Source organism: Manis javanica, chromosome 10, assembly GCF_040802235.1.
Source record: "Manis javanica isolate MJ-LG chromosome 10, MJ_LKY, whole genome shotgun sequence".
Lineage (NCBI taxonomy): Eukaryota > Metazoa > Chordata > Mammalia > Pholidota > Manidae > Manis > Manis javanica.
Window position 1 is genome coordinate 49,861,542 of NC_133165.1, and position 72,089 is coordinate 49,933,630.

General features: G+C 39.0%; 1 protein-coding gene across 2 annotated transcripts; it reads right to left on the reverse strand.

The window, feature by feature from the left end:
* Positions 1-2,099: 2,099 nt before the first annotated feature.
* On the reverse strand, positions 2,100-31,179 carry RBBP6 (RB binding protein 6, ubiquitin ligase). Of its 2 annotated transcripts, XM_017663743.3 has the most exons (18): positions 30,978-31,179; positions 26,320-26,419; positions 24,010-24,046; positions 19,569-19,613; positions 17,464-17,552; positions 17,246-17,342; positions 16,709-16,848; positions 13,882-14,054; positions 12,565-12,668; positions 12,117-12,454; positions 10,778-10,874; positions 10,593-10,671; positions 10,439-10,493; positions 9,151-9,219; positions 7,464-7,826; positions 7,074-7,175; positions 4,469-6,217; positions 2,100-4,097 (listed from the first exon to the last, which is right to left on the reverse strand). In XM_017663743.3, exons 1-18 carry the CDS (start codon positions 31,141-31,143, stop codon positions 2,522-2,524), a joined length of 5,379 nt encoding a protein of 1,792 aa, XP_017519232.2. In that variant the 5' UTR covers positions 31,144-31,179; the 3' UTR covers positions 2,100-2,521. The 2 variants fall into 2 exon arrangements, with proteins under 2 accessions (XP_017519232.2, XP_017519241.2); XM_017663752.3 differs by lacking the exon at positions 7,074-7,175.
* Between the last annotated feature and the right edge of the window lie 40,910 nt (positions 31,180-72,089).

Sequence of the window (72,089 nt, forward strand, 5' to 3'; positions counted from 1 at the left end):
TGTTCTAAAGCACAGGCTTTGTTCCATATAGTTTCAACAGTTAAGACCAGCATTCCTTAAAGGAGCCTTAAAAACAGCATTCATTAAAGACAGGAGAAAGTGTACAAGATGAGGACACTTGCAAAAATTGGAATGAATAAACCATTAGCTTTCTCTCTTGAAATCCCAGCTTAAAAATTTATGGTGGGGATGTAGCTCCCTTTATTTAGCACACTGAAGCAATTAGTTATTGGAAGGATAGTATCTTCCAAATCTACAGTATTCCAAACATTTTCCCCCCTTAAAAAAGCTGACATTTCACTGATTTCTAGGAAATTCAAAATTGTGTGCAAGGCATGGTTTGGCTTCTGGAATATAAACCATACACATTCTTTCTGAGGCACTCACACTCAGTTCAGTGAGACAACCAAAGCCCATAGACAACAGTTTTGAGTATTATTACAGCATATTCAGTGATGCAACTGCATCTCTGTATGGGTGGACAGGGAGGCACCACAAGGGAGTACTTCAAAAAGGCTAGCTAGCTGCTGAACAATGAGTAGGAACTTGTGAGAAAGGTAGAAAGAAATGTCAGTCAGATGAAACAACCAAGTGCAGAAGATAGAAGATGGTTTATGACCAGCAAAAATGGGTGGGTCTCACAAATCTAACTCCTCCACATGGCAGGGATGAGCTGGAATGGTTAGGCACTGGGCTTGAGTATCCAAGGTTGGACTTTTTAGGCAATGGAGTTTTCTGCTCAAAGTAGCATTAGACATCATAAGCCACATGTTGAAGGATCAAATAAATAGAAGCATGTGGCACCATATGTGGCAAAGGTGTTTCTTTTCTTTCAAACCTTTAACTCCGGAAAATTATCATAAGAGTAGACTGTAGTTAAAGTGAAGGTCAGCTGAGCTTAAGACTAAAGAACACGAGCCTAGAGAATAACACTGACCTCACCCGACGGCATGATAAAAAGTGAGTTGTGGGTGCCCAAATCCTCAGTGAATGTGTGATATAATCTGGATTTGGGGTCCAGATTTTAAGAATTAAGAGCAGTCTAGCTGAAGTATCTGAATGTAGCAGTAGTATGCACTGTGTGGGGGTGGGGTGGGGCTGGAAATCAGTTGAACATATTAACTCATCACTAGTTATACAGATGTCTGGGAATAAACTAATGTCACTGAAGAATCACAAAAGTAGAAACCATTACAGGAAAGCTGGTTTCATTTAAAGGCAGCATTTCACAAACTTAACTCAGTCTTGAACAGTTTTCATGATGTTGATAGCATTCATGTCACTCATGCAATTTTCCTTTAAATGTAAAGTGTTGTACTTAGGAAACACTCAATCAAGTTTGTATACCACCTAAAATTGATTGCCAATGATAAACAGTCCCATAAAAATGGCACACTCAAGGTATTGGATCAAGACAAGGGGGCAGGTTAAAAGAAGTTGCTGCTGATGTCAGTACCTTATTCCATACCAGTCCCCTGCCAAAGTACTCTTAAGATTACTGCCATAGACTAAAACTGGCCTCTTTTCCTCCTCCTAGCCAGGCTTCTCGATCCATTTATACTGCCATTTTTAAGTACTATTTTCATCCTAACTCCCCCAAATCCTTTCAATAGCTTTTCACTGCCTACACTATACTTACTTCCATAACACAGCCACGAAGGAAGTCTATCACAGTCTTCTTGACCTATTGCTGCTTGCTTGTCGACAGGGCAGAGTGGGTTAAGGCCACAGAGGCTCACCAATATGCTTTTTAGCTGGCATTTTATAAAGGAATACGTTACTCATTAATAGGGCTTCAAGGAAAGTACATGACCATAAACAAATCACAAGTCTTCATCTCCAAAATTCAAAGTCCAAACTACTAATTATTATATCCAAGACCCTTCTACATTTATTCAACTAGACCTCCAACTGATCCTCATTTCTTAATTATTGGTCACCTACTATCAGCCCACTGATGAAGTATACCTTCTGTTTACTTCAGAATTTTGTATATTCAATTTAGCTCACACTAAAGGCTCAAAGGAAATTTTAAATAGGCAAATGGAAGGCGGAAGAGATATGACACTACTTTCTTCAAATAATGCAAATATCCAACATTTGAAAAGTTTACTGAAAACTTTTATTGTAATCAAAAAGTGACATAACGGGGTTGTAATGAATTCAGCAAATCATTCTGCTGATATTTTAGAACTGATACCAGCTTTTGCCAGGCAATTAAAAAAAGTCAAATGTGAAAATTTCACAGTACAGTAAACTCCACCCCAACTAAATAATGGTGGTTAAAAATAATAGGCCCTAGCAAAACCTTTCATGTTACATGGTCACAACTCACAATTCTGTACAAAAGTCCATGTTATAAAGCTCGGATGTAAAAATCGAATAATCAAGCAGCAATGTTTTAAGTGCAGCACAGGGTCTTCCATGTCATTATATTTACAAGGCTCGAATCTCTTTACACTATAAGAAAATTTAATACAGATGACTTAGTAATTAAGTCAATTTTAAAAATCTGTCCTTTTTACACAGTGACAGATTTCACTTTTTGGTCATCTTTCTCTTTCTCCTTCTCCTTTTCTTTATCTTTGTTCTTCTTTGACTTCTTTTTCTTGTGTTTGTGTTTTTGGCTTTTTTCCAATTCTACTTCAGTGCCTGCATGCTTCTTATGCTTCTTATGCTTCTTATGTTTCTTGTGCTTTTTCTTTTCCTTCTTCTTCTTCTTCTTCTTGCTGTCCTGACTTTCTGCAGAGCTGGCACTGCTACTGTGGCTTCGAGTTTGGCTTCCAGAAGGGCTATGACTTCTACTTGGACTAACACTGGGGCTGCTTTGACTCTGACTCCTGGTTATGCCTACCTGGCTGACTGTTGCTGTGTCCAGGGTCTCTTTTGCTTTCTCCATTACTTTATCTTTCAGTTCCTTAGCAATTTTTCCTAAAGTTTCTTCCTCTTTTACAGATACATTGCTTTCACTGTCACTTTCATTATAGTCTGGTTCAAATGCGGCTTCATCAGTTTCCCTAGTTAAGTCAGAGGAAAGTCTAGAGGAGTGACTTAACTGGGGTTTAGGCTTGACAGTATTCTTGTCAATTTGCCCAGGAGCTTGCTCTTTTTCAATCTGTGGGTCTGGTGGGTTAAGTATATAGAGTAATTTATTGCCACTTGGCTCTTTATTGTTCCTTGTTTCTAATATAACTTTCTCACGATCCTTGCAAGGATTTTTATCTGAAGATTTTGTCTCTTCACTTGAGCGTTTAGTATCATAAGTGGGTTTGTGATCATAAGGTTTTTTCTCTCTTGAGGGACTGGAATTACTTTTTTTTGACTCTCCTGTCCCTTTTTTAGGCAAATCTCTCTCCTCCCTTGGCTTAGTTTTCTGTCCAGATGCAGAGTCTTTACTCCGAGAAGGAGAATCTTTTCTTCTTGTTAATTCATTCCTTTCATCTCTCCGTTTGGAACTTGAATATTCTCTGTTGTCATAGTCGGGTTTTTTCTCTTTACTGGGAGTGAAATCTTTATTTGAGGAACCTCGCACTGCATCATGTTTATCTGAAGATCTAATCTCTTTGGAAGACTGAGACAGACTTTTAGTATTTCCTTGTTCATTCAGACGGTCCAGGTTACTATCTTTCTCTGGCTGAGTGCTATTCTTCCTCTTTTCAGGGTTTTCCTTTTCCAACACTGAATGATCACGATCTTTGGTTTTCCCTTTTTCACTCGACACAGAGTTTTTTGAACTTTTCACCTCATGCTGTGTAATTTCATGGCTCACTTCCTTGGTGAGTTTCTGAATTTTCTCTGATGGCTCACTTTCTTTTTCAGTATACTTCACTGTATTTAATGGTTTAGTGCTAACATTTTTTATAACACTGGCAGGTTTTCCCACATTTGATATAGGCTGTGTGGATTTAACATCTTCCTCTTCAGATTCAAAGTCATCTTTATCCCATTTGGACTGAGGAACTTGTATCATAATAATAACGTCTTCAGCAGGAGCTGTATTGTCATTATTATATTCTTCCATAGTTTTAATGACGGTTCGCTTTGTATCTGTTTTTTCTTCAGACTTCCGCACAGGACTGCCTCCAGTTGAGCTTGTACTAAAAAGAATTAGAATGTTGTTAATTAATGAAGAATTTACTATTATTAAACATTGACAGATATAAAAAAGCTAACTTAAACTTGATAAATATCCTTTTAACTTTCAAAAACCAGTATTTTTGCTCTAATACAGATGTAAATAATTTAAGTATGTGATTGTATAAAAACAAATGTGGCTTACAACCCAAATCTACTTAAAACCCTATCTTTCACAATTCTTTAAAGACAAGAGCAAACTGGCCTAACAGCCCCAACATTAGCACATCCTTAACTAACATGCTCCACTTCAGTGAAAAGTACAAGCATGGATAAATTAAAGGAAATTCTTTCCCAGAACTACATCCACACCCACAAACCCCTAATCAGATACCTGGTATAATCCACAAGAGTCGAGGTGGATCCTTCTGTTCCAGTTACTTTTCGTCTGACCTTTCCTTTGACTTTTTCTTGTTTAACTTTGCTAGATGTTGACTCCAATTTTTCAGTGGATTCTTTAGTATTAGATACATTTTCTGTACCTGCAATTTTTTTACCAGTTTCTCTGTTGAGCTTGATTTTTTTGGTTGGGGCAGTTGAAGAAATTTTGTCTTTTTCAGGGCTCCTATCCACCTTTTCGGTATCAGGTTCCAATTTGAGCTTTGGTGATGGTTTTACTATTTCAGTTACTTCTAGTTTAGAGATTTTCATTGATGACTCAAAATCTTTATCTACACCTTTTTCTTCAGTTTTTCTTTTTCTTTTTTCTCCCTTGCTATCAAGTGGCTTACTTTTCTCATTAGGCTTCTTGGCCTTTTCTTCCTTGTTAGTTAGCTTTTCTGATTTGACATCTTTTGAATAGTCCTTCTTCACTTTTTCCTCTTTGACTGGTTTTGTCTCTTGGTCTTTTGCTGACTTGGAGTGAGCTTTTCTGGGGGTTCCAATGGTCTTTTCATCTTTTTGAGAGGAAGATGATGATTTAGCACTGTCAGTCTTTGGAGCCTCCTCTTTGGCTTTTTTAGGTGGAGGTTCAGATCGAGGAGATTTTTCGCGTTCTCCATCTAGTTTTTCCTGGGGTCCTTTAGCAGGTTTTACAACATTTTCTTTTTTGGGCACAGCAGATCCATCATTTTTTCGTTTGGTTTTATCACCTTTTGCTTTTGGTTTATCCTTTTCCCTCTTGTCTTTCTCAGACATTGATTTAAAAGTGATGGATTCTGCATCCATTGGTTCATCTCTAACAGGTGTAGCATCATCTCTACTTGGGAGAACAAACAGTGAGTCTGTTTTATTTTCTTCACCACTTGCAGGTTCCCTTGATTTCCTAGAAGCCTCTAACAGCTCTGGGTTTAGAAAGCCTTCACTTTCTTCTCCCTTCCTTCTTTTTCTGTGTTTCTTATGTTTATTTCCTTTAGCATCTCCTGGAGCATTTTCACCCTCCTTCTCTTTTGACTTTGTATTATCCTTCTGATTGTGACTGTCTCTTGTTGAAAGCTTTTCTGGATAGTTGCCACCTATGTTTCGACTTCTATGACTCTGTCCACCAGAATAATCTTCTCTGCGGCCTCTTGTAAAGGGAGAATTCCTGATATTAAGTGGTAAAAATCTCTCTGGAGAAAAGTTTTCTCTATTTGCTGATGGTCTAGGCTGTGCTCCAGCAGCATAACCTTTATAATATTTTTCATACCACTCTCTATATTTTCTCTCCCATTCTCGGTAACGCTCTTTTTCAAAAGGGTCTCTAAAGTCAACACTCCTCCCGTAATAAGCTTTCATATCATAAGGTGGTGGAACTTCTCTGTATCTATTAAAATATTCACGTTCTGTTTCCCCTTGAGGTACATTACGTTTATTGGGAGATTGTCCCCTAAATGCTTGAGGAGATCTTGATCGTGAATGGTATCGTCTATACGGGGGTGACCTTGACCTAGATCGATGATATCCATGAGATCTAGACCGTGAACGGTAATTTCGACTCTTGCCTCTGCCTCTTCTGGGGTATGGAGGTGACCGTGAATAAGAACGAGAGTGTGAGCGGCTAAATGATCGAGAATAAGAACGTGAACGTGTTGAACCAGATCTTGATTTAGAGTAAGTATATGAACTTCTTGAATATGATGAACCACTATAGGGAGATTTAGACCTAAAAACAAGAACAAAACAACAGTTGATAGTTGAGAAATATATACAAATAAAATACAGTCTTCAGACTTCAGCATGCTCTCCTCACAGTTCAATCTCTCTTTATATCAAATATCTTGGATGATTAAAGAGGCACAGTGACCTCTACTGGAATGGAATAAACTACACAAAGATCAGAGCAATCATTTGTTACAAAACAAAAGTGAAATCTTAACAATTAGAGTGAAGTGCATTAATGTACTGTGAGTATTATGAGCTAATAAACTTAACATTAAACAAAATGCCAATTAAATTTACATTTTAATTCCTCCTATCTGCTTATGTAAGTAGGAATAATTTGGTCTGATATAGGTCAATAGTCTCACTTTAAAATGAACAACATATCAAGTGAAACAAAAAATAAAGTCTCTAAAAAAAAACAAACTTCCAGGGAATTTTTGTAATTCAGTGTTTTTATCAATAAAGCAATTTGTATTCTACCATACATACTCATAATTACACAGGTTAATGTTCCAGCAAGAAGCTGTAGCCTTAGGTAAAAGGGTCCTCAAAAATGTCCTTTGGCTGGTCCCTATTTCTTTCCCTCCACAAACATTTCCCAATCATTTCATATTATAAATAACTTTGAGGGACAAGGGCAATTTAACCCTGTAACTGCTAGTTCTACACAATAGAATTTACACGGAGACATTATTTCAACAAACAGATATTGGGAAATAAACTACATCTCCATTTCTGTAAGCCTAGACCGAATCAGAAAAATTCCGTAAGTGCAATGTTATTTATATCCATAGCTAATCCCTGGATATTCAAAGTCCCATTTGTAATTCTGTTGTGAAGGCTTGTAAAACACTAACCTGGAAAATGAGCGCCTACGCTCCTTTTGAATCTTTTTGTATTCCATCAATTCCTTAGCAAAATCATTTGTAAACTCATCTAGCTTGGACTTTTTCTTTTCCCTAGTAAAATAAAGTTAAAGAGTGAAAGTTAACAAAAACCATTTAAGAAAACTAACAAGACAAATGTAATTAGATCATGAATGAAATGAATGAAATTGCCATCAGTTTTCTACTTCAAATCTATAAATAACTAGGAATCCCTGAGAAGTTGCTTGTATGGCTTTGGTTTAATTTTTAGGTGATTTTTCTGTTACTAACTGGAAACACTGGAAAATGTTTCCACAGATACCTATTTAATGTTACATCAGAAAATGAAAGTGTGTAATAATTTCAAATTAAAACACTTACTCTTCTTTTAGTCGTCGTTGCTCTCTATAGAATTCTTCCCTGGACAAAGGTGGTGCTTGTGTTGTTGGGATGGTATTTGAATGAGCTGTCTGCACTCCTGATGATACCCAAGGTGTTGATAAATTGGCTGGAGCTGGAGGAAACCCAGGAGGAGGGACACTATACCCAGCAGGTGGTGGCTGGCCAGGAGGAAACTGAGGAGAAAACTGTGGTGGAGGAACACCTGGAGGGAGAGGAAGTGTATGGGGAGGAGGTGGATACAAAGGAGGGGGTGGGACAGGCACAAAAACTGGAGTTGCTGGTAGTGATGGGCCTTGAGTTCTCTGTGATCTTTCGCTGTGGTGTCGTCCACGGTTTATACTTCTGGAGAAATAAATTCCAAGATATTATTCCTTCAAATTAAAATCATCTGAGACAAGCAAGTTTCTCTTCTATCCATAGTCATTTTCAAACTTATAAACCATTGAATAGAGGCAAATATTCAAATAAATAAAGGAACACTGATATCATTTATATATAAAAATAATTTTTAAGGCCACTTAGGGACTGAGATGATATAAATACAGGGCCTTCTCTATATGGAGATGCTATTTTTCAAAGTTCTCTTTGGTGAAGTTCAGATCTATTTTCACTCCACAATGTTCTTGTTACTTTCTAATCTGTCCTTTAAAGGGACTGAAAGGATAATGTCTGTGGCCTAGTTTGCCCCAAAATGCCTTGCAAGACCAAAAGCTTAAATGAAGAATCATCACTTCCTGTGATCTTTTTAAGAGTAAATGTGTAAAGAACCTTCAAAGTAGAATAAATACCAGTTTTAACATTTGTAATTAACAACTGAAAATCTCAATGTTTTCTCTCAAAGGGTTAGGTAAAAAGAATAGTGCTTGCCAAAGTTTCTGAATTGTACTTCAGTGTCTTTAAGAGTGGGCTTACTTCTGTTAAGCTAATGGTTTTTCAAATTATAGGTAATTAGTACACAACAGTAGCAGTGGCTTAGATTTTAAGCCTCTTTCCAAGAGTCTGAACTGGTGAATATCTTCTAATTACCTGTGATCCAGTAACAAAGTAGTAAACTTTCATAAGCTTTGCAATTTTCAGTGGAGCACTAGAAGATGCCCTTAATATTCTTGTCATAAAGTTAATTTGGAGGACCCTTTATTCTGGTGGCAAATGTAACTTAAATAAGAACTATGATTTACTTCTTAGGTTAACATTGCTTGTGCCTGTCCAGGGCAAGAGCCCATAACCACCTCATCTCTTTTGAAAAGAGAAGGTGGGAGAAAACTGGGACAACTGCATCTAGAAGGGAAATAAATCAATTTATTTTACACTTGGGAGCTGAACTGTTTAATTTTCATCTAGAATTGATATTTTAAAAACTGCTTGGGCCTTAAATGACTTCCTTCTACTCTCAAAAGAGTAAATATAAGCCAGTATTCTGCTGTGTGTTGACACGGAGAAAGTAGTCACTGGGAAGAAGTATTGTTTTTAAACCATCATTTAAAATACTAAATGTAATACTCTTGTCTAGGCCTCTTAAAGGCAACTACTGAGGACTTAAGTGAGATATGTGTAACCAAATACCTCTAATCTCCCCACCCACCATCCACGACCATTGCTGTGTTTTAATTTCTGTTATTTTCAAGTCACCAGATTACTCTTTTTTCAGGATTTTTAGCAAGCCTACCTGTAGCAGCTTCTCTCCCCTCTTCTAATTTGTTGTGGTGGAGAAACCAGATATCCAAGCTTGTTGGAACTGTGCAAAAAGAAGATAAGATAGGCTTTAGAATAATATATGACCTTTTAGTGTGTAGACTTTAATAAAGACACCTATTTTAAGTATGCTGAAAACCTTTTCCTATTCCCTGATCCCGATTCTTAAACTTGTTCGAGATAAAGGAAATGTGAGTAAGCATTATTTACTTTTTTATGATTAATCTATTTTAACTATAATTAAACTTCAATATAGAACATTTTCTGTAACACTGTATTTTAATTGGCATTCTGTATGTTACTCTGTTAAGTTATTGCTACAGAAGGAAAAGAGCCCTTCTACGTGCTGGGCGTTATGCAGGCATTTTACATGTGGGGTTATGCAGGCATTTTACAGGTGGGGTGGGTAGCACCCTTCCAGTTACAAATGAGAAAAATGGAGGCTGAAAAGTAAAATGACATGCCCTCTGTCATGTACCTAGCAAATGCAAGGAGCTGGGATTCAAAACCAGGTCTATTTGTCTCCAAATCCCACGGTTCTTTCTACTGATATATTCTGTTAGTCTCTCATTTCACATACTTATTTGAATAAGAAATTCTGTATTTCTTTCAAACAAAAAGACCTGAGTTTTAGAGTATTAAGTCAGTTTATATAAATATATAAGCCTGTTTATATGGGTTATACAAACAAATGATTGTATAGAAAAACAAGAAATAAATCTGATTTTTAATGCCATAGAACATTCTGTAGATAAAAGTTCTTTGTATTTCAGGGCTGAAAATCATATCTAATTTATTTTAATATGCATTAAATTTCATTAACACAGACTATTCAAAATAAATTCTGTGTTTGGTAGACTTTAATCATAGTTATGTATTTATTTACTCAAATCAGTGTTTGAACATCCAAATTAAGGACAGGAAAAAGTTTAATCTGTTAGGCTAGTAAGTGATTCAGTATTTAAAATATGCTTTCAAGTAATTCTAATCTATTCATTAATTGAGATCCTGTAAAGATCACCAATTATTGAGACAAGAAAGTAAAAAGGATTTATATTTTCTATTTTAGAAAAGAATTACTCATTATTTTAGAATATCATAAAATCTTGAATTTGTAACATTTTACATAAAAACTATGTTAACATGGCAAGTAGAAGATGAGCTTACAATAAAAGACATTCAGCCACACATTGCCTACATAGTAATTTCCATTATCTTGTTTGAAAGCAATCATCTGAAGATTATTTTAAACATGTACTTACTGTTCCCAACCTGGCCGACCTCCACCTGGACGAGCAGCATTTATTCTTACTGGACCTTGGAAACAAAAACAGTATGTGAATATGAAACTGTGTGTTATAAAAAGCCTAAAACTTTCTAAAGGAAGAAAGTTCAAACTAAAATGGTTTTCCTCACCAGTTGTGGGGATCAACTGTCCATGCAATAATGACTGCCCAAGCAAAGATGGAGTTCCAAGTACAGGCACCTGGTAACCCTTTAGGAAAAAAACACAAATAAAAAGAAAAAAAATTAAAAAATCCAAACAACTCTACTGTCACTACTAAAAAAAAATCTCCAATTTAAAAGCCAGTAAAAGTTACCTTCTCTTCCATTAGAGCAGTAATGGCAATTGAAGAGGTTCCTTTTGAATGTTCTGATGCAAGGGCCACAGCTGGCAATATTTTATTATCAGAATCCCTAGAAAACAATATAATTTACAATACATCAACATCATCAGAAATGGAGGATTAAGAGTAAAAATCATATCTTCTTACTAACTTTATTCATCATTTGCATTAAGCTGAGTTAAATCAAAGACGATGAAAACTTTTGAGGAAGGTGAGAGAAGACTGGACTTTAGGCATGTTCTTCATATAGAAAGTGAAAAGTAAAGAGAAACAATCTCCTTAAGAAGTATTACCTATGAGAGGTATGATTTGAAATTGGTTTGGCTATAAGAATAGTAAAGCTTAAAAAAAAAGTGTGGGATCAAAAAAATGCAGGACTAAGAGCATATTCTACTTCCAGCTCTACCATTAAATCAAAGGGGTAATCTTAGATAAGCCCATGAACTCTCTGGGCCTTATTTCTACTATTAACCAAGCAGGAAAAATCAGTGGGATTTCTTAAATATACATATATACAAAGGTCCCACTCCTAAAGATTTTGCTTCAGCATGTGAAACAGACCTCTGGCATCTATTTTAAAAAAGTTTTTTTTATTAAGGTATCACTAATATACAATCTTTTGTTCAGGTTTCACATGAGCAACACTATGGTTACTACATTCCCCCCTATTATCAAGTCCCCACTATATACCCCATTACAGTCACTGTCCATCAGCATAGTAAGATGCTATAGTCACTATTTGCCTTCACTGTGGCATCTATTTTTTAAAAGCCAGTTGTTTTTAAGAATTTGTGAGCCACTGAATTATGTGATCAAAGTCCCTTTCATTTCTGAATTGGGATTTAAGTTAGTTTTCACTACTCTCCTACATAATTATGCTCCAACACAGTTACTATTTCTAATCCCTGTACTTTATCAGTATTTTATCGCCTTTTCTCCACCTATCCAAATTATTCTTAGTTCTACTCAAATCTACTCTTTTCTAATACCATCATTATGACCACAAGTGAATTCTTCCTCTTGGGAACTGTGGAGCTATTATGGTATATATGAGTCAACATTTAACAGGTGTGGGCAACCTGTATAGTGTTTGATCATGGGATGCTTAATCATTTGCCAAATGAAATCTCCTTCCTTTGCCTGTTCCTCCAAGACTAAATAATTTCTTACAAGTCACTCACCTTACTGAGCACAGTGGTCCACAAGGACAGTACATACTGCAAGTCACTACAACTGTTAAAGCAATATACAACAATACAAATCTACATCAATGATCTCACTTGTTTCCTAACAGTGAGAAACACATACTTACCGGAAAGGTCCATCTGATTTTTCTGAATGGACTGATATGGAGACTGTCGCAGTTATATCAGGTACAGGAGCTGGGGTAGAAGAAGGATTTCCAGGCCCTGGAGGGGCCAAGGAAGATGGATTAGAAGTTAATGAAGATATAGAGGGAGCTGGGTGAGCTGATGAAGATGTCACTGGAATCATCAAAGGATCCTGTTGTCTTGATATTGGAGATCTCATCAGAGGTTGTAGGTTCCGCTGAATGAGTGGTCTTGGAGGTGGTATTGGGGGTGGGGGTGGGGGTAACTGTTTTCGTAGTCTTTTCGTATAACCAGTTTCATTTTTGAAGTTATTAACAGCCTATAGGCACCAAACATAAACATGAATAAATACAAAATACATAGCATTTACTCAAATCAATCAAATGATTAAAAACTTTTTTTCTACGAGAGAGATACCAAGATAGCTACCTGTCGTAAGAATTTATTGGCAATTAAAGCATCAGGAGAGACATCATTTTGATGACATGTTGGACATGTATGTTCATCTGATTCCAAGAGGGCTGTTCTGATACCTATGCACACAATGTTAAATATTAATGAAAGCATAGTAGGAACTCGGTGTTTAGGGAATAAATTTTTTAAGACAGTTTATAGTTTTCTATTCAGTTACATTACTGTTTTCCAAGCACACACATTAATCATTTCTATTCTTACATTAAGAAACCTGAAAGTAAAATATCTTGCCTGATAGCACTCTTTTGCTCTAACTTCTCTCTACCTTAAGAACAGGAGTCATGGGTATAATTTAAACAAATATTTTAACTGAGAGAAAAAGTATTCTTTCTAAAATACTCTTGTTTAGCGAGTAATTGAAATATTACCAGGGAAAAAATAGAAATGAGATAGACTATAAAGAGATAAAAACTTTACATGACTAACATAAGGTTTTAAAAAAAGCATCTCAAGAAAAGGGAATCATAAAACACAAAAGCATTATTGAGGCAAAGAAATTAGAGACATCCAAAGCACAGTAGGTGGGAAAAACATTAAATTACAGATTCACTGATTATGCTTCAACATAGTAAAAAAAAAATCCAGTAATAAGTGATTTGTTAAATTCAAGACACATTTTCAAACAAATCTTAAGTGACCTCTTGATTATGATCTTCACTGAAGAGGCCTGAAAATAAAGATTTACATTCCAAAACTATCTTTAGAGATGAAAAAGGCCAGAGCGTGCTGAGCAGGGAGATTTTCTGGTGACACCATTGTCACCTGGGTAATAAGGGACAAACTTAGGATAAGTGGCACACTTCAAACCAATTGCTAATATAAACGACCAGAAGAAAATGATCACCAGTAATCACACGGCAAATTCTGGATGTTTACAGATAGCAGTTCTCAATGAGGAATTTTTGATTAAGCTTATTTTTCAATAATCCTGGAAAAGGATTTAGGTACCTTTAAAAATATTTAAAAGCTCAGGCTTTTAAAATTTACCATTAAAAATATATAGGGAACAAAATTCCTACATTTTATGAAACCTCAGAGGTCACCTTGATGAAGGTACAGTAGGTGGTCAATTCTAATATATAAAAGGACAAAAAGGCTGTTGTTTAAAAAAAAAGCAAAAGCAGAGTTCTTGCTATTAAATGCTCAATGATGAACAAATCAACATTTCATGTTTTATTAAAATGTACAATGTTGCTAAGAGCCTTTGCAAGTACACACACACACACACACACACATACAAATATATGTCTTCAAAGGTTCAACATTTCTTACATTCATCACAATAACTGTTTCCACAGCAGGGAATGACAACGGCATCAGTCATAATATCTTTGCAGATAAGACACAACAATTCATCCGGGATGGGATCATCTTCTTCTGAAGAAGAAGATGGTTCCTCTGGTAAGAAAGGTGGTTTTTCTTTTTTTCCAATTGCATATGCTTCTCTGTAAAAGAAGGTTTTAGCATTTTAACATTGTGTAAGGCAAAATATTTCTAAGATATTTACATGTTCTACTATACCATAATAAGAAAACATAATTCAGTAGAATGCCAAATTAATTTACACAAGCATAATATACCTTCCAAAATAAGGGAGCAGTTATGAACATACCTCCCCCAAGCGATGAAAAGACATAAACAAATGAAACAAAGAAATGCTATAAAAGTAGCTAAAAAAAGATCTTAGAATTCATAACTCTTAAGTGAGGCCCAAAGAGGTAATGTGAAATTCAGTGCCAGATAGTTGTATTTAAGTGGCAGAGACAGGATTTGAACTTAAGACATGACAGCACCATTTAAAATTTTCTCTACTTTACCATGTTTCTTAGGGGGGGGGAAAACCTCCCCTCCACAGTCTAACAGTCCCCAAAACCTGTGGAGACATCAGGAATGCCATAATATGGGAAACTAAAATCAGTACTAACATAATTGAGGGAGCAATCCAAGGGAAGTACTAAGTCACCAACCATACCAATATCCATAATTAAACTTCAAAAACAATGGTGGTTTTATTTATATACATATTTAAATTTATTTATATATTTATTATAATTAGTATTTTAAGATATTAATTTTAGTCAATTAAGAAACATAATAACTTAAATGATTAGAGTATATGTTACAAAAATACACAGTATCATTTCATTAGATACTTTGGGTCTTTTTTTTGAAGAAATGTTGGATATTAAATTAAAAAAAAAAAAAGACTTTGTTCATACTTGTCACCACTGCTTCTAACACCCCATCTTCTCTGTAATCGGGCAAATTTGTAAAAGAAAGGAATTCCTAGGGAAATCCTTTCTATTTCATTTAGGAACAGAGTGTGTTAATCTCCATGATGAAAATGAAAATCTCAGCTGTACAGAGTAGGGTACCTTAGGTGTGTTATTTGTGTTGCAGTTGCTCCATAGACATCACCACGATTCCAGAAATAAGTATCAATTTGCTTATGCCCCATTGTTCCCAATTTGTGAAAGAGGAGTCTCCCACTGCCCAAAAGAGAGAAAAGAAAAAAAAAAAAAAAAAAAGAGGAGAACAGAGGATAGAAAAAGAAACAGAAGAAGAGTCTGAGTTGCTTATCAGCGGTGTTAGTGGAGAGGGTGTAAGTTTCACTTAAAATATCTGGGCTCCCATTTTCCCCAAATTATTTGCTGTGTGTTTGGCACAAATGGACTTTTGTATTTCAGCATTCAAAAGCAATGAAGTTAATTATTAGTTAGGGTTCACAGGTGATGTTAACTTTTCCAACACAGATTTCTATTTAAATACTTTTACTTCTACATATTAAGATGATGTGAGCTGCTCTTAAATTGTGTCTGTAAAAATCATCCATTTCAACCTAGTTGTCTGGAAATGTCTGAAATGTCTAAATTAGAAAGAGCGGAACAGACTGCTCTAAGATGAACCACAAAAGCACAGGATGGTGACTGATAAAAAAATAGATGGGGGTGAAGCTGAGAAAGAGGGCAGGGTTGGGAGTATAGGAAAACATTCTTATCTTTGAACTAGAACAATGCATTTACTCTATAAAGTATATACTCAAAAACACCTAATCTTTTCAGCATCATTCCATAGCATAGCCATTTTCATCAGCCTCAGATGCTCACTATAGTGCATTTCAACAACATAGCACGAAGCTGGGGAAAACTGCATTCTTCTATACAATTCTTGTCATTGAGAACATGGACATCTGGTCTCTAAACTGATGTTTCTCAAAGTGTGTCCTGAGGATCCCCTAACTTCATAATTTTCCAGAGGACTTGTTAGAAATGTAGAACTAGATTCCTATCATGAAATCTCTAAATCAGAAACTGGGATGTGGAGGACAGGGCAAGAGATTCTTATGCACAATAAAGTTAAGAGAACCACAGTCCAAAGAAACAATGTTTTGTTGTATATTACGTGAGTTCACAACCATTGAGGGTAATAAAAAAGATAATTAGATGCACTAATAAGAGCAGGTAAAATGGGAAGTTTCCAGTTAAATTATGAAACTAGGCTTTCATGTCTACCCATTTCATTAAAAATTGGCTCATAAAATATGAAAACACATTAAAAATAAGCATTAAGGTATAGCTTATAGAGTTGTAACTAATTTGAACCAACAGTTTATAAAATAATTTAGCATCTTAAGACTCACATGGTGTATGCAAACTTATTCAAGATACATCATTATTTCACTTCCTCTCAGCAACTGTTTGCCTTGATATCTTTAAGAATTTTTATTCTTAAGCCTCATTTCTCAAAATGATTAAGATATGTCTCATTCACTTAACTGCAAACAGCATATAAGATAATGTGGGAGTATGTATGTGAATGAAAAAGCAGGGAATGACAGAAAAAGAAAAAATTAGAAGACTATAAGGGAAGTGGCACTCAATGATAATAAAAACCCCCAAATCCATTTTAAGTTTGCTTTAAATGGAGCAGACTGCAGCCTCTCATTCTTATCACAGAAATGCAACATGTGGAGACTAACCGTTTTGTATAGAGTGTTCACAAGGAGAACAGGCAGCCAAGTTATAAGCCCGGATTAAATCAAACACTATAACCTGCACTGTCTATAGTCTCCAGAGGTCTACCTGATTTGAATACTTACGCATCTATAGTTGGTATTGCGTACTTTCCAGTGTTGGTAAGCATTGCACCTTTCATGTTAGGATCTTTCACTTCCATCATAAAACTTCTGGGAATTCCAGTGCTCTTTTTAATCCTAGGACCTGATTCAAAGTTCTTATCCTATTTGAAGGGGAAAGGAGGAGAAAAATTTACTTGTATTTAATATATACTTTGTATTTAATATAGCCAATATGCAGTGCTTATTATCCACCTATTTTATTTACAGTGCTTTACATACATTATCTCTTTTAATCCTCATAATAACCATGTGCATTAAATGCTACTTTTATACCCATTTCAAGAGAATAACAGGCTTGGAGAAATCAAGTGACTTGCCCAAGCTCATTCAGATATTAAGTGGCAGAACAAGGATTTGAAGCCTGGAAATCTGGCTCCAGAGGCTGTGCTCATGTGCCATTAATAAAGAAGGGAGTATTTACCAAGAAAAATAAGTAAGAAGGCTAAGAATTGATTTTAAGAAAAACAAGATATATCATAATTTCTACTTTGTACTTACCCCATTTGTTGGGCAATTCTTAATATAATGGCCAGGTTTGCCACAACGGAAACAGGTATAAGAGGGAGGTGGTGGACCCAGAGGTTTCTTCATGTAACTGGAAGGGAAAAAAAATTACATGTACATAAAGACTTGAAAAAATAATGCTTTTGATTTGGTGGGGGAGGGTCCCTCCCCACCCCAAAGAACCTACTAGAATGTAGTATTTATGGACTTACTTGATTGGGTCGTATTCATGGCCAGATTGCGACATCATTGCTTTAATTTTATCTTCTTCAGAAGCATTGGCTTCGGCCAGATTGGCAGTCTGTTTAACAGGTAATTATTTGACACATACATTAGAAACACATTTAAGACCACACAACCAAAGACAACACCACTCATCCTGTAAAGAGCAGTATCTAATCTTGCATAAGAACAGCTATTTACATGTATAGCTTAGAAGAGTCATTGGGAGTTCCTTAGGTTATTACATCATGTTTGGGTGCCTGCAGGGCTGAGGAAAAGACTTTCGAGGGCACTCAAACCTTAGACCCTGTTTGTACCTGAAGATTTGCATACCATTCCTCTAAGAGTTAACAACTGAGATTACATTAGAAGTGAAACACTTGATATTTTAAACCTTAAAAATAATTCAAGTGTCACAGCATTAAGGCTATAAATTATACTTACAACTTGGAGGTAGGGTTGTGGGTAGACAACTGAACACATGCAGCAGACATTAGTAGTCAGAGGATCTTTAGGTAGTGGTGTCAGTTTCAAATTAAGTGCAAAAGACGTGCACTGAGCACTCATAACTTTAAATCTACTCTCCAGTTTTATGAACTTCAGGTATTATACAGAATACTCTAGATATAAGCAGGGTCTAAGGGAGTTGAGTCCTAATAAATTGAATCTTCAAGCATCTAGCACTTGTATCAGCCATTCATTGGGTTTTATTTTACATTCATCCACAAAACAGGCAACCAGTTTTAACATTTTATTGTAATTTTATATACAAAGAATGCTTAACATTAACAGAGCTGAGAACAACGGCAACATTTACAGAAAACTGGATTACAGATATTGAACAACTAATTTGTTTGAACCCAAACATTAATTTACAAATAGTTAAAAAAAAAAATCCCCAAACCTTCAAATTTTCCCATGTTTCCCACAAAGAAACAATGGAAGGAATAAACCAAAACCCAAATATGGTCCTTACAGTACATAGGAATTAAAATGATGAACTATAAAACTGCTAAAAATATTAACTATATGCTAAACCATTTTGCATGAGAAAATTATGAGAGGATGATTTTAGCTCACTTTGTTTTGGAATCATCAATTCTAATGTTCAGTTTTTCTAGAACAGGAGCTTAAAAAACTATTTGTTACCAGGACATTTTTTGGGATACAATCTAGGGGGAAAGGACATAACCTCTAACAAAGCTAAGGACAAATATAGGGACAGCACTAATGGAAAACCCATCTACTCAATCTTGGTTGCTAAATTTGGTTTTATATTTCTGATAGGAAAAATTTTTTTGGAAAACTTCCTTCTTGGCCCTCAAAAATCTGCCTATTCTGTAATACTTGCTTTTCTTTTTAAAGGCACAAATTGCAAGCTAAATCTATTATTTTAAAAAGTAATCCATCACTAGTGCTTTCCCAAACAAAAAGGTACACATGTTGAGCAGAAAATGCAAGCAATCTTATCGTAAAACATGACATATACAATGATTTCAGGAGGTAACAATTTGCCCTTCTGCCAAACACACACACATTGGTATATTCCTGCAAAACAGCTTTATACATTTACACAATTCATGTAGTCTGTGTTCAAACAAATTAGGTTGTTTAAAACTTCTCTAATGCAGACAGACTACTATAGCATAAAGAAACAACAATTGTATTACATTTAAAATGATGACCTTCATGGGATCAATTCAAATATTCAAGAAATAATCACACAATCGTCCATGTAAAGCTTCTATTTTGGCTGCTTAAAGAAAAAGTCCACGTAATATACAGCCAAAACCAAGGAATTCCTCCAGAACTTAGCTTCCAACGTATAATTAAACAAAAATGTATGAGGGAAAAAACGAGTTAAGTGTAGCTTCATGTTTCTTCTGTCTTGAAGATGAACAAATACTCCAACATTATGGTGAGCAGACAAATTACTCCCCCTAGCTCTCAAAACATCAACTACTCTTTACAGGATAGTAATAGTATGTACACTGTTTTTGCAAAATATCTCCTCCCCCAGCCCCTCTTAAACAAAATTGTTCCACATTAAAAAAATATTAGAAAAAGACTTATATTTTCAAGAATATATATATACCTTTGTAAGCTGGGCCAGAGAAATAGATGCAGAAGAGTCATCAATCTGTTCACAAAAAATTAAACACACATTCAAGTTTCACACTGAAAACATCTGAAAGTGATCATTTAGTCCCTACGGCCGCTTAAATGTTCAAATATTGGGCATTTTCTTAGAAGTTTCCTGAAGAATGTTATTTTCTGTTTTAAAGCTGAAAGTGTAGCTCACTCCACTTTATCCCTCTTTTACATTATTTCACACACAGAAACAAAGGCTAACCATTGAGGGAAACTCCACTACAATGGAAAAAAATGGGGTAAAGAAAAGTGTATCACATAGGAAATCTGTTCAGAGTAGTGGCCTAAATAAAAAGTCCTGTGTCTATCAATGGTCTCTAAATTTGTAATACTCAAGATAATGTATACTAGGAGAGAGTACAAAATCTTTCTTTCCTGGAATGCCATTATATAACATTGTAAAAACAAGTAGCTCTTTAAAGCTCAGATAATTGCTTTAATAAAACAGCTCCCACATAATTGCTACTTCTTGTCTTTTTTTGAGCATGTACTACTCAAGTCTAAATTTATTTCTTTTCCCATACAATGAGGAACAATAGTTTCTTGCCAAAGAAACCACAGTTTTATCAGGGCAAAGTTGTTAAGCCAAAAAGAATGGGAACAATAAGGTATTCTGGCACAAGGGCAAACAGCTGAACATATGAGGACAGGCTTTAATGTGTGAAGTTAATTTAATCAAATGAAGCAAGTGTTATATATGGATATAAGAGCTTTAAAAAATATACTTTCAAATGTGACACTTTAAGACTTTTCATTTGATACTCTGAATTTTAATGTTTTTTAAAAAAGCGTATACGTGTACATACACGAACATCTTTAGCATGTAACTGAAGATACAATTTCCCTGTAAGTGTATCAAAATGAAACCATTAGTTTCCTATGTAATAAGTGGGCTGCTTATTCAACATGTTGTATATTTCTCATGCATTACATTGGTCAGAACTCTTGTTTAAAATGGAAAGAATGTAACAAGATGTCTGGTTCAAAGAACAACAAAAAAGAAGTGGGTCTTCATCAGGTATTTTTCAAGTATTCCAGAGAACTAAAAGTATTAAAAGCAGCATGATTTAGAGCCCCAAATAGAAACATAAGCAGTTTCAGTATGAAGTTATTAGCGAAATGCCCATCACAATAGGAATTTAATAAATGTAAATAAAAGTAACACTGGTTTAATTTAAAATATATCCTATGAATATCTTAAGGTTTTAAAAGTTAGTTTCATGGATATTATTACTGGGTTCTTAGCTACACACTGAGGGGCTGCAGAGTTCATAATGCACTAATCCCACAGTCCTAATACAGAAGCATATAATCCACAAATGGGTTCTCTCTTGTCCAGCTTTGAAGTGTTTTCTTTAAAAAGCTAATCTCATGGGGTAATAAAAAAGAAAAAGAAAAAAAGGGAAGTAAACATAAATATCTTATTTTTTTATCCAGAGTAAATTCTGACAGATTCCAATCTACTTTGAAGGTTACATTTTGCATCAACCAGGCATTATTTTCATTTAAATAACAAGGACTGAACAAACTGCTATTAACCATCACCTATACTATGTTTCTAACCAATGAAACAAATTAAAGCCTTTAATAATAGTCCATTACTATCTAGAATATGAAAACCGATCACTTTCTTAGGAAGAAAGCAATCAGTTATATTAACTTTCTTACCACTGAAACTAAAAAAACTAACATTTTTAATTTTTCCCACGCCTAATACTTACATAATAGCTGTCTCTTTGCTCTTATGTTGGGCTTTCTCATCTTTTCTTTTTTAGCTTTCTGTACTTGTTATTTATTAGTATCACATATTTATTGAGTCAAGTGGTTTCAGATATTCAACAGCATCTAAATCACTTTTTTTCCACCAAATAATCATTATAGAACCTAAATACCTTATAATCCACACAAGTCAAATTACACAAATTCAGAAAGCCATCCAATTGTTTTCTACATAGAGCAAGATATTAAGACATTACGTGAAAAATGCTGACAAGGAATGGTTTAAAAATGACTAGCAATTTATATATACTAAACACCAGTAAATACTGTAACTCTCAGATACTAATGATAAAAAAAATTCTCATTGAAAAAGCAGTCTTCAAAGTAGTTGGTCAATGCACAACACTGTAGACATTAAAATTAATCCTCATCCCACATCTCATTTGTGGTCTTGTTTCTAGGAGCAAGAATCTGAAATCTTATGCCAACTATTCTTGTTTGAAACAAAACGATCCTAACAAATTTAATTCTGATGTTAAATTGCAAAGAGGAACATCCAGCTTTGAAGTACCAACATGGAAGGATGACCAAATAAAAAAGCAAATCTGAGGAATGTAGAAACAGCCATCCTTGATTAGAGTTGGCTTAAGCTACCAAAAATGTAAATATTTACTTTTACTAATCAGAATTTTAAAATTTGGCTTTATGACTCTATTATACTTGGTTTTGGTGAGTGTGTATAAGTGATTCTTAAGTCTCCTAAGGTTGGCAGTAATTACATTTGATGAGTATATTTTCTCATCCTGTATGTCAGCAAATGTACCCCAAGCAAATAAATGATGGGGATACTGTTTTCTAATGTCTCCATTGCAGATAATTCTAACTAAAAATTAAAGCGACTTTTTAAGTATATAAAAAAAAGAGAGAAACCTAAATAAGCATAAAATAAACTGCTTCTTGTAAGTGTAATACAGACATGCCAGGGAACACACAAGGCTAAAAGAATGTTAACTTTATTTATGAACATGTGATTTGTGTTTATACACATGCTAATAAACAAAAAGGAAGTAATTATTTTCAAGAAATAAAACTTCATCTGAATTAAATACTATATAAAATGTACTTTATACAAAATGTGTTACATTAACTACTACAGTCACCAGGATAGTCAATCTAATTTGTGCTAGCATTTGGATACATAAATCAGTTTTAAACCAATCACCAGCAAAACAGAAACTTGGACAGGTTTTACAGCAGTATGCTTCAAAAAATTAAAAAAATAAAGAAAAGCAAAACAGAAAAAAATTAAAAAGCCCCCCAAACCCCCATATACCCCCAAAAGGGGAGGGTGGAAGACCCAAAACAGTAGGAGTTTTGATCTTTGAATCACTATATTTAGTTCCATGAGAACTAAAGGCCATATACTTTAAAGAACAAGTCCAAAGTTCAGATATTCTACATTACCATATTTAAGATGCAATGATCCAAGGTTAGTAAAATGCCTGATACACATTTAAAGATCATAGTAGTACTTCAAAAGGATAAAGTGAAACAGCAAGCAATACCCTTGAATTCTAAATGAAGACTTCAGACATCTTGTATTGTGCACAAATCAAGCCTGAGCAATAAAATGTCTAGAGAACCATCAAGTTTAAAGGACCCAATTATTATAGACCAGTGTTCTGAAACAGATGCTTTACCCCATACCTTAGGAATGCTGCTGCCTTTTACTATTAAGAGCTCAAAGTCAACATGGCATTGTACTTAAAGTTAATCCTTGATAATAAAAATTAGATGTTACCCTGGGTTAAAGGTTACCTTTGATAAGCTACAGCTTTCAATTAGTTTACAATTAATGCAGCATTTTAGTATCTTAGAAAGAGGGAACTTTTAATTTGGACAACTGAGCAGAGTGGGAATGTTAGAACTTGTATTGAAATTTGAAAACAATGTACTCAATTATACAGAATCACCAAAATTTATATACTCTTGGTGGGGCCCAATTTCAGGTTTTTCTTTATAGTATGGATACAAAGAATAGGAGCTCTACATTGTCAAATAAGGCAAAACTAAGTAATAAAGCTGCCATCAGTCGTCTCTGGATAGCTCTTTTCTATGTGTCTGAACCTAGAGTAAGCATCAAACTTTAATATGGATTTGCATGTTGCCAAAGCACTTTTCAAAGCCATCAATCAGGCAGGAAAAAAAACTAACAAAAACTAAGTGATACACGTGAAAATGGCAAAAATACACTCCAAACATTTTTTTTATTGCAAGAAACAAAAAGCACACAACAGCCTGTACATACATACAAAATACTAACTATAGACAGACAGATGTAGAACATGTTATCATGTTCATTAGTCTAAAACCTACACGATCTAAAAAGGATCATACATCAACTGTACAACACAGTGTCATACAGGGAAATACTATATTTAATATGAAACAGTGGTTTTTTTGGGCACAAATTACCCATTTCTACAAAGTAAGTGTGTAAATTATGCCACATATATCCATATTCAACTGAGCTGTCATCAAAATACATTTTGTTTACAATATGTACTATGATCATTGGATATTAAGTTCTAAAATGATTTACTTCACTGCTACATTAAAGGTAAAAGCAATGTGTAGAAAAAGTGTGAGATTGTGTTTTTACATACTGCTTTTGAAGTCCCCATCACTGGTTCAGTTCGACTTCTAAAAAACAAACACAAACAAAAGTAACAATATTATGAGGCAACTATTTATGAATTTTTATGCTAAAAAATCTTAATACATATCTCCAATCACACATTTTTAGGAACCCACAATTTTCATTTGGTACAAAAATTTAAAAACAGCTGATTTCTGAAGCAATAAATATACTATTTTGATTAACCTTTACCACCTCTGAACAGTTAAGATGAATTTGTGGTTAAAAAAAAATCCACATTGGGCAATTCTAAAATAGATGTACCTTGCCACTTACAATAAATTCTTTCTGAAAGGTTGTATGAAGATTTTGTTATATTAAGGAACTTTATGTTTATTTCTTAATAGACTGAATAATTACATTATTCCCTAGTTTTTTAAAAGGTACAGGTGTACATTTTCATATGTCAGAGTTTCTTAAAGCAGCATCACTTTTGTCAGCAATTATAACTTGGATCCCTGCAAAACTGCTGTGCTCCAAAACTAAAATTTTCAAATCCAGAAACACCAGCATTTTATGAGGCAAATATATTACCAACTAAATTATACATACAGTGAATCAGCATGCTAACTCTGTAAGAGGCAACTTACTATCCCATGCACTTCAAATAATTCTTGCTGCAGTGTTTCTGAATATCAAAAATATCTACTGAAACTGAATATCTGCCATTTTAAAAAAGCACTCGGTAAACTAAAGTATAACTTCACATTAGATTCGAGCAATTAATTCTTCCCTTATAATTTCTTAAAATTACATAAATTTAAGAACACATAGTTCAAGTGGTGTTTACAGCAAAATAAAGTACTCAATTTTTAAGTTGTTACTATACAGAAGACACTATACAAAAGAACATACAAATGTTAACGTTTGGAATAAGACTTTACAGCAAACTAATGAGAATAATCTTAGAATGAGCACTTGCCCATGAGGTACATCATCACAAAATAAGTTGTTTTACTTTAATTCTAAGAACATACTGTATTTCCTGGGACTGGCAAACTCCAGAATATTTATTTCACTGACCAAAAGCAGAATTTGCCAATATTTCAAATTGGCTATATAATTTCTAAGTGGAAATCTAACCTTTTAAATAGCCCAAGTCACTACCCTTTTCACATACTATAATTCTGTTACCACCATTAAAATTACAAGGAAGCAGAGAAAGTTAAAGATACAAAGTTTTAATCCTGCCCCTTTAATGAATTTCTTAAGCTCTAGGCTAGTGCTAAAATAATGCTGTCTTCTGACTCCAATGGATATCTACCACCTGGTAGGCACTCTTTAATCCTTACAATTTGAGTCAAGTACTCATATTCCTATTTTATTTTGAAGAACCTGAGGCACAGACTTCAGGTAACAACTGGTATGAAGCAGTCACACAATTGATGTGAAGCAGTAAGTAGAGTCAAACCTCAGCCTGATTCAAGCGTCTGTGCTCATAAATCCTATAAACTCTATAGCATCCTAACAAAAGCCCTTTAATTGATGAGGAGCAAACGTTAGCATTACTGAGTTCTTGATACTGTCAAAATATCTAGGACAGATCTCTTAAGACACTAGTATTTTTTTTTTGGTATCATTAATATACAATCACATGAGCAACATTATATTTACTTGATTCCCACTCCCATTATCAAGTCCCCACCACATACCCCATTACTGTTTATCAGCGTAGTAAGATGCTACAGAGTCATTACTTGTCTTCTCTGTGCTATATACTGCCTTCCCCATGCCCCCCACCCTACGTTATGTGTGCTAATCGTAATGCCCCTTATTTCCCTCTTCTCCCTCCCTTCCTACCCACCCTCCCCAGTCCCTTTCCCTTTGGTAATTGTTAGTCCATTCTTGGGTTCTGTGAGTCTGCTGTTGTTTTGTTCCTTCAGTTTTTACTTTGTTCTTAAGCTTCACAAATGAGTGAAATCATTAAGACACTAATATTTTTGTAGTGAAAAAACAGTAGGTGAAAAAAAAGAAAGTGCACAGGCAAATAAAAACCAAAGAAGGTACAGAAATATTTCTTGTTATTTGAACATCACTTTGTCTTTGAAAATATTACCTATATGAGCAAAAATTCTTCCTTAAAACTCTTATTGCTAACTACTGGTTAACTGGGGGAAGAAATCAGGAAAAAACAAATCCATCCTCACAGTTTTAAGGATTGAGCAGACATATTCATTAGGGTTGAAATAATGAGTTCAGTTCTAAAATATCCTTGACTTTTCTTATAAAATAAAAAGTCTATTTTGATAACTCAAAATGAAATTTGATGAATACTTACATAACATATGTCTTGCTTGTAGATTTCACACCTCCAATAGGAATTCTTCTAACAATTACAGATGAATTCTTAGGAATGAGAGCATTATCATCAGTATATTCTGTAAATAAAAACATAAAGAACTAAGTATCTATTTGGGGATTTGGGTAAGTTATACTCCCCTCCATCAAGAATTAGGAAATTTCATCCAAACACAAATTTCATGGGAAATCAACTTAAACATGAGAACACTAATAACTACATGTACCTTCCATCTAGATTACTGATATTATTAGAACAAGTATCCAAAGTTATAAGGACTTATTCTCTTCAAAGGACACCAAATAATATCAGCAATTCCTGGTTCTTGCACCTCTACTTTCGTGGAACCCCAAACCTCAGTCATTCTTTAGTTTATTTAGCCAGTAACGCTGACCACCTGAACTATGAGAAAAACCTGTATTTAGAATGAAGAAAAGTCTTTCTCTCCTAGCCCATAATGTATGACTGGTGAAGACAAACTAAAAAAATTAAATTAGGACATGTTTTGAATACAGAAAAAAATGTTTTGTAATAAAAAATTAAAAGTGGGATGCAACTTTTTAAGTGTTGATTCAAGGAAGGCCCCTCTGAGGAACCATTTGAGACTTAAGGGCTGAGAAGCCAGCCAGATGTGCAAAAAGCTGGACAAAGAGTGTTTCAGATGGAGAGAAAAGCATATGAAAAAAATGACACAAAAAGCCCAAAACTGCTGAAGAAAATGCAAGAATGACTTTAAATACAGGTAGAAAGATACAGATCATACATTGATTTATACCGTTTCTACGTAGAACAGGAAGGATGTCATCAAAGTATTTTAAATGAAAATAATGACAATATATGTTAAAAGCAAAACAGGATAACTTATCTAAGGGGATAATGAACCCATAGAGAAACAAGTGTAGAAACAGGGCGACTAGTAAGGGGGCTGCTGTCCAGGTTAATGATGGTGTGTTCTGGGATGTGACAGAGAAATGGAGTCAGAATGTTTTGATGTAGAATCGACAGACAGGCTTGCAGATAGACTGAATGGAGGGGAGGAGCAAAGATGAAGGAGAAAAAGGAAATCAGGCATGAATTCCTAGTTTAAGCAAACAGATGAACAGTGATGTCACTTTCTAAGATAAACAGAAAGGATCAATGATCTTATTTTTCTCCTTGGGCTATTTATTACTTTCAATTCTTCTGTTAAGAATAAAATTAAAAGAGAAACTGGACCAATGAATTTAACTACATACAGCAAAAAAATTTACTAAGGGAAGGAATGTGTAAAATTACTGAAAAGAAAAAAATAACCCCTTACAGGGAGACAGATATAAAATGTACCGATTGGTTAATCATTCTCTTAAGGTTACTGAGTTAATTTGCTTAAGTTACTCAGTACCAAGTGGCTGACTACCACTGTTCTGCCAATTACATCAGGTTTATTACATATGTAAGCATTTCAAGCTTAACTTTTTCAGCTCTATTATTGTTAATCGTAACACTAAAAATATCTCGTTATAAACTAAACTGTTCAGGAATTTTCAGTGTATTTCAATAGTTGGCTGTATCTCACAGTACCCAATTAGAGTGATACAATTTCCTAGGTGTAGGCATACCAACGTAAGACTATCATTATTTGTTGGACAGTTCATACTTGGAACTATTATCCCAAATTCCAAGTAAGCTTTGAGTAAGAAAAATTTGGAGGAGGGTAGATAGGGAAATCTTTAAAAAGTAAATTCTAGAAACATATCTTGTTGTAAAACATCCATTAAGTTCCTGAATATGTAACAACTCTCAAAAGCATTCACTAGGGTGAAAAAACAACTAATGTGTTCATGGTAGCTTTCCAAGACAACTTGGTGATTAGATCAGCCTGGTGGCACATCACACTGTAAGTCAGGTGCCCCAATGCGAGATGCTGCAATTGACCTTTTAAGTACCTGAATTACATTGCTGATTTTCTACCCTTAAAATACATCAGAAGTAGCCTGTTCGCTTCAAAAGATCCTAAACACCAGGGTAATTTTTGATCCAAAAACATGAAGACCATGGACGGAATGCAACACAAGACGATGGGAGAAACTGAAAAATAAGGAGTCTTAAATAAAATACTTCATTTTCAGCTTCTCAGTCTTTCACACCAAGTTCAGAATGAAGGTTGTTTTGCTGTTTTTTTGGAAGGTGGGGAAGAAGCAGAAAAGAAAAGTAATTTATATAAAAAAATCATATTGGAAAAACATCTACAAAGATCATTTGGGATTCATTTAAAAATACAGCCTAGAAATAAAGAAGTAGGCTTCGTAAATCTAAACATGAAATTCTGATTCAAGAATTTTGGTCTAGACAAGATTTAAGAGTCCTAGACTGTATGGATAGACTTCTAAAACTGTAAGGACTGTTTCATAAAACATAGATTAGGTAATGTAATTTAAACATTAACTCAAATTAAAGATACCCCAGTTTAGCATTCTCTCCTAGGCAATCTCCTAACTGTGCAACTATAAACACTTATTTTGTACCCTTTAATTCACTGGATGGTGCTAAAACCAAGCAGCATTTTTACTCGGCTACTTTTAACACTGAATACTGTAATTCCCTATAAAACTTATTAAATTACTATCCTCTGCACCACTATCAATGATACCTTTTTCTTCCCTAATTTGAGGATTGCATAAAATGAGCATTTTCTCCCCTGAAACTCCTTTCTCTTAACGAATCTAATACCAAGGCTTTCTACAATTAAGACAGTTCACACGAATATAAAAAGAAAATACATGCTGGGCAAAGTACTTCCCTGCCCTTCAGGGTGTGTACAGTAAGGTATCACATAATTTCCCTGGGTTAGGAAAAAAAGTAACACAATGTCACAAAGCTCCAATTTGTAGACAAGAATTCAGTCAACCATAACTTACTCCAGTTTAACAAAGTTGCACTCAGTTATTAGGTGGAAAAGATGGACAAAGTCTAGCCCCAAATGATTAAATCATGTGATACTCCAGTGAACTAGTAAACTTGTACATGGTGATTAAAACTGCCTTAATATTCCAATTTCATTTATATTTTCTTTCCTCTCATTCATAAGTATCACCAACATAGTAAGGATGGTCTAAAATTCTTATAAATCGACTCACTTGTTTAGTGTAACTAAATACTTAAAGGATGCTTTCAGTCTTAAAAGAATATTTCCCTTAAGGTATTTTTTTGTGTAATATTTTTAAAAACTGTTCTCAACTGTTCCTGGCTATCAACAATTTTTCTTTGTCTTAAGTAGAGAGATGCTAAACATAATTATAATTACCAAAGCCTCACACACAGTGTCCCTTAGGTGCGACACCTTTGAAAAAAGGGGGAAGTGGAGAATATTCTTTGATGTGTTACCGTCAGTCAATAAACTTCCCTAATGAATATTTCTGAGTCATGATATGCTAGCAGTGCTGTTCTTTAACATAACACAATTGTACTTATGTCTGGATGTATATAGAAAACAGCTCTTTTACATAATAAGATTAATAAGATTTACTCTACCTACCAAACTATAGGCTAGGAGTGGAGGACCTTCCCCCCAATTTCAACTAAAAAAAACAACAACTATGTGACCCTTAAGCTAAATTTAGATATTAATAATATACCCTAACCTAATTAAAACTTTTTTTCTTCTCATTCTATTGATAACTCAAAAGATTGCTTACTGAAAACTACACATCAGCATTACAGTCAGTATTGAGAAAAAGAAACCAAAACAAGGTCAGAGTCAGAATCTGAAAACGCCATCTGTCACATTTTCATATCTATTAATTCCCAGTATTATAAAACGTTTTTAAAAAGGAGAACTTAAAGCTTCCAATCAGTAGTCTATTTGTTTATTCATGGTAGCAGCCTATTTTTTCAGTATTTTAGTTATCAACATGATCATGTAAAGTCTACAGATTACCACTTTAAAAAAGAAAGATCTGTATTTTTTATTTTTACTAAATTTCTAAATTTTAAAAGTAATGTGAACTAAGGGTTCAACTACGGAATTACTAATTCTGGAATTTACACACAAGACCAAAGCGGTCACATCACAACATACCAAGTTCCAAAAGCCATTTCAACCGTTAAGAAGGGCTGGATAAGATCCTTCAAAATTATTTAAGCGAGAATTTCTTCTCTACAACACAGTAAAAATACTTACACAAATAGGGGATGGGAGAAGAGTACATTAAATGTTGCCATTGAACCCTAAATCGCTGGTAGGTTACCAAGTTACTTATTTCTATTGCTACTCTAACAAGTAACAAGCATTGTGATATGCTCTTTCCATCCTGATGGAAACAAGACCGTAAACGCCACAAGGCCAATACCCAAAGAATCTGGATTAATATCTCCACACTCTCCGACCAAAATCATCATTTTAAATTACATTTGAGAGGAATAATCAAACTTCACACTTTTTGGATTAGCCTGTTACAGATGGTCCAAGCATGCAGATACCAAATAAATCAGTTAAATTCCAAGGCCGACGGCTGCAACCCGAGGCTATCAATGAAAAGTTGTCTCAAAAGTATTAGAACGAACTCCCACAGGAGACATAATGGCGGTTAGTCTTCTGCCAGGCACCTCACAACTATCTGTCTTCACCAGCAAATATCTTGGCCCCCTGTGGCTCTTACCTTCTTTCGTCTGCGCGTTGGTGATCTGCAGGTCGCAGTCGGCAGCTTTCAGCTTCTCTCTCCCCATAATCTGCTTCTTTAAGTCGCAGAGGGAGATGTGGAGGCCATCAAAGGTGACGGTATCATAGTTGAGTTTAGAGGAAAATTTATAATGCACACAGGACATGGTGCCAAAGGATTCCTAAGGTTCAGCCAGGTGATGTGGATACTCTCAATATATGTATATTTATAAACTTAAGAGCAAAATATGTACACACACAAAACACTCAAGATACCGAAGGACCCTAAGGCCTCAGATTAAATACCCCCCAACCACAAATTGGGGTTCGTAAAAACAGTAATCCGAACCCCCCCTCCGAAACTGAGAATCACTTCATGTGGGAGGAAGTGGACGAGGACGGGGAAGAGGGAAATCGAGAATCCGCCAACGGGCACAATGTCACCCGGCTGGGTCCCCCTCGCTCATGCTAAGGGCCGGCAGGAGACGGGGGCAGGCGGTGCAGTCAGTAGCGGTCAGTCCACACAGTCCAAATGACCCCGCGGGGTCAGGGGTCCATAGCGCGGCCGCGCCTCCCGGCTGGTCTCTTTTTCCGTGGATTGGGGTGACCCAGGCCCCGGGAGAAGGTTGAGGGGAGAGGGCCTAGGCCCGGAGTCCACGAGCGGCCTCTCGCCTCCTCCTGGCTTCCGGACGACCGGCGTCAGCTTCCCCAGGCCCAGGCCCCCACCGCACACAAACCCCTTTCGCCTGCTCCCCAAAGGCCACGAGCGGCCCGCGGCCTAGGCCAAAAACGCGCGGTCGGCGGAGGAGAGGCCTTCCCGCAGGCCGCCCCGGCTCCGGCTCCGCCTCCCCCCCGCCGCCGCCGCCGCCGCCGCCTCAGACAGAAGGCCGGTACTAGGCCTCAACTAGGCCTCGAAGCACTTCCTCACCACCCCGGGCTCCGGCCAGCGGCCGGGTGGCGTCGGCGCACCCTGCGGACGCCGCCGAGGCTCCCTGACGCTTCCTCTCGTCGTGCACTCCGGGGTTCTCCCGCCTTTCGCTCCGTCGCCTTTCGGCCCAGAACCGCGAAAATGGGCCCGGAAACCGCCGGGCAACGGCAAGAGCTTCGCCGCCTCCCTTTTTGTTTTGCCTCACTGCCGCTCTCCGGCCCTCACCGAGCGCCGGCAACACCTCCAGGCCAGGAACTATGGCGGACGCGGCCAGGCTGCGGGTGAGCGCCCAACTCCGGGGTCTCTCAGGCAGGGATAGCACGGGCGGCGCGCACGAGGCGGGGCTGACGTGCGCAGATAGGCGGGCCGAAGGGCGGGACCCTGACGTCACATAGTGCACCCTCCCGCCCACGTGACCATGCGCTTTGTGACTCCCGAGCGCGGAACCTGTACATGCCCGGAGAGCGGAAGAAACCATCTGCCTCAAGAGGGAGGGGGAGGCCGCAAAGAGGCCCGGCTCCGAGGGCGGTCTCTGGAGGAGAGTTCACATTTCAGCTGCTATTTTGCTAGCTTCTACGACAAAGTGAGGTGCCAAGGGGCGACCGGCTAACTTCTCCGTTCCCGTTGTCCCCACCAACTCCCTCAAGTCCCCCAATTCAAGTAAACATTACGGTTGCTAAGCAGTAAACTGGTTGCTATGCAAGCGCCCCCTAGTTTCCCCTGCCAACAAACTGGCTACCTTAAGCTCCTCCTACGTGGAAATTCTGGAGCAGCCCCTGGCTAGAACTGATTACAACCGCCGTAAAGATTTATCGTGCTCTTACCAAGCGCAAGGCGCAGCGAAAAGCACCTTGTCACACTTTCCGGCTTTGGAGCTGAGTTGTGTGGGTTGGAACCCTAGCTGTAGGACTCTAAATTTAACTCCTTCGTGCCTCTGTTTCCTTGGCTGTAAAATGCCATTAAAAATAGTATTTGGTTTACTAGCTTGTATGCATTAAATAAATGAATACGTTTCCATTGTTTAGGACCATGCCTGGCACATGGCTGAATGTGTTTCAAATAAATGTGGCTCAATAAATGTCAGTTTAACAACTTCAACAAAAACCCCTAAGTGGTCAGCATTACCATTATCTTCAATTTATAGATGAGGGACCTGAAGCTAGTAATCACGCACTTTCCAAATTTGCAGAATCAGGGGAATGCCTGCTCAGTGGAGGGGTCTGAAATCCCATTCCTAATTATAAAAGCCGGGAACTGTGCCTAGAACTCTCCCAGTGGACTGGAATATTGTTTCGTTGGGTTATGGGGAAGTTATTATATCCATAAAATTCATAATATGATAAATTGCATCCATAAACTGTGATCACTATCATTTACAATGCATTTTCCTCATCCTCTCTGTATTTTACAGGCTTAGGCTCAGAGAAGTTAGTCACTGGGAGCAAGGTCTCACAGCTGAAATGTGGCACAGTTTGCTAGGGACTTCCTGAATACACAAATTCTTACTGAACTTCATTTAAATCAATCATCATTTTGTCAAAAGTCTTCCTAAGGCCACCTTACCTGAATAGGATGGCCACCATTCTCTATCCCTTTACTTTTTCTTATTTTCTTTCAAGGACTCATCACTACTTGATGTGGTATGTGTTTTTAATTTTCTGTTTCCCCACAGCTGAGACCAGGGATTTTATCTCTTTTGGTTATATTGTATCCTCAACACAATGAATGTGTTGAATAAATACATCTTTATGTGATCTATAGAAATACAGTGGCAATAAGATTTTGGCAAATCAAGGCCAGCCCAGGAGACACAAATACAGTTTAATTTAACCACATGATCAGCATCAGTAATTTTCTCATGTAAAAATTTCTCTCACCTCTCTCTTCTTTTGTACCTTAACAAAATTTTCTTGTTCTTGGGTCCACTTCAGAGAGGCTGCTTTCCTTGAAAAATCTGTGTGTGAATGAAAGGGGGAAAATCATATTTAAGGAAAGCAAAACTGGACAAGAAAATGATGCCAATCATCTTGGTATTCATTCACACCTCCAAAATAGTGAATCTATAACCTTTCACTTATCTTTGGCTAATCCCTTCATATTGAATTTAATGCTAATATAATCAGCCTGGATGGGACTCAAAAGAGGCCACATACTTAGGGTAGAGTGGACCAGAATGCTGCCAGAAGAGGAGTATGTTTACTTGGAAAGAATAGGGTCAGTGTGAAGATGTGGTCCAACCATTCTCATCAGCCAAGAGCCCTTAAAAATCTATGTTCACCCTGGGCACTTTTATGGAGACCTCATTTCATATTGCATCAAAAGTTCAAAAGTCACCCACAACCCACATTAAATGTACTTATGTGATGATATTTGAGCTGCTTGAGTAATTGACAAAATGATACATTTGGTCCTTTCATTAAGTTCTTTTTCTAATCTCAGTTTCGTAAATTTCTTTTGGTAAAATCGTGCCACTTTTCTCCACTACTTCCTACTCCAGTATTTTTGTAAACCTTTGAAAAGCCTTTTATTCTATACCTAAGATGAATGAAACATCCCTTTCCAAACTCCTGTGTAGCAATTCTGGAGCTCCTACATCCTAGGATTTTAAACCTTTGCCATTCTCAAACATAATATGCCCTCACACCTCCACCAAATGCATACATTTAGTAGATCTCCAACCTTATTTCCTTGTGCCTAAATTTTAGTTTCAGAGTGCAGAATTGAGAGACCCAAAAAGCTCAGCCTGTCCACTGCAGGACACTTGCCCCCAGGATCCCTAAATGAGAATGAGATCTACCCCTGCAGAGGCTGTTTTAAGTACTTTTAATCCAATTCCACCCAGTTGTCACCAGATTGAGCCTGGCCGCCATGCTGTCAGCCCAAATTCACAAAAAATGGATAGATATGTCCTTTATATCACCAAAGTATCTTCCCTGGTAATAGACAGATTGCCTTTATATAGCCTTTACATTGTATTTATTTCTTATTGAAGCCTACAAAAAGTTTTACAGTTTTAGGTAATAAGATCCATCCACCTTTTCTCCTCACAGTTTTTACCTTTATTCTATATACTTAGAAAAGTAGTTCCTAGCCACTCAACACCCACCTTAGGCATTTATTTGCTTATGTTTCCTTCCAGTTTATTATGAGAGTCATGTTTTTAAACTCTGTAATCTATTTGAATATTTTTGTGTATAGAGTAAAGATCATTGTATTCCTTTCTAATGTGTGAAATACATTGTAAGTAAAGAATAAAAGCATAAGATATGCATTATGGTTTGCTGTAAACTATACATATGTTTTTTTTTCTAAAACATACATATGTTTTATAAAGGGAATTTCTATCTTTTGTTTTTTTTTGAGTATAACAATTTAGAACAGGTGGGATAATTTTAGTTTTTAGAAGATTTTTGCAGCATTATAGTTGACTCTTTTTCATTTTGTCTTCTTAGCAGCATTTTAAATCACACTCAATTTGTTGAAAGCTACAGGTTGTTGATTATTGAAGTCATCATATGAACTGACTTTTTGAAAATGAATGTGAACAAGCTATTGTTTCCCCTCTATTCATTCATGTATTCATTCAACAGACAAAATTAAAGAGTTTGACAATGCCATATGGGACATGGGGATCGTGGGATCCCCTGTGATCATTGGGGTATATATTAGAAACAATAATTTTGGGAAACTACTTGGTATTCTCTTGCAAATCTGAGCATTCCTAGACCCTCTGAATCAGTAATTCCACTCCTGAGTATATATCCAAGGCAAAATTTAACTCATGCACTTGCACAAGAATTTCATGGATGTTCTTTTTTTAGTAGTAAAAAAATACAATACGATGATGTGCAACAACATGGTGACGGGATCTTTTTAGTTGTTCTTGGGTCAGAAAAAATGTATTATATATATATATATATCAGAAGGTGATATGTAATACCCTTTCTATGAATTTCAAAAATAACTAAAATTAAACAGTACATTATTTAGCCAGGCATACAGATTTAACACATTTGAAAAAAACAAATGACTGAAAATTCAGGATAATCACTACCTCTGAGGTGGAAGGATGAGCTAGCTGAGGAGCCCATAGGAGATGTGAGTGGTTGATATCTTATTCCTGGGTAGGTTCACAGGTATGCACTATTTTACTGAAAACAAACAGAGAAAGAATAATTAAAAGGGATGAAACAATGATAAGTAATGAGATCAGGATTATGATTAATTTACTGATGTACATTACTGAAAATACAACTACTGATATATTTTACTGAAAATAAATAAATACAGAAAGAATAATTAAACTAAAAGGCACAGAACAATGATAAATCATGAAATCAGGATTATGCTTAATCTACTATAATCCAGGATTACAATGGGACCGGAGTTTCCATCTCTCCCCTTTTCCCACTGCCACAAAGAATCTCACAAACATTCAGACAGAAACAGGGTCTTCCTTTCAAAGAAGCAAAAATCATGCTAGCTACCTAAACTTTTTTGCAGCACTCAATGCCATCACTGTAAATAAAACTCATCGTTTGCTTATACTTTCATTATTTGGTTTTAGTTCTCTTGCGTTGAGATCAGAGAACAGGGTTGGCCATCAGACTCCCAGTGACCTGGGAGCCTGGAGCCAGAACATGCCACAGTGACCTCACATTATCCAGTGTCTTCTCACTTCACTGCACTCCATTAAAGTGCGATTCAAAACCAGAATGTTATGAAGAGATGGTGCCTCACAAAATACGAGGGGACATTATTTATAGGTGAACACATGTCATGGTTGCTTCTTCTAGGAAGTCAAGCACTCTTGGTAAACAGAAGGAAGAAGCAGGAATGGGAAAAACACATTGTGCCAGAGTCAAGCAGAGCCCTGAACCTCTGAGAAGCCTCTGCTTTCTTGGGTGAATGTGACCTATTTATTCATTCCCCTAGATATGAAATATGCAGTGAGTGTCAGTGTGTTTCAGGTACTCTGCTGGGTGCTAGGCAATCCTCCGGGAACAAATCAAAGCCCCAGCCCATAGGGAGTTTACAGTAAGTAAGAGAAGTCATAGTTTCAGAGCTTCCCAAACTTGCTGTGTGACTTTGGGAATGTAACTTGACTTCTCTGGCCCTTGGTTTCCTCCAGGACCTGTTCAATGGGCTGTGTGTGAATGCATTCAGAAGGGCTCTGTGCTTGGTTTAATGCTCTGCTGTTGTCAAGTTGATATTTCTCATAATTTTCATTTTCATTTTGCACTGAGCCCTGCAAATTATGTAGCTAATCTTGGTTTCCTGATTTGCAAAACAGCTGAAATAGTACCTTCCTAGAAACAAAAAGTAGGGGTTGATGGAACAGGAAATGGGAAGATGATAGTCAATGAGTACAGTTTCAGTTTTGCAAGACAAAAAGTTCTAGAGATCTATTGCACAACAATATGAATATTCTTAACACTGTTGTATTGTAAACTTAATAATGGTTAAGCTGGTATAAATTTTATGTTATGTGTTTTAAAAAAAAAAAGGACAGACAACAGAAAAAAGGTGCCTTCCCTGTAAGGTTGTTAAGACAATTCCATGACAGTGACCTGTGCAGAAGTACCATGTAAGTGTTGCTTGGGAAATGAATTCAAGTGGCAAATTCTAGAGATGTTTCTTTGAAGTGCTTCCAACTTGCATAAACATAAGAACAACACAACCATGGCTGGCATTTGCCAAGCATTTCATATTTACCACACCCTGAGCCAAGTACTTTTAATGCAATCTTCCTTAAATCCTCCCAAGAACCCTTGAATAGGTCCCAATATCATCCCTGTGTCATAAATAAGACACTGAGGGTCAGAGAGGTAAGGTCACACAGGAGCCACGATTTAAAGCAGTGTGTGCCTGGCTGGGAAGGGGAGTCTCCTAACCACTGACTCTATGTTATGGCCAGCTGAGGTGTCCTATGGACTGGCCCTTGAGAAAGGGGACCCTCTCTACAGGTATTAGGAGCAAAGCTGGCCCCCCTGCCACAGACTGTAAACCAACCCTCTTTCTTCATTCCCCACACCCACTTTCCTTCCTCTCTCCTGCCTATTCCCCTGTCATCTTTGGGCCTCCCGGTTTAAGTTCCCAGTGGGCACAGACATCATCTGCCTCATCTATGTCTTCCCTAAAGCATTTGGCAGGGGCTCTATAATTGTTTGTGAAGACCCAAAATGACTCTTAATAAATGGTTCTGTCTGGCTTCTCCAGCAGTAACAAGCTTGGTAGATTAAAGCAGGACAGTTGACCTGGACTCTCCCCTCATGCTTCCAAACCTTCCTTGAGGAAGTGCAAACAGGGACACCTTCAGGTGCACAGACTATCTCTCAGGCTTTGTGCATGCCCCTTCCCCTACTCTGCCTCCAGGACTGCTGATCCCATAGGCCTGGCACTGGGCTACAGGCTTCATGCGTACTCTCTTGTGTCTCCTTACTGTGACCCTGGGAGGTGGGTCTGATACTTTCCCTGGTGGTACAACAGAGTCCAAGGTCACATACCCTAGAGGTGAGTCCAAGGTCAAAGTGAGTAGTGATGGAGGCAGGATTCAAACTCAGCTTTTCCTGGTCCAGGGTTCCTGTGGTGCCTCTCATGCCCATGCCTGCCTTGGGTATTTGCCTTCAATTGGCTGGCTTTGCCCTGGAAAACACTGGGAGGGAGGAAATAGCAGAAAGCCCTGGTGGCAAAGGCATTAGTTCATCTCATAGATACTCAATGGATAACAGGAACAGGATAGGCAAGGCTTTTCCTGGAGTTGCCATGCTAGTGTGGGAGAGAAACAAAAAGCAACCAGACAAGCAAAGAGCCCATGACTGTAGTATGTGACAGCACTAGGAAGAAAACAAAACAGAGTTGGAGGGATGGTGACGGATAGGTGGTGGTTGAGGGTGACTAACTCTGGGTGCTCAGGACAGGCCTCTGTGAGGAGATGACATTTGAGTTGGCATTTGAATGATGAGAGAGTTAGCCGTGTGAGGTTCTAGGGGAGGAAGTTTCTAGGTACAGTGAATGGCAAGTGCAAAAACCCTGAGATGTGATCCAGGGACAGTCACCAGGCTGGTGTGGCAGAAGTGTGGATAATGACAGAGAATGGCAGAGCTTAGGCCAGAGAAATATTGAGGGGCCAGGGCATGTAAGACCATAAAATCCATTGAAACAAATTTTGATGTGAGCAAGGAATGCCCTAAGGGGATGAGAAATCAGGACCATCCCGTGTTAAGGTTCAGGGCAATTTGAGTATGGCTGGTACCACAGGTTCCTAAGACCCAGGTAACAGCTGAACTATAATTACCTTCAGAAGCATCCTGGGAAGTTCTAGGAACTTGAAGGAGCCCAAGATAGCATGGGGTTGTCATGTGTGGTTTATTTAAAAGGCAGAGATTGGATGACACATACACCATGGCTCATAGCCTTGTTCCTGATGGTCACATGATTGAGGCTATGGCTTAAGACAGGTGGGGAAGGTAGATCCTAACCATAGCTGTTTCTTCCTGCAGCTCCTGGAGCCTGTTCCACCTGTCAAGCAGGCCGCTGATGTAGATCTGTCAGGAATGGATCAAAGGTAATCCTAATAAGTGAGGCCTGTGACCTGGCAGAGGGCCCAGAAGGTGTTGGCCATAGAGATTCTCTCCAGTGAAGCAGGAAAAGGGAGATGGAGGGAAAGGCCCATATTTTAACACTGACACTGGGCCAAGGCATGGAGCTTGCTCCAAATGCAGAGGCTGGAGAGGCTGATTCAGCAGATCTTTGTGGGCTGTGCAGGGGTTCTGATGCCCAGCCAGCATTAAGAACCACCACATTCTAGGCTGCACATGGCTAAGTGCACAGAGGCAAGTACTACACAGCCTCCGTTCAAATCCCAGCTCTGCTACATACTACATGAGAGGCACTGAGCAGGTCATAAAGACCCACTGGGGCCTCATCATCAAATGGAGCTGATAATACCACATTTATAGGCTATTGCAAGGAATAAAGTACCTGAGAACAGTCCCCACACAGAGCAAGTGTTTCATAAACATGGGCCATTGTTGTGCTATTTCACTGACCTTCAGGACCACCCTGTAAGGGAAGTATCATCATTATTCAGATTGAAAATAAGAACTGAGGTTAAGTGACCTTTCCAAGGTCATACTGAAAGTACTTTATTTGCCAAAACACAAAATAAAATAAAAATATACTCCTTTTCCAAATATTCAAATGATCTGGAGTCCAGTGCACCCATATCACCCAGTGCGCTGTAGACAGGAGGCAATAATAAAACTTTCCTGCAGGTTGTCCTGAAGGTGAAATGTGGCAGTTAAAAAGAATGAAACAAAATTCCATGGTCAGTAACTCCTTCTGGGTCAATTCTGTGCAGGTAACAGCTCTGGACAAAATGTGCAAAAACCAACTCACTACCTGAAGACGCTGGGGAATGACCAAAGCCAGGCAGGTACTAGAGGGGTATTGTCACTCCGAAGAAAGGGACAGCACTGGGTGAGTGTCCCATTTTCAAAGGTAGAGCAAATCAGTGCCAAGGGAGGGTGGCTAAAAGTCTGCCAGAAAACCTGGTTTTACTAGTCTGAAGAGCCAGAGGACAGGGTATGCACAAACACAGACTCTGGAAATTCAGGAGTAAGTAATCCTGGAAAAGAAGAGCCAGAGAAAAGGGAGCCCCCCAAATCTATACATGAACCCCATGAGCCCAGATGTCTAGCAGAACACTTTATACAGGCCAACTCCAGCTAAGGCTAAACAAAGTGAACTGATATTCCAGCGGCTGTTCACCCCAGGGGAGGCAGTCTGCAGTTTGACTTCAGCCAATTAACTGCCTGCTTAAAAAAACCCAAATCAATGAGACAGCCTGCTATGTACTGGTATGGAAGGATATTCAAAATACATAATTAAGTGCAAAACTCAGTAAAAAACACTGTATAATATGCTTCCAAAAGTATATATCTGCATATTATCTATGTAAATGTATATACATATACAAATATGTACATATACACTTGCATATATCTAGAATATTTCTGAAAAGCTGAAAAAATACACAAATTGGCAACCGTGATTGCCTTCTGGGAAGGGGAAATGGTTGGTTGAACAATTTGAGGGGAAGAATCACTTTTTTCCCTGTGTGTTTTTTTCATAAGTCAGATTCCTTGAAGTGTAATTTACATAAGGAAAAATTCACCCTTTTTAGTTTATAGTTGCCTAATTTTTTTGGAAAACATATACAGTCATGTACCAATGACCACAGTCAAGATACAGAATATTTCCATCAACCTCCAAAATTCCCGTGGGCTCCTTTGCAATAATCTCTCCCTCTCCTTCCAGTCCCTGACAACCACTGGCCTGTTTTCTGTTCCCGTAATTTTGCCTTTTCCAGCCCATCGGATAAATGCAATCACAAGGTGTGTCACCTTTTGAGGATGGCTTCTTCCACTTAGTATATTGCGCTTGCAGGTCACCCATGTTGAAGCAACAGTTCATTCCTGCTGCTGACTAATTTTCATTGTACAGATGCACCATGGTGGATTTATTCATCAGTTGAATTTTTGGGTTGTTTCTTGTTCTAGTGATTGTGAATAACACTACCATAAAATTCATGTATAGGTTTTTATGTGAACATAAGTTTAAGTTTTTATTTCTCTTTGGTTAGTACCTAGGAATAAGTTAGTGGGCCACATGATAACTATATGTTTAACTTTACAAAAAACCTGCCAAACTGTTTTCCAAAATGGCTCCATTCCCACCAGGATTCTTCCAGTGGGTCTACAACCCTGTTGGGTCTGGGTATTATACAATTATATAATTTGCAAATCTTTTTTCTCTTCTTTCTTTTGGGGGGGTATCTCATTGTGGTTTTAATGTAAGTGTCCCTAATAGTTAATAATGTGGAGCATTTTTTTCATATGTTTATTTGCTACCACATAGCTTTTCTTTATTATAGCACTATTGACATAATTTATATGCCATAAAACTTACCTTTTAAATATATACCATTCAGTACTTTAATGCATTCACAGACTTAGGCAGGAATAACCACTATGAATTTCAGAACATTTTTATCACCCCCTCAAACAACCTAGTCCTGTCCTCTTCCTCTTCCCCCCAACCTAGTCCTGTCCCAACCAATAATCTACTTGGTCTCCATTGGTTTGTCTATTTTGGACATTTCATACAGATGAAATCATACAATATGTGGTCTTCGGCATCTGGCATGTTTCATTTAGCATAATATTTTCAAGATTCATCCAGGTTTACCAAGGTTCATTCATCTTATAGCAAGTATTATTACTTTATACTGAATAATTGTCTGGCTTTTCTATGGCTGAGTAATACACGCTTGTATGGTTTTGTTTATCCATTCATCAACTGATGAACATTTAGATTGTTTCTACTTTTGAGCTATTATGAATAATGCTTTATGATTGTTTATATACAAGTGCTTGTATGGACATAGATTTTAATTCTAATAATAATTTAATTCTAATAATAATAATTAAATTAGAATCTAATAATTAAAATTAAATTATTTAATTTTAAGTAATAAAAATTATTTAAATAATTTAAATTTTGGCTACAAGAGTGGAATTGCAGGGTCATACAGTAATTCTGCACTTAGCTTCTTGAGGAACCACCACACTATTATCCATAGTGACTGTACCATTTTACATTTTCATCAGCAATGTATGAGAATTTTCTCCACATCCTCACCCACCAACATTTGTGATTGTCCTTTTTTATTACAGCCATCTAGTGGGCATAAGGTGTTATCTTATTGAGGTTTTCATTTTCATTTCCTTAATGACTAATGATGTTGAACATCTTTTCATGTGCTTATTGGCCATTGTATATCTTCTTTAGAGAAATATATATTCAAATCTTTTGAAGTTTTAAAAATTGGATTATCTGTCTTTTTGTTGTTGAGTTATAAATGTTCTTTATAAAGCCTGTATACAGGTCCCTTACCAGATATATAATTTGCAAATATTTTCTCCTATTATATGTTTGCTGTTTCACTTTCTTGGTGGTGTCCTTTTAAGCACCAAAGTTTTTAATTCTGATGAAGTGAATGTGTTTTTTCTTTTGGTGTCATATCTAAGAAACATTGCCTGACCTATAGTTACAAAGATTTATTCCTATGTTTTCTTCTAGGAGTTTTATAGTTTTAGCTTTTATATTTAGGTCTATGATTCATTTTCAGTTAAGTATTACATATGGTGTGAGGTAGGGGTTCCACTTCACTCTTTTGTATGTGAGATATGCAGTTGTCCCAGGACATTTGTTGAAAAGACTATTCTTTCCCCATTGGATAATCCTGGCACCCTTGTTAAAAATTAGTTAGCCATAAATATAAGAGTTTATTTCTCACCTCTCATATCTATTTCATCGATGTATGTCTATCCTTAAACCAGTACCTCTGTCTTGATTATGGTTAGCTTTATAGCAAGTTTTGAAATGGGCAAGTGTGAGTTCTTCAACTTTGTTCCTTTTTTTCAAGATCGTTTGGAATATTCAGGGTCTCTGTATTTCAGTATGAATTTTAGGATTAGTTTATCAATATTAAAAAAATATCCAGCTGGAACTTTTGTAAAAATTGCATTGAACTTGTCAATCAGGGGTATTGCATTGCCATCTTAATAGTAATAAGTGTTCTGATCTGTGAATATGGGATATTTTTCTATTTATTTAGGTCCCCTTTAATTACTTTCAACAATGTTTTGTTGTAGTCCCTGTACAAGTCCTGCTCTTCCATTGTTAAATTTATTCCTAAGTATTTATTCTTTTTGATGTTATTGTAAGTGGAATTGTTTTCTTAGTTTCATTTTTAGATTGTTCATTGATAGTCTATCTTCTTTAGTGAGCTGTCTGTTCAAATGTTTTGCCCATTTTTTAACTGGGTTGTTCATATTCTTACGGACTTTCACAGGTTCTTTTATTTTTCTTGTATATGTAGAGTGTGTTTTGCAAATATTCTCTCCTAGCTTGTGACTTGTCTTTGTATTTCCTGAGTGTTTTTCAAATAGCAGAAGTTTAAAAAATTTTTTATTAACGTGTCATACTCTTATGAAGGTTTCACAAGAAAAACAATGTGGTTATTACATTCACCCTTATTATTGAGTCCCCTTCCATACCCCACTGCAGTCACTGCCCATCAGTGTAGTAATATGCCACATAGTCCCTATTTGTCTTCTCTGAGCTACACTGTCTTCCACATGACCCCACACATACCATGTGCACCAATAAAATTCTGATTACACATAAAATTTTTCTTTTGTGGCTTGTGCTTTTTCTATCTTATCTAAGAAGTTTTTGCCTAACTCAAGATAACAAAGGTTTTCTCCTATGCTTTATTCTAGAAGTTTATAGTTTAAAGTTTTATATTTAGGCTTATCCTCTATTTTGAGTTAATTTTGATTATGAGTCAAAGCTTATTTTTGTTTGTATATAGATTTGAAATTGTAGTACTGTTTGCTCAATAAGTGGTCCTTTCTCTTTGATGGCTTTTCATTTTTGTTGAGAGCTATCCATTATATTATACACATTATTTTCCTTCTTTATGTTTATGTGTGTTTGTATATATATATATATAAACTATATATATAGTGCAAAAGAGTGATTATATAGAGTACTTATTCAGTTCAGTCTTTGATTACAACCCCATTCTCTCCAAGAGCAATGACCGTCTTAGTTTCACATTTATCTAGAAATTTGTTATGTATGTATGCATCCTTAAACAGTTTTGGCTGTGTTTAAACATTATTGTATGAATGGAACCATACTGAATGAGTTCACAAGTTTTTTAATTGTGGCAAAATCCACAAAGCATAAAATTTACCAGCTTAAGCATGGACATTTTGCTGGCATTAATCGCACTCACAATGCCATACTACCATCACCACTGGCCATCTCCAGATCTCTTTTCACCTCGCAAATCTGAAACTCTTCATTCACTAAACAAGAACTTCCCAACTCCCTCTTCCCCCAAATGTATTCTTTTGTTTCTTGCTTCCTTTGTTAATATGATGTTTGCGAACCTTCTCTCTGACATCACACATAATGATGTAGTTCATTCATTTTCATTGCCATATTGTGTTGCTTCTCAAAAGCAGGCTATCCAAGAGGTCATGCATAGTATGACCAAGCATACATGGTATACAAGTACAGAGAAATTATTTGCCTGTTTTGTCTTCATTTGCTCACAAGTGTACTGTGGAACTTCCAGAACAACTACATGATGTGTAATCTTGCAAAAGACTGAATGGAAAAGTAGATATGAGAATGGTTTCTATTAAGAAGACCTCAGAGAGTTGCAAAAATGTACAATAATGCTGCCATTCTTGTTAGGTTTCTAAAACCAAGTATTTTTCATAGCAATTCTATTTGTTATGTTACATATTAATTATTTTTAATAAGTTAATAAATAAATATTTTTAAAGCTTCTCAGTTTAAATTTCCCCTATGATAACTACATGTAGATAGAACCTATGTAAACAAAAGCTTCTTGGGGTTTCAAATGGTTTTTAAGAACGTAAAGGAGTGCTGAGATCAGAAAGGCAGAATCAGTGCTATAGTGTCATTGACTAAATACCAAAATTTATTTATGCTACTGCAGGTGGACATATGCATTAGGAGAGGAATTGAAGATTGTTAATTTCTGTGTCATGTGGATTACCGAAGTGGTTGTACCCACTCATATACCCACCAGCAGTAAAGGAGTGCCTGGGGCTCTATATTTGTACTAACACCTAGAATTACAACACTTTTTTTTTTGGCAGTTTTAATAGGTGTACAATAGAGATCTACTTTCCATTGTATATTCTTCTGTATATGTTGAATTTTGTTGCAAGTGCATGTTCAGTTATGAAGGTTACATTACATATTTTTAAGAGGCAAATTTGTCTTTATAAAATCATTTAAAAATACTTTCTGGAGAAGCCAAGATGGCGGTGTGAGTAGGACAGCGGAAATCTCCTCCCAAAAACATATATTTTTGAAAATACAACAAATACAACTATTCCTAAAAGAGAGACCAGACGATACAGGACAACAGCCAGGCTACATCTACACCTGAGAGAACCCAGGGCCTCACGAAGGGGGTAAGATCCGAGCAGCAGCCCAGCGGGACCTGAGCGACACCCCTACCCCAGCTCCCCTGCGGGAGGAGAGGAGTTGGAGCGGGGAGGGAGAGGGAGCCCAGGACTGCTAAATACCCAGCCCTAGCTGTCCACACTGGGAGTGCAGACACACAGTGTGTAGTGTGCTGGATACTAGGGAAACAGGAGAGTAAAACCTGTGAGGGGGTCCCCACAGCCAGTGCCCCTGGGACAAAAGAAAAGTGAGTGCTTTTTGAAAGTCTTAAAGGGACAGGGGCCTCACAGCTGGACGGAAGGGTCCTGGCACACTCAGCCTAGCAGCTGGGAATCCCAGAGAACTCCGGGCACACTAACCCCCTGGGCAGCAGTGCAGTTCTGAGGACCCTCACAGCGATAAACAGCCTCCTGCCCGTTCCCCCTCTGGCTGTGGCCCTGACATAGCGGGGCAGCAACCTGAAAGCAGCCACACCCACAGCAACTGCGGAGCTTCCTCCACAGTGGCCGGGCAAGAATCAGAAACCCCGTCTGCACACAGCTGCCCAGCACAAGCTGCAAGCGGTTGCTGTTCTCCCAGGAGAGGTCTGCAAGGAGCAAGCAGGAAGGGATTTTGTTCTCCCAGCTGACATATGTGCCATCTGCCCATCGCCAAGAAAAGGCAGAAGAATTTGATTCAGACCAGATTCACACAGACATCCTCCCCTGAGAGGGAACCTGGGGAGATAGACCTAACCAATCTTACTGAAAAAGAATTCAAAATAAAGGTCATAACCATGCTGATGGACTTGCAGAGAAATATGCAAGAGCTAAGGAGGAAGAATACAGAAATAAAACAATCTCTGGAAGGACTTAAAAGCAGAATGGACTAGATGCAAGAGGCCATTGATGGAACAGAAATCAGAGAACAGGAACGCAGAGAAGCTGATGCAGAGAGAGATAAAAGGATCTCCAGGAAAGAAACAATATTAACAGAACTGTGTGACCAATCCAAATGGAATGATATTCGCATTATAGGGGTACCAAAAGAAGAAGAGAGAGAAAAAGGGATAGAAAGTGTCTTTGAAGAAATAATTGCTGAAAACTTCCCCAAACTGGAGGAGGAAATATCCTCTCAGACTATGGAAGCACACAGAACTCCCAACGCAAGGGACCGAAGGAGGACAAAACCAAGACACATAATAATTAAAATGGCAAAAATCAAAGACAAGGACAGTATTAAAGGCAGTCAGACAGAAAAAAAAGGACACCACTCACTCCAAAGGACAGATTCACCAGACAGAAAATAAGTAAGGACACAGAGGCACTGAACAACACACTAGAACAGATGGACCTAATAGATACCTACAGAACTCTACATCCAAAAGCAACAGGATACATATTCTTCTCAAGTGCACATGGAACATTCTCCAGAATAGAAACATACAAGGCCACACAAAGACCCTCAGTAAATTCAAAAAGATTGAAATTCTACCAACCAACTTCTCAGACCACAAAGGTATAAAACTAGAAATAAATTGTACAAAGAATGCAAAAAGGTGCGCAAACACATGGAGGCTTAACAACATGTTCCTAAATAATCAATGGATCAATGACCAAATCAAAATAGAGATCAAGCAATATATGGAAACAAATGACAACAACAACACAAAGCCCCAACTTCTGTGGGATGCAGCGAAAGCAGTTTTAAGAGGAAAGTATATAGCAATCCAGGCCTACTTAAAGAAGGAGGAACAATCCCAAATGAATAGTCTAAAGGCACAATTACTGAAATTGGAAAAAGAACAAATGAGGCCTAAAGTCAGCAGAAGGAGGAACTTACTAAAGTTCAGAGAAGAAATAAATAAAATTGAGAAGAATAAAACAATAGAAAAAAATCAATGAAACCAAGAGCTGGTTCTTTGTGAAAATAAACAAAATAGATAAGCCCCTAGCCAGACTTATAAAAAGAAAAAGAGAATCTATGCACATCAACAGAATCAGAAATGAGAAAGGAAAAATCATGACGGACCTCACAGAAATACAAAGAATTATTAGAGAACACTACAAAAAACTATATGCTAACAAGCTGGAAAACCTAGAAGAAATGGACAACTTCCTAGGAAAATACAACCTTCCAAGACTGACCAAGGAAGAAACAGAAAATCTAAATAGACCAATTACCAGCAACAAAATTGAATCGGTAATCAAAAAACTACTCAAGAGCAAAACACCCCGGCCAGATGGATTTACCGCAGAGTTTTATCAGACATACAGAGAAGACATAAAACCATTCTCCTTTAAGTTTTCCAAAAAATAGAAGAAGAGGGAATACTTCTAAGACCCTAGTACCAAAAACAGGCAAAGACCCCACCAAAAAAGAAAATTGCAGACCAATATCCCCCTGATGAACATGGATGCAAAAATACTCAACAAAATATTAGCAAACCGAATTCAAAAATACATCAAGAGGATCATACACCATGATCAAGTGGGATTCATCTCAGGGATGCAAGCATAGTACAATATTCGAAAATCCATCAACATCATCCACCACATAAACAAAAAGAAGGACAAAAATCACATGATCATCTCCATAGACACTGAAAAAGCATTCAACAAAATTCAACATCCATTCACGATAAAGCCTCTCAGCAAAATGGGTATACAAGGCAAGTACCTCAACATAATCAAGGCCATATATGAAAAACCCATAGCCAACATCACACTGAACAGTGAGAAGCTGAAAGCTTTTCCTCTGAGATCGGGAACAGGACAGGGATGCCCACTCTCCCCACTGTTATTCAGCATAGTACTGGAGGTCCTAGCCATGGCAATTAGACAAAACAAAGAAATACAAGGAATCCAGATTGGTAAAGAAGAAGTCAAACTGTCACTATTTGCAGATGACACGATATTGTACATAAAAAACCCTAAAGACTCCTCTCCAAAACTACTAGAACTGACATTGGAATACAGCAAAATTGCAGGATACAAAATTAATACACAGAAATCTGAGACTTTCCTATACACTAACAATGAACTAATAGAAAGAGAAACCAGGAAAACAATTTCATTCACAATTGCATCAAAAAGAATAAAATACTTAGGAATAAACCTAACCAAGGAAGTGAAAGACCTATATCCCAAAAACTACAAGAAAATTCTTAAGAGAAATTAAAGAGGACATTAACAAATGGAAACTCATCCCATGTTCTTGGCTAGGAAGAGTTAATATCGTCAAAATGGCTTTCCTGCCCAAAGCAATATACAGATTTGATGCAATCCCTATAAAATTACCAACAGCATTCTTCAATGAACTGGAACAAATAGTTCAAAAATTCATATGGAACCACCAAAGACCCTGAATAGCCAAAGCAATCTTGAGAAGGAAGAATAAAATGGGAGGGATCTCACTTCCCAACTTAAAGCTCTACTACAAAGCCACAGTAATCAAGACAATTTGGTACTGGCACAAGAACAGAGCCACAGACCAGTGGAACAGAATAGAGTCTCCAAACATTAACCCCAACATATATAGTCAATTAATATATGATAAAGGAGCCATGGACATACAATGGGGAAATGACAGCCTCTTCAACAGCTGGTGTTGGCAACTGGACAGCTACATGTAAGAGAATGAAACTGGATCACTGTCTAACCCCATACACAAAAGTAAATTAGAAATGGATCAAAGACCCGAATGTAAGTCATGAAACCATAAAACTCTTAGAAAAAAACATGGGCAAAAATCTCTTGGACATAAATATGAGTGACTTCTTCATGAACATATCTCCCCAGGCAAGGGAAACAAAAGCAAAAATGAACAAGTGGGACTATATCAAGCTGAAAAGCTTCTGTTCAGCAAAGGACACCATCAATAGAACAAAAAGGCATCCTACAGTATTGGAGAATATATTCATAAATGACAGATCCGATAAAGGGTTGACATCCAAAATATATAAAGAGCTCATGTACCTCAACAAACAAAAAGCGAACAATCCAATTAAAAAATGGGCAGAGGAGCTGAACAGATAGTTCACCAAAGAAGAAATTCAGATGGCCAACAGACACATGAAAAGATGCTCCGCATCGCTTGTCATCAGAGAAATGCAAATTAAAACCACAATGAGATATCACCTCACACCAGTAAGGATCGCCACCATATAAAAGACAAACCACAACAAATGTTGGCGAGGTTGTGGAGAAAGGGGAACCCTCCTACACTGCTGATGGGAATGTAAATTAGTTCAACCATTGTGGAAAGCAGTATGGAGGCTCCTCAAAAGTTCAAAATAGAAATAGCATTTGTCCCAGGAATCCCACTTCTAGGAATTTACCCTAAGAATGCAGCAGTCCAGTTTGAAAAAGACAGATGCACCCTATGTTTATTTCAGCACTATTTATAATAGCCAAGAAATGGAAGCAACCTAAGTGTCCATCAGTAGATGAATGGATGAAGAAGATGTGGTACATATACACAATGAAATATTATTCAGCCATAAGAAGAAAACAAATCCTACCATTTGCAACAACATGGATGGAGCTAGAGGGTATTATGCTCAATGAAATAAGCCAGGTGGAGAAAGACAAGTACCAAATGATTTCACTCATCTGTGGAGAATAAGAACAAAGGAAAAACTGAAGGAACAAAACAGCAGCAGAATCACAGAACTCAAGAATGGACTAACAGTTACCAAAGGGAAAGGGACTGGGGAAGATGGGTGAGAAGGGATGGAGAAGGAGGGGGAATAAGAAAGGGGGCCTTACGATTAGCATGTATAATGTGGCGGGGGCACGGGGAGGGCTGGCAACACAGAGAAGACAAGTAGTGATTCTACAGCATCTCACTACGCTGATGGACTGTGACTAATGGGGCATGTGGGGGTGACTTGGTGAAGGGGGGAGACTAGTAAACATAATGTTCCTCGTGTAATTGTAGATTAATGATACAAAAAAAAATTTATAGGAAATAGCCATGGAGCATAAAAAAAAATACTTTCCATACACATACATTGGCAGTGCTTACATGTATTTTTTCCTGAAAATTTTCCTTGGAAAAATAGAGTGGGCTGTCCATCTGGATGCCTAATTGTTTTTTGCAAATATGAGGAAATGGCAGAGCTGAGAGTTTAACCCCATGTGTGTCTCTCTTGCTCCAGGCTCTTCCACTTCTCTTTAGGAAGCAGGTCTTGTTTTGCTTTGATTTAATTTAAGCGACCTTCACAAAGGGATGCTCCTTGATGGCTGCCCCCTAGTGGACTTCTTCGAGACTGTTCCCACTGAGATGCAAGAATTCTCTCTTGAGGTCCCCTCAGTTCTTTCCTTCTGGGCAAGGCCTCTGCTCAGTATTAGCATCCTGCTTCCAGCAGAGAACAAACAAATCGATAATCCTCAATGTGGTCAGTGTGTAAAGAAATGACATTTTTACCTCTGCAGCATGAGTACACCAAGATCAAGATCAACCTAGAGCATCATAGCTTTGGTTACAAGTGTGGATTGGCTATTCGACTCAAGAGGCACAGCAGGCTTTACTCCCATACAGTTTCTCAACCTCAGCACCATTGACATTTTGGGCTGGGTAATCTTTTGTTGTGGGGGCCAGTTCCTGTGTGTTACAGGATATTTAACAGTGTCCTTGGCCTCTATTCACTAGATGCCAGCAACATCATTCCCCTAGTGGTGACAGCCAAAAATGTCTCCAGACATTGCCAAAAGTCCCTTGGGGAACAAAACAGGCCTCGGTTGAGAAGCACTTTAACAGAGGGATACAAAGCAGGAGATTCAACTCACAGAGCTTACCCACCTTATGGAGAGGGCCAGCAGTACCATTGTACACTGCTTCTCCTGCCTCCTCAGCCTCATGGCGCATGTACAGCTGCCCTGACAAGAGCAAAGGTGTGTGAAAACCACCTTTATAGTGAGGATCCTTAGCCTTGATTTATCACCAATCTTTAATGCCAGGTTAGTCATGTAGGCCTAAGGATCACATGCAGCTTCAGAGAGTCCCGACACAGATGCATTCCCACACAGCAGAAGAAGCTGTTACACCCCACATTTATCCAAAGTCTGTTTTCCAAAGAAACTGCCTGGTGAGAGCTTGGAGACCTGAGATCAGTCTGGGAGAGGCTGTCCAGCCTAGGCTGGAAGCTAATTAACCCTTTACTTACACTGTGCCACAAAACCGCACCCAACAAATTAGAGTAGGTTTTTTTTTAAAGAGCTTCCCCTCCCTCCAGAGATGTGGTTCATGCCCCACCCCTTTGCCCACCCCACCAAAAAAATAAAATAAAATAAAAAATTGCAGGCTTCTGTCCGCCTGGACCTACAGAGCCTCAAAGCCACCTTTGTCTAAGTCTCCCTTCAGCTGTCTGGATCCCTGCAGCCCAGGTGAACTTCATGGGGCCATCAAAGATCTAGGCTTCTGGGGTGGCTTGCAATGGCTCACTCTGGTCCTGCTCTTAAAATGCTCCCCTTTATATCACATATATTGTCCTAGAAAAGCTATGTCGCTTATATCTAGAAACATTTACCAGTGTGCTAGCGACCGTTGAAATGTTCCCCTAAAAGAAAAGTCTGGGGAAATTTCATAGGCCATGGTTCCACTCCAATGGGACATCTAAGATTCTTTCAAAACACTGGTGGCCTCTTACATGATGAAGTAGTCTAGGGAATGTTGGGCAACCTTGGAAACATGCTGGAGGCCAAGGAAATTCTGGAAATCTCAAAAGAGTTGCCTCTCCTTCTTGTAAATCCTCAGAGCCTTACTTTACCTCACTCCGAGGGCCATCAAGCAATTCAGGAGAAATTTTCCCCCTGGTTTTAGGTAGCTGAAAGGATAAAAGGTAAACTTTAATTTCCTGATGGCCACTGGGGGGACCTGGCTGGAATGGAGTTGGCTCCAGTGGCATTCTAGAAACATATCCACTTGGCAATTGATCTTAGGAAGCACTAGGAGGGTATTAGAGTCATGAGACAGGGAAGGGGAGGCAGCCAATTAAGAGTGTTGTAGGGAGCAGGTTACTGGTGTGGGCAACTGGGATGTGAACCCTGCTGGGAAGCCCTGGAAGATAGTATGGAATGTGCATCATAGAGTTTTCCCCATGGAGAGAGAGATGGGGGATTGACCCATCCATTCTTAATCAGCATTTGTTAAGGGCACTCCTAGCCTTTCTTGCAGGTGGACCAAGCCGGTGGTGGCTGAGAGCCCTCAGGCAAAGAGTTGCGGGGCCTTGAAGATGTGCACTGAGATTCCCTCAGGCTTCACCTGAGGTTCTTCGCTCTGTCCTGTCACTGATGCTTCCAGGTGGTGGCCTATTATTACAGTTTCTTAAAAAAAGATTGCCAAAAGGAGGGTGACTGGGATAAGCTACATCTCTGCTGTTTCAGTTGGTCCTGAGGCTGTAATTAATCTTCAACCAACATTCTCAAGTCCCCTCATCTTTTGGCCAGCGATTTTTTTCTCTTATACATTTCTTTTTAAATTGTGATGCCATTCGGGGAGCCAAGATGGCGGCGTGAGTAGAGCAGTGGAAATCTCCTCCCAAAAACACATAGAGCTATGAAAATATAACAAAGAAAAATCTTCCTAAAATAGAGACCACAGGACACAGGACAACATCCAGACCACATCCACACCTGCAAGAACCCAGCGCCTTGTGAAGGGGGTAAGATACAAGCCCCAGCCCGGCGGGACCCGAGCGCCCCTCCCCCCGGCTCCCGGCGGGTGGAGAGAAACCGGAGCAGTTTTTTTTTTGGCGAGCGCTTTTTGGAAGCCTTAGAGGGACGGGCCCCCGTTGCTGGGGAGGCAGGGTGGCGGGACCGGTGAGGAGGTGCCTGGGAACAGCGCCGGAGGACAAAGAATATCCCGCGTTTCTCCCTGCGAGACCTGGGGGCGGGTGCCTGAGACCGGTGCCTGAGGACGGAGGAGGTCGCGCGTTTTTCCCCTTTTTTTTTTTCTCTTTTTGGCAAGCGCTTTTTGGAAGCCTTGAAGGGACGGGGACCCCAGTGCTAGGGAGGCACGGTGGCGGGACTGGTGAGCGGGTGGCTGGGACCGGCGCCTGAGGACAAAGAATATCCCCCGTTTTTCCCTGCGGGACCGGTGGGCGGGTGCCTGAGACCGGCACTTGAGGACAGAGGAAATCGCGCGTTTTTCCCCTTTTTTTTTTCTCTTTTCTGCGAGTGCTTTTTGGAAGCCTAAAAGGGACAGGGACCCCGGTGCTAGGGAGGCAGGGCGGCGGGACTGGTGAGCGGGTGCCTGGGACCGGCACCTGAGGACAAAGAATATCCCGGATTTTTCCCTGTGGGACCGGTGGGTGGGTGCCTGAGACCAGCACCTGAGGACGGAAGAAATCGCGCGTTTTTCCCCTTTTTTTTCTCTCTTTTTGCCAAGTGCTTTTTGGAAGCCTTGAAGGGACAGGGACCCCGGTGCTAGGGAGGCAGGGCGGCAGGACTGGTGAGCGGGTGCGTGGGACCAGTGCCTGAGGACAAAGAATATTGAGCGTTCCTTCCCTGCGGGACCGGTGGGTGGGTGCTTTTTGGAAGCCTTGAAAGGACAGGGACCCTGGTGCTAGGGAGACAGGGCAGCAGGACCAGTGCGCGGGTGCCTGGGACCGGCACCTGAGGAAAAAAAAAAAAATCGCGTGTTTTTTCTTTTTTTTTCCTTTCTGTTCCCTCTCTCATTGTTGCTGTTGTTGTTTTGGTTTGGAGAGTGCTTTTTGGAAATCTTAAAGGGGCAGGACAGGTCACTTAGACCAGAAGCAGGGAATCTGGGGATCTCTGGGCACTCTAACCCCCTGGGCAGCAGGGAGCACAGAGGCCCCTTACGGAGATAAATAGTCTCCTGGCTGCTCCCCCTCTAACGGGGCTCCACCATTTTGGAGGAACAGCCCCAGCCAGGCCAAGCCCACAGCAACAGTGGAGATAAACCCCAAAGCAACTGGGCAGGAAGCAGAAGCCCTGTCTGCGCACAGCTGCCCAGCACAAGCCACTAGAGGTCGCTATTCTCCCAGGAAAAGGCTACAAACCAACAAGAAGGGAAGCTCTTCCAGCGGTCACTTGTACCAGCTCTGCAGACTATCTCTATCACCATGAAAAGGCAAAACTACAGGCAGACAAAGATCACAGAGACAACACCTGAGAAGGAGACAGACCTAACTAGTCCTCCTGAAAAAGAATTCAAAATAAAAATCATGAACATGCTGACAGAGATGCAGAAAAAAATGCAAGAGCAATGGGATGAGATGCAGAGAAAAATGCAAGAGCAGTGGGATGAGATGCAGAGAAAAATGCAAGAGCAGTGGGATGAAGTCCGGAAGGAGATCACAGATGTCAGGAAAGAGATCACAGAAGTGAAACAATCCCTGGAAGGATTTATAAGCAGAATGGATAAGATGCAAGAGGCCATTGAAGGAATAGAAGCCAGAGAACAGGAACGTATAGAAGCTGACATAGAGAGAGATAAAAGGATCTCCAGGAATGAAACAACACTAAGAGAAATATGTGACCAATACAAAAGGAAAAACATTCGTATTATAGGGATACCAGAAGAGGAAGAAAGAGGAAAAGGGATAGAAAGGGTCTTTGAAGAAATAATTGCTGAAAACTTCCCCAAACTGGGGGAGGAAATAATCGAACAGACCATGGAATTATACAGAACCCCCAACAGAAAGGATCCAAGGAGGACAACACCAAGACACATAATAATTAAAATGGCAAGGATCAAGGACAAGGAAAGAGTTTTAAAGGCAGCTAGAGAGAAAAAGGTCACCTATAAAGGAAAACCAATCAGGCTAACATCAGACTTCTCAACAGAAACCCTACAGGCCAGAAGAGAATGGCATGATATACTTAATGCAATGAAACAGAAGGGCCTTGAACCAAGGATACTGTATCCAGCACGACTATCATTTAAATATGATGGTGGGATCAAACAATTCCCAGACAAGCAAAAGCTGAGGGAATTTGCTTCCCACAAACCACCTCTACAGGGCATCCTACAGGGACTGCTCTAGATGGGAGCACCCCTAAAAAGAGCACAGAACAAAACACACAACATATGAAGAAGGGAGGAGGAGGAATAAGAAGGGAGAGAAGAAAAGACTCTCCAGACAGTGTATATAACAGCTCAATAAGCGAGCTAAGTTAGGCAGTAAGATACTAAAGAAGCTAACCTTGAACCTTTGGTAACCACGAATCTAAAGCCTGCAATGGCAATAAGTACATATCTTTCAATAGTCACCCTAAATGTAAATGGACTTAATGCACCAATCAAAAGACATAGAGTAATAGAATGGATAAAAAAGCAAGACCCATCTATATGCTGCTTACAAGAAACTCACCTTAAACCCAAAGATAAGCATAGACTAAAAGTCAAGGGATGGAAAAACATATTTCAGGCAAACAACAGTGAGAAGAAAGCAGGGGTTGCAGTACTAATATCAGACAAAATAGACTTCAAAACAAAGAAAGTAACAAGAGATAAAGAAGGCCACTACATAATGATAAAGGGCTTAGTCCAACAAGAGGATATAACCATTCTAAATATATATGCACCCAATACAGGAGCACCAGCATATGTGAAGCAAATACTAACAGAACTAAAGAGGGAAATAGACTGCAATGCATTCATTGTAGGAGACTTCAACACACCACTCACCCCAAAGGATAGATCCACCGGGCAGAAAATAAGTAAAGACACACAGGCACTGAACAACACACTAGAACAGATGGACCTAATAGACATCTATAGAACTTTACATCCAAAAGCAACAGGATATACATTCTTCTCAAGTGCACATGGAACATTCTCTAGAATAGACCACATACTAGCTCACAAAAAGAGCCTCAGTAAATTCCACAATATTGAAATTCTACCAACCAATTTTTCAGACCACAAAGGTATGAAAGTAGAAATAAATTCTACAAAGAAAACAAAAAGGCTCACAAACACATGGAGGCTTAACAACATGCTACTAAATAATCAATGGATCAATGAACAAATCAAAATAGAGATCAAGGAATATATAGAAACAAATGACAACAACAACACTAAGCCCCAACTTCTGTGGGATGCAGCGAAAGCAGTCTTAAGAGGAAAGTATATAGCAATCCAGGCACACTTGAAGAAGGAAGAACAATCCCAAATGAATAGTCTAACATCACAATTATTAAAACTGGAAAAAGAAGAACAAATGAGGCCTAAAGTCAGCAGAAGGAGGGACATAATAAAGATCAGAGAAGAAATAAACAAAATTGAGAAGAATAAAACAATAGCAAAAATCAACGAAACCAAGAGCTGGTTCTTTGAGAAAATAAACAAAATAGATAAGCCTCTAGCCCAACTTATTAAGAGAAAAAGAGAGTCAACACAAATCAACATAATCAGAAATGAGAATGGAAAAATCATGACAGACTCCACAGAAATACAAAGAATTATTAAAGACTACTATGAAAACCTATATGCCAACAAGCTGGAAAACCTAGAAGAAATGGACAACTTCCTAGAAAAATACAACCTCCCAAGACTGACCAAGGAAGAAACACAAAAGTTAAACGAACCAATTACAAGCAAAGAAATTGAAACAGTAATCAAAAAACTACCCAAGAACAAAACCCCGGGGCCGGACGGATTTACCTCGGAATTTTATCAGACACACAGAGAAGACATAATACCCATTCTCCTTAAAGTGTTCCACAAAATAGAAGAAGAGGGAATACTCCCAAACTCATTCTATGAAGCCAACATCACCCTAATACCAAAACCAGGCAAAGACCCCACCAAAAAAGAAAATTACAGACCAATATCCCTGATGAACGTAGATGCAAAAATACTCAATAAAATATTAGCAAACAGAATTCAACAGTATATCAAAAGGATCATACACCATGACCAAGTGGGGTTCATCCCAGGGATGCAAGGATGGTACAACATTCGAAAATCCATCAACATCATCCACCACATCAACAAAAAGAAAGACAAAAACCACATGATCATCTCCATAGATGCTGAAAAAGCATTTGACAAAATTCAACATCCATTCATGATAAAAACTCTCAGCAAAATGGGAATAGAGGGCAAGTACCTCAACATAATAAAGGCCATATATGATAAACCCACAGCCAGCATTATACTGAACAGCGAGAAGCTGAAAGCATTTCCACTGAGATCGGGAACCAGACAGGGATGCCCACTCTCCCCACTGTTATTTAACATAGTACTGGAGGTCCTAGCCACGGCAATCAGACAAAACAAAGAAATACAAGGAATCCAGATTGGTAAAGAAGAAGTTAAACTGTCACTATTTGCAGATGATATGATACTGTACATAAAAAACCCTAAAGACTCCACTCCAAAACTACTAGAACTGATATCGGAATACAGCAAAGTTGCAGGATACAAAATCAACACACAGAAATCTGTAGCTTTCCTATACACTAACAACGAATCAATAGAAAGAGAAATCAGGAAAACAATTCCATTCACCATTGCATCAAAAAGAATAAAATACCTAGGAATAAACCTAACCAAGGAAGTGAAAGACTTATACTCTGAAAACTACAAGTCACTCTTAAGAGAAATTAAAGGGGACACTAATAAATGGAAACTCATCCCATGCTCATGGCTAGGAAGAATTAATATCGTCAAAATGGCCATCCTGCCGAAAGCAATATACAAATTTGATGCAATCCCTCTCAAATTACCAGCAACATTCTTCAATGAATTGGAACAAATAATTCAAAAATTCATATGGAAACACCAAAGACCCCGAATAGCCAAAGCAATCCTGAAAAAGAAGAATAAAGTAGGGGGGATCTCACTCCCCAACTTCAAGCTCTACTACAAAGCCATAGTAATCAAGACAATTTGGTACTGGCACAAGAACAGAGCCACAGACCAGTGGAACAGATTAGAGACCCCAGAAATTAACCCAAACATATATGGTCAATTAATATTTGATAAAGGAGCCATGGACATACAATGGCAAAATGACAGTCTCTTCAACAGATGGTGCTGGCAAAACTGGACAGCTACATGTAGGAGAATGAAACTGGACCATTGTCTAACCCCATATACAAAGGTAAACTCAAAATGGATCAAAGACCTGAATGTAAGTCACGAAACCATTAAACTCTTGGAAAAAAACATAGGCAAAAACCTCTTAGACATAAACATGAGTGATCTCTTCTTGAACATATCTCCCCGGGCAAGGAAAACAACAGCAAAAATGAGCAAGTGGGACTACATTAAGCTGAAAAGCTTCTGTACAGCGAAAGACACCATCAATAGAACAAAAAGGAACCCTACAGTATGGGAGAATATATTTGAAAATGACAGATCTGATAAAGGCTTGACGTCCAGAATATATAAAGAGCTCACACGCCTCAACAAACAAAAAACAAATAACCCAATTAAAAAATGGGCAGAGGAACTGAACAGACAGTTCTCCAAAAAAGAAATACAGATGGCCAAGAGACACATGAAAAGATGCTCCACATCGCTAATTATCAGAGAAATGCAAATTAAAACTACAATGAGGTATCACCTCACACCAGTAAGGATAGCTGCCATCCAAAAGACAAACAACAACAAATGTTGGCGAGGCTGTGGAGAAAGGGGAACCCTCCTACACTGCTGGTGGGAATGTAAATTAGTTCAACCATTGTGGAAAGCAGTATGGAGGTGCATCAAAATGCTCAAAACAGACCTACCATTTGACCCAGGAATTCCACTCCTAGGAATTTACCCTAAGAACGCAGCAATCAAGTTTGAGAAAGACAGATGCACTCCTATGTTTATCGCAGCACTATTTACAATAGCCAAGAATTGGAAGCAACCTAAATGTCCATCTGTAGATGAATGGATAAAGAAGATGTGGTACATATACACAATGGAATACTACTCAGCCATAAGAAGTGGAAAAATCCAACCATTTGCAGCAACATGGATGGAGCTGGAGAGTATTATGCTCAGTGAAATAAGCCAAGCGGAGAAAGAGAAATACCAAATGATTTCACTCATCTGAGGAGTATAGGAACAAAGGAAAAACTGAAGGAACAAAACAGCAGCAGAATTACAGAACCCAAAAATGGACTAACAGGTACCAAAGGGAAAGGAACTGGGGAGGATGGGTGGGCAGGGAGGGATAAGGGGGGGGAAGAAGAACGCGGTTATTAAGATTAGCATGCATGGGGGGGAGGGAGAAAGGGTAGGGTGGGCTGCACAACACAGAGAGGACAAGTAGTGACTCTACAACATTTTGCTAAGCTGATGGACAGTAACCGTAATGTGGTTGTTAGGGGGGACCTGATATAGGGGAGAGCATAGTAAACATAGTATTCTTCAGGTAAGTGTAGATTAAAAATTTAAAAAAAAAAAAAAGAAAGAAAGAAAGAAAAGGGGGATTACTCCTTAACAGGATAAAACTATTGGTAAATCAAAGATCAACGCATGCTTTAAATATCCTTAATGTTGATCACTTAAAGGGTGTCAGATGATCAGCTATGGAGGTACTCTTTTCTGATAATATTCCTTTCTCTTAATTAAAAAAAAAAAAAAAAAAAGCAGTTACTGTGTGCTGACCTCCAATGAGTTCTGCACAGTGGTATAGAGGGCATGTCAAAGTGTGGGCAAAGGGTCTGTTTGTTTCTACGCAGAAGATCAAGGCCTAGCTTGGATACCCAGAAAATGAACTAAGATACGATATGAGGAGGAGCTTCCGGCATCAGCACTCTCTGGAGGACTCGTGCCGGGGGATGATCATCAAAAAGCCTCCACAGGGATCCGGACGATGCTGCGGTTGTGGCTGCATCCAGCCCACCATCTCCTGGACTTGCCATGAGAAGGAGGAGGGAGATGTCTAGGCTGGCATGTGCATACAGTGAGACAACGAATTTGACTGGATCTGTACTGTTGGAACTCAACCAGGAGTTGGGAGGGGTGCAAGTTGTAGCACCCCAAAATCTCATGACTATAGACTATCTATGGTTAAAAGAACATATGGGATGTGAACAGATCCCAGAAATGGGCTGCTTTAATTTGTCTGATGGTTCAAGTACAGTTGGAAAATATCCATCATATCATAGATAAATTTTCACAAATGCCTAGGGTGCCTAAATGGTTTTCTTGGCTTCACTGGAGATGGCTGGTGATTATAGATTTGCTTTGTTTATGTCACCGTATTCCTATTATGTCAATATGTGTGTGCAAATTAGTTAGTAGTTTAAAACCTATACATACTTAAGGTACTATACAAGAAGATATGTCAAAGAAATAATCAATCCTCCCAAGTTTCCTTCATATGCTACATCTATAGCTTTTCTTCTTCCTTCCTAATTACAAACTTTAAATAGAATTCGTGCCTCATATCGAATTTACCGAGTATCATAATTCCTCCAGGTGGTAAAGATACCTCGAGACAAGTGCTGGGCATAGAAGCCACAGGGCATAAATCTGCAAAGAAGTAAAAAGCTAACCTTTGCAAACAATATGGCTTCTCTCTCACTTACCAACTTTACATTTCCCTGTATGGCCCCGGAAGATGACTGGTTAGCCAGAGACGGGTAAGATTCCTCAAGGGAGGAACAACCTAAGACAGGCACAGTCGCAGGGGGGCCATCAGGTGAGAATTTGGGGATCAACAGAGGTGAGGCTCAGAACCTCACCCCCCCTGCTTTGAGAGAAATCTTCTGCATCCGTGGATGTCTTGCTGCCCTTGTCTAGCCTGGATTAATACTTAGTCCATAGGCACACACCTGATCATCTGATCATCTACATTTGCCTTCTTACAGCACAAAACTATGTTTTCTACCTTTATCTTGCATCTACCTACCACTTCAGCATTTTATTAAAAATAAAAATAATAATAATAATAGGAGAAATGTGGGATCAACATATAAATCAAGTACAAAAATCAAATGAATATTCATATTTGACCTGATGGTTTATAGGTCATATTGCATGATCAAAACCGAAAGTTTCTGTGATGACTGCCCTTGTACTGTTCACCATGTAAGAATTTATTCACTCTGTAAGAATTCGTTCACCATGTAAGAACTTGTTCGTTATGCTTCAGAAGATTGGAGACTGACGAGAATTAGGCTTGAGATGGATTAATGATTGTACATTGAGCATTGACCCCCCTATACTGAATTTTATTGTTGTTAACAACCATTTGATCAATAAATATGAGAGATGCCCTCTCAAAAAAAAAAAAAAAAAAAAAAAAAAAAAATTGGCAATTGGAGGAAAGTTAATTACATGTATTTTCTTCAAACATAATGCCAAATCTTAAATATTTTAGAGCATTTAGTGATTTCTAATAGATAATCCATTTGTTACCTGTAGAATTACCCTTACAATGTTATAACTGTATTCTAATAAAACATTTCTGTCAAAAAAAAAAAAAAAAAAAAAAAAAAATTGTGATGCCATTCATAAACCATAAAATCCCCTCTTTTACAATGTACAGTGCAGCGGGTTTTAGTAATCCAAGACAGCACAAAGTTGTGTGATCATTGCCATGACATAATGTCATCCCATTTTCATTGCCCCGATGTCCCTCAGCAGTCACCCCTGCCCCCTGCCCATGCCCCACCACCTGGCAAACCCTGGCAACCCCTGATCTACTTTCTGCCTCTGTGACCTTGCCTATTTTGGACACTTCATATAAATGGAATTATGTGCTGTCTAGTTTTGTATCTGGCCTCTCTCAGTGTATTTTCAAGGTTTATCCAAGTTGCAGTACTTCATTCCTTTTATGGCTGAATATTATGCTATTGTATGAATATGTCATTTAGTCATTCAAGGTGGACATCTGGGTTGTTTCCACTACGATGAACGATGCTGCTATGAACATTCAGGTACAAGCTCTCGTGTGGACATGTGTTTTCATTTCCTTTGGGTATGTACCTAGGAGAGGAGTTGTTTAGCCAGATGGTAGCTCATAGCTCAACTTTTTGAGGCATTGCCAAACCGTTTTCCAAAGCAGCTGTACTGTTTTACATTCCCACCAGCAGTGTATGAGGCTTCCGATTTTTTCACATCTTCCCCAACACTTGTTCTTCCTCTTGATTACTGCCATCCTGCTGGGTGTGAAGTGGTATCTCTTAGTGGCTTCGATTTGCATTTCCCTGATGGTGGAGAATGGTGGGCAGCTTTTCATGTGCTTATTTGGCCACCAATTTTGCTTGTCTCATGGTCTGGCCTAGGTTTTCATCTGTGAGGGTTCTGAGCCCTGGTTTCCATGCCTGAAGGAGGCTGAGGTTGCTTTAATTGCCTCTTCACAGTTAAAACTGGGCACCCATGGGGCACCCCAGTAAGTCCTCTGAGTTTCAGAATCCTATTCTCTGTCCTTACTCCATAGCAGCAATCCTCTGTCCTCATGATAAAGAGGCAATTAATATAGTTAATATAGTAATTTAGTAATATAGTAATTTCTGTTATTATAGTAATTTCTTTTTTTGCCTGCTGGGCTACTGGCATATGGAACCCGAACTGACCAGACATCAGTAACTAAATTTCAGGTTGGGGAAGTTGTTATTGTACACCTGGTAGCAGCATCCCTCCCCTAGGAACCAGGGCCTTTAGTTCAGCTGAGCTTAAAGTTGCAGTGAGAGGAAACACAAATCGTCACTGGGAGTGATGGTAGACGCATAAGGTATTAACCCTTGGTTCTCAGATCCATGTATTATAACTTTAAAGGATGTATCACCATAAATGGCTATTGGCAAAGTAGATAATGCATCTTGAGGGACAGCACCCTGACTCTGAAGGTATCATCCCCAATCTGGTGTCTTAGCTGTGCTATTTTAAGAGGCTATTTTAGAGTTGTACCAGACAAGCAGCTTCCTAGCAATATGGCATACCATATCCATGGTTATCTCTCCCATATCACAAAGTAAGTCCCTTGGCTTAAGACTTTGTTTCCCAGGATCCCATGATGGAAAATCAGACACTTTGGGAGTCTTCAGACAGTGGTGCAGGCCAAAGGACTGTGGATGGGAAAGGTGGACAAACCCATACTAGGAAGCCACAGGGACCCCAATGGGGAAGGGACAAATCACTGCCTCCTCCAGGGTAGAAATGGGCTAGTCAAGCAACTTGCCACCAGTGGGTTGCTGGGTTCTTCCAGGGATGGTACCACATTTAGGATTTAGTGTCAATAAAGGATGTTGAGAGGTCAAATGTCCAGCAGCAGCTGTGACTAGATCAGCTTTGGTGGGAGGAGGCCCAGGTTGTTGGACTCTTGCAGAATATCCAATTCTGCAACATGGTTATTCCATTCAAAGTCTCAGAGTTATGGCACAGTTATAGCTGAGTAAATAGGCTGGCTGATTTCCACTGGACAAGGCACTCTGTCCACCAACTGTTCAGTTGCTTTCTTTTGGTGGCTGTCTGATTGTCATTGACATGAGGTACAAGGATCCATGCATGTAGATGGATCTCCCACAGATTCATCTGCATCTCTGCCTCAAGATCTTTGATCTTCTAATCTTGCTCCTTTGAGGCTCCTGACCAATCACTCAAACCATTCAGCACTGCCAAGAAGTCAGCATAATCAGGGTACTTCTCTCTTCTCACGAAATTGATGACTGGGTCTACCAGCCAAAGCTCTGTGCAGTCTTGCAAAGCTGTCCTTGAGTGGGGTTGTAGTGCAGGAGCAGTACATTTTCAGCTTACAAGAATATACTGAGCCAACCCATTCATGAACTTAGCTTGGATTTTCTCTTTCTTTACCAAGTATGCAGGAAACCCTTCATTAGACAAAGGTATGAGCTGAGGAAGAATGTTAGCGCAATAGGGGTAAGTCTCACCAGACAGGGAGTTCTGGGCCACAGGTTTGTATAACTTAATTTTGAACCCTCTGGCCCTGCTCAGGACTGATTCCAAATGTACCATTTCTGCTGTACTGTGGATTTCTGCTGCACTTGCCCAATCTTATGATGTGGTGGGCCTAACAATAGCCAGCTCATGATGGGTGTCCCATGGTGAGTTACTCAGTTTCTACTAGAGCCCAGTAGCATGCCAAGAGTTGTTTTTTCAAATATTGAAGCTTTCTCTGCTGCAGACTGCATGGCCTTTGTCTAGAACCCCAGGGGGGTCTGTGTTGCAACTCTCCTCTTGGGGCTTGTCAGAGATTCTGCATGGTGTCATTTTCTGCCATGGATACTTTTATACCATGGAATCTGCCATGTTATAGGTCTCAAGTTGAAAGACCACTTGTATTGTGCAAATGCCTATTTTGCTTTGGGTTTAATTCAAAACGAACAGCTTTCTGAGTTAGCAAGTAGCAGCTTCCCCAAATGTGTATATGAGTTGTCTGTAAAACCCCAAGAGGCCTACCTTGTGCCATATCTTCTTAGTGTTATGAAGTACAAGGTTCAGATCCTTCATTTTATCTTGGAGGAGATGCCTTACTCTGCCCTAGACCGTTAATCTGGAAGGAAAACCTCACCAATGTGTCAGGATCTTGAATCTCTGTAGAGTTTATCTCTTATCCTGTGGAACACCAGAATGTCCAGCTATTTTCCACTTCCTGCTCACCAGCTCAGATTAGCATGGTGTCGTCAGTGTAGTGGACCAGAATGGCAGTTTCTAGGATGTCCAGAAGATCAAGGGCCCTTGAGACTATGTTGTGACAAAGAGCAAGAGAGCTAGTATAGCTCTGGACAAGACCATGAATGTGTACAAATGAAATGAACTCCTTCAGATCCTCCTTTCTGATGGGAATTGAAAACAATTCATCTGCCAGGCCAACAGATGCAGCCCCAGCGCAGAGGCTATATTCATCTGTGCTGGTGGAGGTTTCCAAAGAGCCAGAGGCAGCCGGGGAAGGGTTTTGATCAGGGGAGTGATGTAATTACACTTGCATTGTAAAGGGTCCCTTGGGAGTCTGTGAGAGAGAAGATTGGAGGAAAGGCAAGAACAGATGCAGTAAGAGCTCCTATTTTGTGTCCCTCACATCTTTGGAGTTGTTGCCTGGTGGGTTTGGCTGTATTCTCTGAAAAGTTAAGTGAAGCAGTGGAAGCCCAGCCCATCACTGGACCTTGGGTGCTGTCCTTATTGTTGAGCCAGTTTTTCTGTTACTAGTAGCCCAAAGCATCCTAACTGAGATAGGTGCTTCTAGGATATAGACTTGGGGCTGCTCAGGCTCACCTGAATAACTCATAGAGAGAGCCTGCCTTCAAAAGAAGCCAACACAGAATAACTGAGCCAAGATGTTTAGAAGACAAATACCCCTGGCTAGTTTCCAAATGTGGGAGCCAGCAGTGCAGATATAATCCATAATATGAGCCTATATAAACCAGCCCCTATCCCCTTTAGTTTTACACCAGTTGGAACCATGGTTCTTCCCTTTGCATTTAAAGAGCCCTGATTTATAAGCCTGAACCAGAAGGTGTGAAAATGAAATCATTCCTGCTATGGGCTGGGAAGAGCAGCAAAAACTGGAAACTGAGCAGGCCCTGATGGAAGTGGTCTGACTTGACTTTGTTATTTGCTAACATAGGCAACTGGTGAAAGATCATGTTAAGATCAGTTGTTCAAACCAAGTAGCCAGGAGGTACCATAACATAAGAATTGGATGGACTTCGGAGTAGACAAGGGTGGCATGGCAGACGTTCATGCCCACTGTATGCCCTTGGCACTCACCATTCCTTTACATGCTGACTGTATCCACGGTAAGCAGCTGCATCTCAGGCTGAGCACTGCCTCTTGCACCAGGAATGCTGGAGAGTGAATGCCTGGGGCAGCCATTAGTAGGAACCGATGGGAAAACTCTGAGGGTGTTTTATATTATCTCTGAGACGTCCCCAGTGGGATCAGAGTCCCAGGTGCTCATGGCAGTAACCTGCTCAGGGAAGCACTGCTCACTGGCTTCTTTCCTACTCTCCTTCCTGTTATGGTTAGCATTGTGGCCCACCCCCTTCACTTCCTATGTTGAAACCTCAAACCCAGCATGTCAGCTTGTGGCTGTGTTTGGAAACAGGGCCTTTAAAGTGGTGATTGAGTTAAAATGAAGCCTTCGTGATAGGGGGAGGGGGAAGGCTAATCCAATCTCAGTCATGTCCTAATTAGAAGAGATTAGGACCCACAGAAAGGCACCAGGGTGTGCTCACAGAAGGACAACCATTTGAAGAGGCAAGAGGGAGAGGACAGCCATCTGCAAGCCGAGGAGGAAGGCCTTGGAGAATCCAACCCTCCTGGCACCTTGATCTTGGACTTCCAGCCTCCAGAACTGGGAGAAAAGAAATGTCTACTGTTTCAGCCACCCAGTCTGTGATATTTTGTAATGGTAGCCCAAGCAGACTTACACTTCCCCAGTCCTCTCCCAGTGCCTTCTGAGATCACTTCCCAAGTAAACTACACTTAAATCCTTGTTTCAAGAGTCCACCTCAGACCAATGATGAGTAGGAAATGGGGTACATGGAATTTTACAGATCAAGTACAATGTCTAGAAGGCAGAGGGTTGATAATGGAGTTCACTGCTTCAGCGTGTGGGATTTGGATATCAAGACAGAGCTGGACTCAAGTCCTGGCTGTACCGTCTCTTGGAAGAGTTGCTTAACCTCTTTATGCCCCAGTTTCCTTTTCTGGAAAACGATAATACCATAGCACCTTCCTCAGGCGCTGTGGGAATGAACTGCGAGAATGCATGTATAAAATGTTGAGCACTGTGCCAGGCAGGGTCCACATTTAATAAGTGGTAGCTAATCCTAGTAGTAATAGTGCTCAGGAAACCTCAGTCCCCTACAACCCCATATAACTGAAGGGACGACCTGAGCTTCTGGCTGACTGCAGGCAAGGTCCCATATGAGACTCCAGGGATGGAAAAAAAGGAATCAAACTGTCCTACCCCTGTCTTGGCTGATTTTCTAGTCCAGGTGGGAGGCCCAGCACCCTGACATGAGCTGGCTTTCCAGGGTTTCTAGTGACCCAGAGAGAAGAGCATTTTTTAAAAGTTGAAGTAGAGTTGATACATAATATTAGTTTCAGGTGTGTAGCATAGTGATTTGATACTTAGATACATTATGAAATGCTCACCATAAATGTAGATAGCATCTGTCACTGTAGAAAATTATTACAATATTGTTGACTATTTCCTATGCTGCACTTTCATCCCCATGACTAGTTTATTTTATAATTGGACATGTGTACTTCTTTAACCCCTTCACCTATTTCTTCCATCCTCCCACATCCTCCCCTATGGCAACCACCAGTCTGTTCTCTGTATTTATGAGTCTATTTCTGTATTGTTTGTTCATTAATTTTTTTAGATTCCACATATAAGTGAAATTATATATTTGTCTTTCTCTGTCTGATTTATGTCACTTAGCATAATACCCTCTAGGTCCATCTATGTTGTCACAAATGGCAAGATTTCATTCTTTTTAATGGGAAAGTAATATTCCATTATGTATACATACCACATATTCTTTATTCATTCATCTATCAATGGATATTTAGGTTGCTTCCACATATTGGCTATTGTAAACAATGCAGCAATAAACATAGGGCTGCATATATCTTTTCAAATTAGTGATTTTGTTATCTTAGCATAAATAGCCAGAAATGGGAATTACTTGATTATATGGTATTTCTGTTTTTAATTTTTTGAGGAACCTCCATACTATTTTCTATAGTGGGTGGGCCAGTTTACAGTCCCACCAACAGTGGACAAAGGACCTGAGAAAAGAGCATTAAAATGGGGAGCAGGGGACCTCCAGTTAGGTTCTAACTAATTAGTAGCTATGTTTCTAAGGGCAGGCAGCTTGTGTATTTTGCTTTTCTTTATCAGCAGAGTCAGTGTGGCATCCAAAGTTGATGGATAAATATGCACTGAATGAAGAGCCAAAGATGACTTTGGGGCAGGCCCCTTAGAACTGCATCTTCTAGGTCTGAAAAATGGATCTAAAGACATTTGCCACAAGAAGTTTGTTCCGATGATGTAAGTGAAGGGCTTTATGACTGGGATAATTTCTCTGAATACGAGATGACAGTTCTCTCCAGCCAAGCACTAAGCCTTGTGGGCAAAAAAAGGGTTCTGCAGCCAGATAGGACTGGGTTAAAACCCCACCCAGTGTGCGGGGCTCTCTTTGGATCAGCACAATTCAGCACATAGCAAGCTGTCAGTAAAAGCTGTGCCCACTGAAGCATCTTGCTGGGCCAGCCTCAGCTTTTGAAAAGGACCTTCAAGCCTCTCCTACCAGCTTTCTGCTCAGTTTACTTCTTAACCACTAGAGGTCAGGCTAACCCTAAAGTTCAAATCCCCCTAATCCAAGTCAAGAACAATTTCTAGCATTCAGAGGCAAAAAGCAGGCTTATCCTGTCAACCTGTACACATACACCCTCCATGCTGGGCTTCTACCTCTCCCAATTACACTTGGATTTTGTCACTAGGAGAAGAGGATGGAGTGTCCCATTGAGGGCGAATATGTTGAGTTAATTCTGAAAAATCATCAGAGAAAACAAGAAGACAAAAGAAAGACATGGAAGTAATAATGATTTCTGAGTATTATGTATGTGTTTAGAACTGTCAAAAGAATTTTACATAATTGACTGATATTGCTGACAAAACTCCATCGGTACTATTAGTTTCATTTTACAGATGAAAAGCATGCATAGGAACAGAAGCCGTTGACATTAGCCTGTGCCTGGGCCTGACTGTCACTGAGAACCAGTTTTGTTTCAGGCCTGGGATCCATGAAACCACATCTGAGCACTTCCCAGGTGCTGAGTCTTTCAGACCTTGGGCCACATCTTTTGAGTGTGTTGGACCAGGCCAGGTACTCCATCCCTCCCTCCTTACTGTCTCTGGCTTTTTGGGGAGTCACAGACATAAGTGCAAATCCTGAACTACTGCTTGCCTGCTTTGTGGCCTGGGCAAGTGTAGACCTTGCTGAACCTCAGTTTCCCCCTTTGTACGATATGGAAACTGGTCACCTCCATCCTCTGTGTCTCCTCTGGAATGTGAGTTCCTGGAGGGAAGAGTCCTTTCTAATTGTCGGGAGCCAGTCCGAACCACCAGCCTGATGATGCAGTCCGGGCAGTCGGATGGCAGGGAGTGCATAGCGGCCTTCCCAAAGGAGCAACCCCGATATCCCTCCTGCTCAAAATGTCCTTCCTAATAAATTTGCTTATTACGGTTTCAATCAAACTGCCCCTTCAGGGAAGAGGCCATAACTAATTCTCCCTGAAAATTTTAGGTACTGGCCCTAAACGAAATTACCACTTTTGTCTCGGTGCTACCCCCGATGATGGGAAGGTGAGACCCCATGAGAAATGAACCCAAGCTTATGGGAAATTTACCTGGGTCGAGGTTCCTTCCTCCGCCTCTACGTGGCCTCCAAATAACATATCCAATGATTCATGGCAACAGGTGGGTGCAGAGAACAAATGATATTCTGTGGTTAGCCAGCCAGAGAACAACCCGAGAAAAGGGCAGCACGTGGACTATACAGTCCCATCAGGTGCCACAGAGGCAGCAAGAACCAGGAGCATCACCGAGGCTGCCCTGGAGAGACAGCCATGGCAGGCCAGGCAGAGTTTAAGCTCTTATTTGGATGGATAGGCCAAGAGCAGCCAGGCTTCCCTGGTCCAAGTAACCTGCTAGTCCTCCTAAAATTGATTGCTAAAAAAGCAACCACACTCAGACATTTCATATATAGCCTTAGATCCTAGATGCAAATGGATGCATTGTGACCTGGTCACGCATTTGTTTTAAGGCCTGCAGGCTTTGGCTATTTAGGGGGAGTTTGGTGACTGAAGCGAGAAAGTCTCATTACAAAGGGGCCCGTCTGAGGCCCTAGAGATTGCCCCTAGGGGCACCCCTGCCACTAGGAATCTAGAGCCTCATCATCCTTTCAGACTGTTCTGCGTGTTCTGGCTCACTGAAAGGTGGGCAGGTTTGACATCAGGAGGCAGATCAGAGAGAAGGGCCTCGAGCAAGGACCTGAGCACACCCGGGCATCGCTCCTTGTGATCATCGATCAGCAGCTGGCAGCTATTGCTGTCCTTGCTGGACCAGGTATGTGGCCTTTTTGCTGTGGCATTGTGCGGGGCTCACTCATAGGTAACAGCAAACGTTTCAGTCATACTTGCTAAGGGTCGGTTATTGTCCTAAGTCCTTATATAAATTCGCTACCCAGCACCACCACAGCAGCCATGTGAGATGGGTATGTTATCAGCCCCATTTTACAGGAGAAGAAACTGAGGTCATAAATCCGAGTCACTGGTGGAAGGTGAGGGCAGAGCTAGGAGTGGAATCTAAGTAGTCTGATTCTCCTGGATGTTGTAAATAGATAAAGGCGGTGGTGGTTTTACCTACTCTGGAGTAAGATTTTTTTCTTCAGCCTTTGATCTTGAAAACCGAGAATTTGCTTCCATTGTTCTCTAGTTTTACCCTGACAACTTTCTCCCTAAGGCAATGGGTGGGTGACTCATGTTAAGTTGCTTGGAAGATTGGAACTGGGAAAGGCTCAGAGTAACAAGACATGGAATGTATCACATCTGTCTCTATGTATCCTGCTCCCCATCTCCTCTTCCTTCTCTTTATTCTACTGCCTGTCACATATCTTGGGGGTAGGGTTTAAGATTCTGTAAGGATGTCCTCTCCCTCTATGGCAGTGTTGGCCAATAAAAATATGATGTTAGCCACATATGTAATTTTTTTTTAATTGGAGTATCATTGATATATACTCTTATGTTGTTTCAAATATACAACAGAGTGGTTCAACGATTACCCATATTATTAAAGCCTCACCCCCTCTAGTGCAGTTACTATCTGTTAATGTAGAAAGATGTTACAGAACCATTGACTATATTCTCCATGCTGTATGTACTACCATCCCAATGACCAACTTATATTATGATTGAGAATCTTTGTACCCCTTTATCCCTCTCATCCTCCTCACCCACCCACCCCAAACTCTCCCCCATGGTAACCACTTGTCACTTCTCAGTGTCTATGAGTCTACTGCTGTTTGAGCTACACATGTAATTTATTTTTGGTATATTTTTTGTTTTTTCTTTTTTTAAAAATTAAGCTATAACTGATATGCAATCTTATGAGGGTTTCGCATGAGCAAAATTGTGGTTTCAACATTTACCCATACTATCAAGTCCACC

Coding starts and splice junctions, on each gene's coding strand:
- RBBP6 (XM_017663743.3), bottom strand. CDS start 31,143: ATGTCCTGTGTGCATTATAAATTTTCCTCTAAACTCAACTATGATACC. Junction 17,553..19,568: donor CTCTGGCCCAGCTTACAAAG/GTATATATATAT, acceptor CCTGTTAAACAG/ACTGCCAATCTGGCCGAAGC. Junction 7,827..9,150: donor GGGGAGAGAAGCTGCTACAG/GTAGGCTTGCTA, acceptor TTATTTCTCCAG/AAGTATAAACCGTGGACGAC.